This window comes from Oreochromis niloticus, linkage group LG17 (genome assembly GCF_001858045.2).
Source record: "Oreochromis niloticus isolate F11D_XX linkage group LG17, O_niloticus_UMD_NMBU, whole genome shotgun sequence".
Classification (NCBI taxonomy): Eukaryota; Metazoa; Chordata; class Actinopteri; order Cichliformes; family Cichlidae; genus Oreochromis; species Oreochromis niloticus.
The window spans coordinates 32572595-32633775 of NC_031981.2; the positions used below are offsets into that span (position 1 = coordinate 32572595).

At 41.8% G+C, this 61181-nt stretch overlaps 1 protein-coding gene across 2 annotated transcripts; it reads right to left on the reverse strand.

Annotated features, from left to right (window-relative positions):
• Window positions 1-7512: 7512 nt before the first annotated feature.
• Window positions 7513-56126, reverse strand: syde2 (synapse defective 1, Rho GTPase, homolog 2 (C. elegans)). 2 transcript variants are annotated; one of them, XM_025899546.1, is made up of 9 exons: window positions 54074-56126; window positions 44680-44981; window positions 43956-44352; window positions 32474-33609; window positions 26366-26492; window positions 16184-16365; window positions 15305-15536; window positions 12535-12607; window positions 11008-11134 (listed from the first exon to the last, which is right to left on the reverse strand). In XM_025899546.1, the coding sequence occupies exons 1-8, from the start codon at window positions 55455-55457 to the stop codon at window positions 12576-12578; spliced, it is 3792 nt and encodes a 1263-aa protein (XP_025755331.1). In that variant the 5' UTR covers window positions 55458-56126; the 3' UTR covers window positions 11008-11134; window positions 12535-12575. The 2 variants fall into 2 exon arrangements, with proteins under 2 accessions (XP_003452401.2, XP_025755331.1); XM_003452353.5 differs by lacking the exon at window positions 12535-12607 and having other exon boundaries at window positions 7513-11134.
• Window positions 56127-61181: the final 5055 nt, after the last annotated feature.

Below are 61181 nucleotides of genomic sequence, written 5' to 3' on the forward strand. Positions count from 1 at the left end.
CTAGTCATTTTACCAGCGCCTTCTGTTGTCTACAGCAACATGTAGTGTGTGTGTGTGTGTGTGTGTGTGTGTGTGTGTGGTTTTTTAATGTCCTGTCGAGAAAAAGGAATGTAGGGGAGAGCAGGGATAGTTGTAACGTGGGTCAGTTGTAACACTTCCAATTTCTCCAATCAGGGCTAAGTTTCAAATGATGTGATTCATCCTGTGCATGCCCAATTCAGTTCTGCTATCACATGTGAAAAATCAGCACATTTAGTCAAACACAGACAATTTAACACGAAAAAAAGGAATTTGTATGCCAAAAAGTAAGTATATCTACTTTATTTCAATTTCTAATAGCATTATCTGCTTTGCAGTTAAACTCATCAAACTTAAATTATGTTATTTGTATGTCTATGGGGATATATTCTGTGTAGGTCTTTAGTGCTAATGTTTTAGCCATTGGCTGTAATGTTAGCTAGTTCATGGCTACAGGAGTCTGGGTTGTAACAGCAACAGTCTGGGTTAGTTGTAACAATAATGCAGATGTTACAACTTACCACACTATTACTTTAACTTACATTAAACAAGTTGGGGCAACGACATCAGCAGAGAGAGGTTCACTGGTCACCTTTGTATATGCAGTTAATGCCATTGGCAACACAATTCCTCCACTGTTTGTGTTCCCACACATACATTATGCAGACCACTGTGTCAGAGATGGACCAGTAGGAAGTATTGGTAGTGGAAATAAATCAGGATGGGTGCAAGAAACAGATTTCCTCATCTTTCTGAAGCACTTTGCAAACCACACTAAGGTAAACCATGATAACAAGTAATGGAATTGCGATGCTGGTGCACAACTACATTTTTTCAGCTTCATTGTTATGTTCAAAAGTTGGTGCAAGACTTGTAGGTTATAATGCCCACTGAGCCAATGAGGCCAAACTCAAGGAAGACCAACCAAAATTAATGAAATATTCAGTTGCAGAAAATTCCATCATTTGTCTTTTTTGGGGGGTTGGAATATGTTCAAAAGCTAGATTTCTGCATTCTGTCACACACACAGCTACATAAATGGCTCTAAGTGCATTCATGTGTTGAATACAAAAGATTACATGTTAATGTTTTGTCAGTGCCCTTATTTCACTGTGTTACATTTCACCCCAGGATATGTTACAACTAACCCAGACTATGGGGTTAATTGTAACATTTCACTCTTTGTGTTTGAGACCATACCATGCAATGGGCAATTGTGCTGCAGAGAAAATAGCTGCGCACTATTTAATAGCAGAGACATGTAAATACTTTGCATTAAATTTTGAATCCACTACCTTAAAAGAGCTCCAATTTACAGACAGAAATGTCAAAAATGTTACAACTATCCCCGGTCTCCCATATTTATTCAATCCAGTTTTCGAATGCAGCTGTTTAAAGGATTGTTGTTCGCAGCTTTGTCTAATTAGAGAAATGTCTTTGGCCTCAATTTTAGCATCCGGGACACCAGTGTGAGCTATATTTTAAATACAATTTCATCAATGGGATCATTAGATGGTAGGTCATCCAATAAACTTTTCAGTAAACTTATAAGTCTTAAGTTCTGTTTCTGCTTGAGCTAAACAGAGAAGCTAGTGGCAGAAGATTCACAAGGACAATGTTAACCGGCTAATGTTCAGCCGGTGAAGGTGCAGTGCATTCAAGTCCACCACTCTAGAGGGGAAAATAAGCATGTCTGTCCATTGAAACTATATTTTGTGAAGATATCCCTTTTTTGTCTGCTACTAAAATACTGAGAAATAACCAAAATCTGCACCGTGTTGGGATTGGCTAATCTTAGCAGGTTAAATAAGCCAGAACCTCTTTTTTTTATAAGCTACAAAACTTGAGCATTTAATTCAAAGGTCACATTAACCCAATATAGCAGTGGATGTACTATTTTAGCATGGTAACATGAAACATTACCATTGCAGAAAGTTTTGCAGTGTATCTGACAGTTGCAGCTGTATTTCTATAAATCAAGCTCTAAAGCCTTTTCACTGTCTGTAGTATTACGGTGGAATCTGGATAATTCAGAAAGCACCAAGTAAGGTGTTTTAGCTAACTAGCTGATATGCATGACTATGGCTACTAATACAGCTAACATTAGCTTTCTGACAGTGCTACAAAAGATCCACTGACATACCAGAGCCTACGCAAAAATAATTACATACTATCAGAGTTTCAGCCATGGGTTGTATATAAGTAGAGTTTATACATATAGTGCTTAAAATAGTAAAAATTGATTAAAAAAATTAAATAAAAAGCACTCCTTTTGTCCAAAACCATGTCCTAGGTATTACAAACAATCATTGATTGGCTGACTTCATTACTGTGGCTACTTGGATGTAGGGAGGCATTTGATCGTCAAGAGGTCTGAAAATGATCGTCAGTATTGAACTGAACCCAGAGTAAACGGGACATAATCTGTGTCACATAGAACCTTTTACAGGACCTGACGAGGAGCCTTGCAGCGCCATCTGGGCCATTTGTAAGTGATCAGGGACGATTACTGGATCACTTACAAATGCTTTAAAATTAGTCACTGAGTTATCCACTCCTCACTGTTCTGCAATAGATTAGTGCTCTCTTCAGCACTTAAAATGCCTCTCCTCCTTTAACAGCTACTTTCTCATTCCTTCATTTTTTAAATATATTTTGTTAAATGCAGTTTCTTTTTGGTTTGTATTTTGTCGTTGTGAATGTTTCTACCTTTAAATGTGTCCTTACTTGTGTCCTCTTGTGAAGAACTCCTTATGCTCTGTCGTGGAAGGCTCTGAAAGCGTATTCTGACTCTTTTCTTGAATCTGCTGTGTCTGCCAGCAAAAACATTCATCTCAACCACTTCAAAGAAAGCCACTTTAGTTAGGCAATATTCATAATATTTCTATTCATGCTGAAATGTCATTTCAGACCATCATTTAAGATTGTCTTGGCAATAATCCTGCCTAAGATGAAATTCCACGAGCCCCATCGTCTGAACTGTCAGTCTGTCAATGTATAATAAACACCCTGAAGGCCTGAAAACTTTGAGTCTTCTTCTTTTGACATGTTGTCATTACCAATGACCTCAAAGCAAACCAAACATGCACTTAGCCTAGCAGAAACTTTGCTATCATGAGCTAAAGCTAACATGTTTAGGGGAGATTTTTAGCTAAGCTATTTGCAAAATAATGTGAATGCTGTTGATGCCAAGTGTGAGATGAGAAATTAATTGAACTTGTATTTGTACATTGACCTAGACTGTTGCCATGATTGTCTCACGTCCAAAATGGTGGACACGTTAATGTCACATGATTTGAGGTCACGTGTCTGCAAAACCTCAACATGCAACTAGTTAGCTTAGCTTAGGACAAAATAATAAACAGGGTAGCCAAGCTCTGAGTTAGCCCCTTATAGCTGAACTACAGATTTTTTTTAACCCATGCCATAAATATATAATGATTACTTTTCTTATAGATGATGGATTCACATTTATTATCTTTGGACCAAACCAGGTTAGACATTTGTAGGGACTTCTGACTGTAGCTTCTTATTTGAAAATGTCTGTGGCAAAAAAAAAGTGCATTTTCCCAAAATGCCTAACTATTTCAACAACAAGGGGCCATAGTGGCAGGTGGTCAGCATTAAGGAGACATCAAAGACCTTATAACCTCCCTACAGACATCACCTCAAGCAGCAGGGGAACTAAGTTTTACTGCTGACAGCTGGAGAGTGCTCTGCTGACAGGAGGAAGGTGATAGCATACACTAAAATACCAACTGTATCACTCCACTTCCTCTGCATGGATCAAAGTTATCGCCGTGCTTCATATCAGAGTGATGTTAAAGGCTGCACGGAGCATGCACCACTATTAAAGGTGTGCCACCTGCAAGTTTATCAAACCAGTGAGGCCCAAATCTTCTTACTGAGTCCGAGCACAGCTGCTGTCAGGGCCTCTTTTCAGTCTCACCTTTCACATTTTTTTCTCTCTATCTGTCAAGCAGAGCAAACTCTCATCCTGTCCTCGCTCTGAAAGGAGACCACTCTCTCCTGGAGGAGCGGGGAGGGAGAGAGGTGATGAGCAGCTTACCTCTAGGAGGGATTAGCCTTATTAAAATGAAATCGTCTAGTCCTGAGTGACAGAGCTATGGAGGTGCAGGAGGCAAAGAGGCAAGGAGGAGAGCGCAGAGGGTCTGCGTTGTGTGAGGCCCAGCCCCCGGAGGATCTGAAGCACCGCTTTCTCTGTGTTCTTCTTCCCTCCATTCTTCACTTTCACCTCTCGCTTTCTCTCTTCATCTTCTCTCTCCTTTCCTCTGGTCTTCTCTCTCATCGTCAACCGCGGTCCAGAACAGGCGGATCTGTCAGCACTGCGTCAAGAGATCTGCCCTCAGTCTCTCAGATGAACTGCCAAGTACAGGGGCTGGACTGTAGGAGAACAAAAGACCTCCAAAAACACACACACACGCACACACACACACGCACACTCACACACACACACACAGTAAAATGTGTTTAATAGCCCTCCTATTGAAGGGCACCATGTATGGAATGTGTGCCCAGGGTCACTGCATAGAGGTTCCCAGCAATTACCCAAGCTTTAGCTCACTCATGTTTATAAGGAGTCAGATGTAAAAGGCATGGTCATACTGGATATGACTTTGTAAAGGGTGCCTAATGACATGTACACAGTGGTAATCCTTGTGTGGAGAGCAGCTCAGTGGTTGAATCAGAAGACCAGGCCATACACCATATTTGTGTTCATTTATAGCGCTTTAACAGGTTTAGAGGAGAGAAACAAATATAATCCTAAAGTGACAAAAAACAGAGGAACCAAACTCATACAACAGGCCATATGTTTTCAGCTAAAAGGGTGAAAATGTGGCCAGGGCACTTTTTTAATGACAGGAAACCAAAATAATAGCTTAATTGATATTTAAAGCAGACCTATTATGCTTTCCATTATTTTAAATTTTAAACATAAAGTACAAGGATGCTTATTAGCCATGACCAGCATTTCAAATAATGAGCATTCGTAAATCTGCAAGGCGATGTGCTTAATATGGTCATCTCAGGCACAGCACGCTCACCAACCTGCTGTTGAACCCTTCTGTTTGCAAGTGGCAGCCAATCAGAAGAAAGCTGACTTCAATGGAGGTGGTCTTAAAGAGAGGGGAGCTAAAACAGCTTTTTTCAGATGGTGGATGACCAAACTAGTAGGAAATTCATAATCACTCAATAATTTTAGTTGTCTAAAAGTTGCACAAAGTCTAACTAAAAATTCTAACTAAGACAGAAGTATCTTTGATGGAACCAGCCAGTCTGTACTTTAGTAGATATTAATACAATTATTTTCCTTACAAATTGCTAGAAATGGTGCAGCAAATGATCTGGTGGTTTCAAATGTGATTTACAAATGTACTTTGGGAAAGAAATATCCAAAGGCAGGAGTTGTTTTGCAGACCAAAAGGGCCCTAAATCCACTGCCTTTAAAGACTTAAACAATCCACAAAGGTAGAAGAAGGTTAGACGCAGAAGTTTTTATTGGTTTGCTTTTTAAAGAACTCATCAACAAATTAGATCTGATCAAAGTGTCTTCAAGGTTATCTGAATGATTATTCAGACAATGCACTTATAAGTTTCCACACAAGTGCATGAAAAGAAAACCTGGTTAAACTTGAGCATGCTTTGAATATAAAAATGGTGTTATGAATGTCTTTTTATATATTGTATGTAAATAAGAACCCCCCTTGAGACAGGCCTGATGTTAGTTTATTGCTGGAGCGGCCTGGGAGTTATTTTTTTTTCCATTAAGGGTCACTGTCCACCCCCCCGCCCCCACAGCTGATCACAAACAACTTTAAAAGGTTGCGTGAATGATTTCAAAGGTCTAATCTTGCCAAGAACCACAGCTAATGCTGAAAAAAGTCTAATTTGAAACAAAGACTGTGTGTTATGTGGTCAGCTAGTTGACTTGCGGCCACGATGCTGACTCAAAGGTCAGCAGAGATTAAGGGAGCAGATGAGGAGGAGAGGAGAAAAGGTCTGGTTTCACATGCAGGTGGCTGTCAAGGATGTTTACCTAGCAAGACTCGTATCTCTTCTCTCCAGAATTAGAAATGAACAAAAGTTCAGTTCAGTTCACTCCGACAGACTCCCTGATATCAAGTGGCGACCCTGCCTATCCAAACAGGCTCGCTGTTATTATGTCTACCTCTGACTTCATATGGGATTTCACTCCTGCTTTTATTGGGACTGAGGCAACAGCTTAGCAAGTCGAACGTGGACAAAGTACTTTTACAACAGGCGCTTGTGGCATTATAGCCAAGCACCTGAATCTAAAAATAAAACCTTTTTTCCAGATGTGTAAAGTAAAAATGTGGAATTCAACAAAAGCAGATCCTTTCCCATTTACGCTTTGTGAGGTCAACTAAACAACACCCCCACCCAAAAAAACCTTGAAGCTGATGGGATTGTTATTCACAGTGTGTAAAAAAGTATTTGCATTTTCAGACTGTCAGTGAAATATTTGGCTCCATCTGCACAAAAACTCCCAGTGAGAACAGACACTGAAGAAGATGTGGGTGTGCAAACAGGTATGTGTACATTCTGTACCCTAAAGCTTTCTCATACCTGTTCAGTGCAGCCATAAAAAACCCACCATATTTACAGTGGTGACATCAAAGAAGGCTGAAAAACCATTTGATGCTAAAAGGCCTCCGGCTGCTGAGACTTCTCACGCTGGAGCCGCCCGTCAGCGACGTTCCGCCTTTCTGTTTGAATTTATAGCTGCTTTGGAAAAATATTTCAAAATAAAATGACATTTAACTATTTCAGTAAACTGCTCGCTCTAACTTGAGGCTATTTGTAGGCGTCTCGTGAATGTCACTGGAAGTGCCGGGTGTTGGAGCCGCAGTAAAAGTGCAGTCTACTAGCAGTGAATATTACTGGACGGCTAAATGCAGCTGCATCCTGGGAATGTCCCTGTAGCTCAGAGTATTTCTGGGAGATTCCCACAAGCCAACAAGGGCAATTCCCCGGCTTATTTATCCATATTCTACTGAAGCTGGGTTACCCTGCTCCCACAGCAAAGAGGTGAATCTGCAAAACATAAAAATGTCTCCTAAAGTTTAAGTAAGCTTTTCCTGTTGGGTTTCTATAAAACAATAGCAGTGTTTAAAACAGTTTGGGAATTATGGCCACAGTGTCAAGTTATTTCAACAACTGTGATGTGATTGCTAGGCCACATGCTCGACTACCAGATGTATTTACACTAAAAAGCAAAAAAAAGGTTTTGTGAGGTTTTTATGAATGAATTCCACGTTTGTGTGTGAGAAAGGCAAGATGCTCACTGTGCCACTGATGATGCCAACACCAAGTAATTGTTTATTTTTGTGATGGTATTTGTTTCTGTTTTTTAAATTCTTTTTATTCTGAAAAAACTAAAAACTACAGTACTGTGCAAAAGTCTTGAGCCACCAAGAAGAAAGGGAGGGAAAAGACAACAGCAGCCACATGTGAACGCAAAATAACATACTTTATTATGACCATACATTTCTCAGGATCAATACAAAGCACTTCTCTGTTTTTGTTTAGCGATGCTTTGAATGTGGCACTTTTTCCTCCAAAGGACAAAGAGGATCAGACAGAAATGATTTTTGTTTGTTTGTTGTGTGGAAGGAGAAGGAGGTGGGAAATGAGAAGATCAGATAATGACTCAGTCGCTGCACTTGCATCTCCATGTTAGCTCTGAAACAGACTTGAGTTCTGCCATTTGCGTCCCAGTTTAATTTCATTCTATTTGATTGTTGAGTTGAAACCATAAAAGCATGTGTGCTCTCTGTGTACTCTTTGAGTAATAATTTGAGATCCTATTAGGGAAACTGGGTCATTGTAAGCAAGAATGCACGTCAGATTTAAAGGACAATCTTTACATTAAAAAAAAAATTCCTTCGCTGATTCTTCACAATGGCTTCTATAAATGAGGCCCTGGTTCTTTGTGTGTTGCCTGCACAGACAGATGGTTTGAAAGGAACCCTGCTGAAACCCAGTTTCAACAGATCCGCTCAGCAGCAGCCCAGCTTCACCATGAAGCAGCAGGACTGTGCAAAAACGCCATGCAGGAGGGCAAACAACAAACTCAATGTATAAGTGAAACCATTTTGAAGACCATTTTACTTATTCTGTATATTTTAGGCTAGAAATCCTCCTAAAATAAAATTTAACCAAACATTATTTAGCAAATATACTAATAACAATAACAGTGCAATTAAACCTTTGACTTTCAATCAGTAAAAGCATTTTACAGTTGTTGCTGGAGTTTAAAAGAAAAAAAAATCGTTACCAGTTTCTGCGTTTCATAAACCGCCTGCCTCTAAGTCCTTTGGAAAAAAGCTTGGACAATGCTGTCATGTGTCTTACAAAGGAACGGGGGGTCAAACAAATGCGCATACGTTACAAAATAATCTTATTTTACACATAAATATGATATACAAAGGCAGATGAGACAGAGCCTTGCTTATGTCAGTAAAGCTTTTGACCATGCAACGTTCAGTACCTTAAAAAAAAAAAAAAACAAACGCCAAAAAATCATTAGCACGCCTTAGTCCACCAGAGACGTAAAACAATGTCAAATATATACACAATATCACAAAAATAACAATATCACTTTTTTCTGCAAGAGCACAATTGTACCATATATTTTACAGCTAAAGTTGTACCATTAGTCCAGCACATTAAGATGTGTACAGGTAGCTTTAAGGGAAAGAAGCAACTATTGCTACACGCCAACACTAGGAGGTCATAAGAAGTATTTAAATACACCATTGAAATATAAGCTGTAAAAATAATATATTCCGAATACATTTATATAATTATGTACATATACATATAGGTTAAATACTGATCATTCTGAATCCCTGGATTGCTGAAAACGTCCTTTGTCTTTTTAAGCAGCTAGCTATTTTGAACTAACTGGATGAGCCCGCCATTTTTATTTCCGCTGCTGATCTACATGATGTGCTTCACATTGTTTATTTCACTGTTTTTGACCATGTGTTTTTTTTTTAAAATTAACTGCTTTATTTCATTTTTTTCTTTAACAAAAAACTCAACAACTTAGAAATAACCAGCTTAGAAATAACAAGCTTCTTTGTGTTCTTGCATCAAGGTAGATGAGAAGGTTGATACCACGTTCGCGTCTTTGCTAATCTATATTTTTGTAAATTATGACCTTTATGGTTCCATGTAACATTTTAGGATGTTTCTTTTTAATTTATTCATTTTTTTTTCAACCAAGCAACTTTATTTTTGCAAGAACATTGCTATCTTTGCTATGCTAACCTTAGCTGCAATAAGCTAGCAAAGCTAACCGCTTTCTGACTCTAGCTTATATTCATTTACAGCCATGAGGGTTGTATCAATCTTTTCATCTAATCCTGGGCAAGAAGGTGAATTTACCAACCCTGCAACACTACATGAAACACCAATTCTGCTTAAAATCAAAATCTGTTCAAAATGTATGTTTAGCCGTAAGCATAGGTGTGACTTTGAACATAGAGGAGGTTTACGTGGCGGCAGTTTCTCCCCTTAGTTCAGAACAGCCTTTTTACTGCATGATGATAATCTACACTACTGCCTGCCTATTAAGTGCATTGTTGTTGTATAACATTTAGTGTTTTATACCTCAATAGAAAAAGCTCTTTACTGCCTTAAAAAGGAAATCCACCCTAAGACAAAGTGTACACGTTCCTCCAATGATCTTGGTTCGTTTTACTAAATTAACCGCCATACAAGGTTTAAAGTAGGTCTGAAAGTGACTAAATTTGCCAGTTCTCTATTCAGACTGGGCCAAATTTTGCTAGAGAGCCCCAGAGTTCAGAAAATGGATTTGTACCTGCTGAATTTAAAATGCACAATAGCTTTTTTTTTTGGTAAGAAAGGCTCTTGAAAACCCCTTCTCAAGCGTTATCTACACGGGCCCAGATCCTCGGAGGTGATGTGTTATATTTCAGGGTAGACTTTCCTCTTGACGTACCACCTTCACACAATTAAGGCACCTTTTAAACCCCTGAGGGGTAATTGGGTTCTTCTAATAAGAAGAGAAGCAACAATAACAACATGGAACACAGAACTGGACTAAAACAAAACCACACAACATAAAGTTTAATCAGCCAACAAAAAAAAAGGAGAATATTGCGGAATGTTTGTGGATATGGTACAAACGCCACAAGTGCCCTGTTACATTTCTTATCTCATCTTCTAGGATTTTGCAGCAGCAGTACCGTGCACCATGCTGCCATGGTGACATCACAAGACCTCCATGGCTGTATCCCAAAGCACCTTCAGAGATAAAGAGATTCTGTCCCAAACCTTATCGAGCTTCATGGGGGTGCGGGTGGATATGTCTGCGTATCTGTGTCTAGGAGTTAGTATCCCACGTTGAGCTTGTTTTTGTTGAGCTCTCTCTCCAGGTTTCCTATCAGTGTGTCAATGCTCTCTTGCAGGTCCCTCAGGTTCACCCTGTTGCTCAATACAGGACTGATATCCTGGATCTTCATGTAGGCCTGGTAAGTGTGCTCTTTAGGTAGCCGAGGTGGCAGGATGTGGTTACACACCTTGTGTTCTTGCTCCTCCTCCTCTAATGGGTGTCCACTGTTTGAGCTGTCACTTTCTATTAGCTTCTCCTGCTCCTCCACCGCCTCCTGTGTTTCCTCCTCCTTTCCCACCTCCCTTCTCTGAGGTTGCTCTTCATCTGCGGTATCAGACACAGGACAATCAACCTTGAGCTGTATGCCGTCTCTTGCTTCCTCTCGCTTCTCCTGGACCTCCTCAGTTGCCTCGATGTCTTCTGAGGGAACGTCGTCATAGTCTGCCTCTTCTTTGCTGGAAGGTAACAGCATTTCAGAAGGGAAGTACGTCTCACCACAGCCACTCCAGTCACCAGCATAGCGGTTGCTGGGGCTGTCCAGACGCCCTGGTTTGGGTCGCAGAACGCCCGCCATCTCTGCTCCAGTGAGGTTCAGCACCTGGGGGCGCTCTTTTCTCCGTCGCAGAGGCAGGGCTGACAGCAGGTCAGAAGAAGTTGGAACCAGAGAGGGTGCTGGGGGCTGAGAAGAGGACTGGCCATGTGGGTCCACAACTAGAGGAGGAAAGAAAAAAAAAAGAAAAAGTTAAATATAAGCCAGCTGGTTATTAAACAATCATGAAAATTACAAAAACACAAAAATAAGAAAAAGTCATATTTTCTCATTCTTTTGCTTTCCTCAGAGGGAAAAGTGGTTGTTGTTCTTCTTTAATAATTAGGTTATTTAGACCAGCGGTCCCCAACCCCCGGGCCACGGACTGGTACCAGTCCGTGATTCGTTTGGTACGGGGCCACGAGAGTTGAGGCTCGGGTGTGCAACTTATGGTTTTCAGGGTTTTTATCGTTAACTCGGTTTCCCTGGGTCTTTTCCTGTGTTGTAGTTGTGTGTCTTATTTTGAAAGAAATATTTACACGTTACCATAGCGACCAGAGAGCATTAAGGGGCAGCGAGGAGGATGTTACTCTCAATGTTATTGGCACATTTCAGGAGGACGCTGCTAACAAAGTTGAATGAATTCAACGTTGAGTGTTTATTGTTATATTTACAATATATTTTTGTCTTGGTTGTATCATTTTATTTTGTTGTATTTATCCACGACACCTTAAAGGCCAATAAAAGGTCGGTCCGTGAAAACATTGTCTGACATTAAACCGGTCCGTGGTGCAAAAAAGGTTGGGGAGCGCTGATTTAGACTATATACTTCTAGTGGTATATTAGCTTTATAAGAGCTGCAAAGCACACCTGATGGCTCACGTATTATCCACTTATATACTGTAGAATGCAGTTGACTGAATCACCCCCAAAAAAGCAGTAAACCTCAGAGCGAGGTAGCACAGGTCAGCTGATGACTGCCTGGAAACAAATGTACTGCAGCTTACAGTACAAATGATTTCCCCACTGCACTGCTACACCTACCCACCTACCAATTCCTACTTCAGCTCCTGAAAATGTCTCTACTTTTCATTTTATTTCTCCATATAAATAAATGCATTTTTTTACAATGACTATGATCTCTTTGCTTATTTCAAGTCTTCAGTTCAGCATGATGGTGACATTCAGGGGAGCACTGATCATAAAGGGCGTGCTTCAGGGTACAGCCAACTTGTTAGTGACAAAGTGCTACCATAACAGTCTGAACTTCTCAATCAGATTAACTTTGCTGGCTTAAAAAAAACAACAACAACACCCCCACGCCAAAAATCACACCAAGATGCACAAGTTGATCTTTTATGTACAGTCTGTATATACAGCATTTTTTTTAAAAAGTATCAGCATATTGTTTATGGAAAAATACAATGGTGCGCATTTCATAAGCTAAAATCCATCTGACAGATTTTAAGGCCGATTTCGCAGTAAGGGAATGTGATGCTATCAGCGTGGCTAGACAGGGCTGGATGAGAAAATATGATTTTCTGTGATTAAAATAAACTAAAAAACAACAACACACACATACATAAAAACCACAAGCCTTGTTTTGGTGCAGCTGATTTCTGTTTAAAAGACTCTTGCTTTAGCGGAATGACCCTCTGTGAGGACAACATAGAGAACAATAGGTTCATCATTAGGTGAGCGAACATGCCAAGTTACACATGCTGAAGTCACACCACTGCACACAGTGTTTTGTTGCTTCCTGTGCTGTTATCGAGTAACCAAACTTAAAAATTAACTAAAGTTTGGACCTTAAGAAAGACTCCTCCAAGTGGACTACGTGAAGGAAAAGTGAGCAGCCAAACACAGTCCGGTTACCTGTCTGCATTTATCTCAGTACCTACATTTTCTGGCTCCGCTAGCTTACTATATTGGAAAAGAACAAAAACACAGTTAGGGCTGTAGGTCCATGTTCAATAGATACATTATATATTTAAAAAGAAATGCTAGATTTTATTTTGAGACATGACCTTGAAATGACTTGTTTTCCTTTGTGCGCGTTCGAGTACTTCAACGAGCTGACGATAAACAGAATTTTTTTGCACTGTCTTATCTAAGTTCACTGCAGTTCATTCATCAGAGTGGCTGTTGCTGCTATAGTGTTTACATGAAGTAGCTGCACACTTCGCAGCTCCCCCGAGGCTAAAGACTTGAGCAATTATCACCTTAAAACAAACAGAAATTATCTTCCTTTCAGAGGCGCTGTGTTATTTAATTCCAGACATGATTCACTGATGACATGATTAAAGCTATTAGCTGTCAGCAGAGAAAATGAAGACGGAAAGCAGGCAAGAATACTATCATATTTTTTTTACCTTTCTTGGACAGCTTCACAATGTTTACTTGTTGTAATATGTTAAGATTTGACTTAGTTGTGCTAGGATGAGTGTGTTTTTACATCTAAACACAATAAAAAACCAAAATGGACAAAATAAAACAATAAACTCACAGCTGATTTTAATGATAAATTAAAAAAAGAAGCGGGGCAAATTAACAGAAAATGAACGTGCAGCTAATTCTGGATTTTAAAGATAACACTAAAAGAATCGTCTTGCCGTCACTTTGTCTGTCTAACCATCTGCTCACATCTTCTCACACATACAGTTGGAAAACTTCTTTATGCACACTCATCACCTCCTCAGCCTCTTCAATACACACACACACAGACACACACACACACACACTCACATCCTGTAAGTAGTGTCAGTCAGGCTGTGGAGGCCTGAGCGACAATGCCTTGGAAGGTTTGGTATGTGTGTATGAAAGGCGTGAAGAGGCGGCTCAAAATATCCCACAATGATTGCGAAATGTACGGGTGAAGCTTCAGGGGCTGAGGGGTAAGGTTAAGCCAGGAATGTCTTTAATTATACAGTCCAGGCGCCCTGTACTCTGTACTGGGGAAGCGGATGGAATGGAAACACTGCTGAGGGTGTAAATGAAGGCTTGAACCTGGACTAAAATGCTTGGTCAGTGTCTTTATAAGTCATTAAAGGCAACTGCGGGGAAACAAAAAAAACAACAAAAACCGCAGTTTTTATGCTTTAATTTTTGAAATTCCAAATGTAATCCCCTCTGCTACCTGCAATCATAGGATTCACAGATGCTGACTAATTAAGCCGCTGCAGCCGCTGGCTTACATTTCTTTCTCTGTGCTCCTTCTCTGGGTGATGTAAAGCAGGGTGCTAAGCTTCAGTGGTTTACACAGAATGGGTTCGACGTGGGAGTTGGAGGATGCAGTTAAAGTTAAGAGGCTCAACCAGACGCAGAGTCACTTCGTCTTCAGACGCACATCAGCAGATCTGGTTAAAGCTGCAGGCTGCTTGGGAGGAGCTCCGAGGATTGTAATCATTCGGGAGGTAAAGTCTGTCTCACAGGATGTCGGAGCCATTGGGAAAAAGGTTTTTAAAGACGGTGAACATGTGCTTTTTCAAAACTGTATCAACGGAAATCCACAGAATAACACTGCACTCAGAAAAAAGTTAAAATACAGTAAGTTGGATTAGTTTTGGATTGGTGGCCATGCATATGTAAAACCCACAAAACAAAACAACTAAGCTGTCCGCCCAGCCCAGGGGCCCATTTTTCGATTTCTTTTGGAGTCTTCGAGAATGTAAATGCATCAGCAGCCACTGCATGGCTCACTTGATTATTAGAAATGTGGTGAACTCATAAAATCAAGCCCGCGAGCTAAAAACATCAGATTAGTTGCCGTAACCAAGGCAAATGTCACGCCACACACACTTCTCTCATCATTCTCCATCCTCTCCTGGATCATCTATGGGCTTCGCCGTATCTCACCGCGAGCAGACAGCTGCAGCTGGCACAGAGCAGCTGTGCAGGCAGACAGATGACCTGTGCTGAGAGAAGCTGCTGCTGACTGTCCTTGATTGGTGATTTATCTAAAAACGGAGGGGGGGACCACGCCCCAAATGTTTGGTTTACACTGAGGCTTTACTGGCTTGGCTACGATTGGCTCAACCCATCACGATGAAGCACTTGTGGAGGGTTTCATCTCTGAGGAGCCGACAGATGGTGGCCTGTGGCTATCAGCTGCACTTGTGCCAGTGATGGAAAAACCTCAAGGATCAAAGCAGCCTAGAACCCTTTAACAGCCCTTTGTAGAGCTGAACCGCAGGGCTGGCACTGATTTGTACAAGACCCTCAGGCGAGAGAGACCAGTGTGCACATGACCTGACTGCAAATGTGCTGCTTTCTCAAATCACGCCATGTGCTCAAAACGTCTTTACAGAAAGCGGGACGGAAAAGAACAACAAACAAACAAAGGTCATAATCACCTGGCCAGAGCTGGAGCAGGTAGTGCAGCACTTCGATGTGCTTTTTGAAGTGCAGCGCACTGGCCAGCTCCTCAGAGTCGATGAAGACTCGGTTGGTGTGGCAGGACGCCTCCTGACGCTGGCTCAGCAGCACCGGGCCGAAACACACCGCTAGGTTCTGGCACGTCATCTTATTCATCTCTTGGTAGGATGCCACCAGCTTCAGGTGGTCAAGAAGCTTCCGCAGCATCATCTGATCCAGACACACACACACACACACACACACACACACACACACACACACACACACACACACACACACAGATACACAAAAGCCAGACAAATAAAACATGTTATTATTATGATTAGTAGTTGCAGTTGTACCACTAGCAGCAGCAGTAAAGATGCAAAGCCAAAAACTGCTTTAAGACACATCTGCAGCAGTAAGTTTATCTTAAAAAAAACTGAAGGTTTTATAAAAAAAGAAGGAATATTATTATCAGTAATATAGGGCGTGTTGGCATAGGAGCCCACTGTACAATACTGCAAATGCTACACTTAAAATTAAGAGAGTGGCTGTATTCTCACAAAGCACTGACATGCTTCTTTCAATGAAACTGGTGACTCTGTTCACTTAGACCAAACCGAGTGACTATAGCGCGCGGATACAGAGTTTCAGCAACTATTCGTTTTCACTTTTATGTCATTCTACTGTGGATACGATGACAGTGCTTGAGGTGCGAGCCTGCACGACATCACAATTATCAGCCGAACAGTGGTAATCTGTAGCATTATGATTATTACCATTATCTCCCCACAATATGCCCTTTCAAAGCCACCTCTGTGACAGTCCTCTAACTCCTGTGCAGAAGAATGTGCACTTTTTTAAACTGTCCTTACCCTCTCCACCTCTGGTAGGTTTTCCAGCAGGCTGACGGTGTGTTCAGAGTCGGTCTGGTCATTCTCACACCCCGACGCTCCCATCCGCAGAGGCCTCGCAGCCATAGACTCCAACACTGCCTCGTATAGCTGCTTGTTGATCAGAGGGTAGGGCAGCTCACGTAGATAGTCCTTCAGCACTCCTGACGAGAGAGCGAAAGCAGAGCATGAGAAACTCAACTGCATAAGGATAGTGAGTTTAACATCCACGCAAAGAAGGCTGTTTCATTTTCTCACACTAGCCGATAAATACGCAGGCGACTTTTAATACCTGACAAATTGCTAATGATATCTCTTAATGAGGCGCTGTCACCGAGATTTAAAAAGCTTTTCTTCTCCTCCTCGTTTAAAAGCACTCAACCTGCCACATTCTCTTGGCTGCAGATTCAGGTCCCATTGTTTTCCAGGGCGATCCCGTGTTTTCCGGGGCGATCCCGTGTTTTCCGGGTGTGATCCCGTGGCGTCTGCCGAGAGGCCCGATGGAGTCGGGTGTGGCTCGGCAGCCCCGAAGCGTCGGGGGGTTGTGGGGTTTGCTCTGGCATCTGTGACGGCGCATTCGCACCTGTGACTTCAGCCTCTCAAAGTTCAGACAAAAGCTGGGGGAAAACATGAAACCCACGCTGTCTGTCTCCACTAAGCCCCTGAAATATCACTGGTATGTCTTTTCATCAAAAGCAGAAATAAAGAGAATGGAGGAGGGGCAAAGATGGGAATTAAAACAACAAAAAAAAGGGATCCTGGCAGTGTGACAGATCTTTGTGGTGAGTGTCTGCTCTCTTGTGTGCATGAAGCTGGATCAGCTTTCAGGAAAGACTGGGGTGGGGGGTGGGGGGTATTGTGCAATTAGCAATATTTGTTAGCTTCCCAAATAGTGCAAACGGAATGAAGGATGAAGGATAACCAGATAAATACAGGTGAGCTATATTGGCGCCCAAGACAAATACTTTTATTTTCTTAAAGACCTTTGCTGCTAATAATAATAATTTAGCCTGATAAATTCCTGATCCTTTATTTTAATGTAACAAAAGCATTCATTTGTCTATAAACCAGGATTAAATGTCTGCAAAAGAGGCTACAAATACAATGACTCTGATGTGCAACACACTAAAGTCTACACTGCTCATTGACAAACCGCTGCAAATGTTTCCTGCTGCTCCCGTCACACTGTGCACCCTTATATCCGTACAGCTACATCTGCTGGTGCTCTGCGACCTTGTTTTTCAGTGACTTATCAGCTGTTGGGTTCCAACATGTTTTTGAAGCCAGAGTAAGAGATCTCATGCCCCATGTTGTTGGCAACTTTGCCAGTGATCCCTGCTCTTCTTGTGCTAACATGCTTATCGGGAAACGTCTTCGCTCTGTTCGGGTTTATCAGAAATCTAAGATGCAGCCGAGGCCAAAAACCTATCAGCTTGTGGGCTGTGTCAGTGTCTGCTCATATGCTGCTGTCTTCTGTTCACTGTATGAGGTGCATTTGCATTGATATCACGGGCGTATCTCTTGTAGTGTCTGAGAGTTACTGTTTTGTTCTTTGGTTGTTGTTTGGGACAAACTCAGAAAGGGTTTTGTGCTGCGTGTTTTCTTTATTTTATGTTGGCTCACTACAATCAGCATCAGCATAAGCAGTTGAAACATGTCTGTTTCGCGTGGTCATGTTTTCCTTATATACAACCGATTTTCTTCACGTACCTCATATTCAGCTGAGCACCACAGAATCGAGTTCAAAGAAATCAGTTTGACCTCACTTTCCATCACTGCAGTTACTTCTAAGCAGCTGTGCTACTCCATCCACAATGATGATCTCCTGCCTGTCAGCACGATATGATATTTGATAAGACACCAAAGATCACAGGGTGGCTACAGACTTTTAATGTGGGTAGTCTGTTTTGGCCCACCTTAAGCATATTGCTGAACCCTTACTGGACTCTTTTTAACTCGCCAAGCAGCAAACATGTAAGTGAGAAATACAGTCAAGATGGAAGTGTGTGCAGACTGAAACACCTCAACCAATTTATTCCTGTGTTAAGCTCCTGTTGTTTGTGGATGACACTGCTGGGCTCAGCCGTATCCAAGATTGAAGCAAGCTGCATAAAGACAGGAGGTTGTGCAAGCTTCCATTTGATGTATCAGAAATGTAAGTCAAACTTCAAACTTCAGACAAATACCACGGTTAAGTTCTTCAGGTTCCACAGGCGTATGACATGAAGCACAGTAGTTAAAGTCCTAAGGAAGTTCAACCTGTCAACGGAGCTGTTGTCCCAGTTCTGCTGAGCTGTATTTGGGTCTGCTTTGTATCTTTCAGTTAACTGTATTATTTGGCTTAGCCACTTAACCAGAGATGAGACGACTACAAAGAAGACTCCGGGCTGCTGAGAGGATTACTGGTGCTCCCTGACCGACCCTCGAGGACCTGTACTCTTCCAGAGCAGGAAAAAAGGGCTGGAAAAGCTGGAAAAATCATTTCAGACCTTTCACACCTCGGCCTCTTTGATCTGCTGCCCTCTGGTCAGCACTTCAGAACACTGAGCACCAGAACATCCAGTCACAGGAGTGGCTTTTTTCCCCTAGAGATCCTCTCCCTCAAGAGCAACTAAACTACCTCACAAGACCTCTCCAAGTTTTGGTAGTCTCAGTGTATAACAATGTGGAAGTCTGTCTTTTAACATTTAGTGTTACCCAGTGGTATTTGTGGAACATTTAAATTCTGAAGTAACTTTAATAATTGTGATTTTTTCTGTTGCATTCATGTTTTGGAAGTTTTATCCATAAGGAACATTTCCCTGTGGCAACAGTTCAGTTTGACTGCTTGGGGTTGTTGTTTGAATTATTGAACATGTGGCTGTATGTGCGTGATTATAGGACAATAAATCTAGGAAAACTCATGAGTGACACAATTCTTGAACACGCCGTGACTCTAAAGCGTGCAAGAGGAGCAGCTCTTGGTAGAACAACAGATAAGACGACACTGTATCTATGTCAACCATTATCCTGTTTCCAAAGCAGTGACACAACTGATTAAAGTGCTATAAAAAGGAACACGTACTTCACTGCTTTTCTTGTCCACCTTGTTTTTTTTTTGCCTCTTCTCTTCTATTTACAGCATACTACAGTACGATTCACAGTAAATCCAATGAGCTTCCTTAGGGCCAGTAAGAAGAACAGAGGGCCTAACTTAACGTGCTCACTTTATAATCCCACTAAGTCCTAAATCTGCTCTTTAAGGGAGCATTAGGATTACCACTTTTCAGTCTATTTCTAAATAGCATCGTCAGAACATCATCCGCTCATATCTGCAGAATAATGTGGACAAACTAATGTTTCAGTGTTAGCTAACAGCACCAGAGTTTCAGGTGGTGTCACACGTGCATTTTCTATTTTCCTTTGCTGCAGTTATATAGAAATAAATTGGATTACAGAGTGGAGGAAGGATCTAAACTCAGTTTAGTGTGTTACAGTACAAAGTCTATGATTAGCATTGTGATTAGTATCTGCACAGTGGCACTCAACACCAACATAAACACAACACTGATCTATTTTAAATCGTCTGTTTTACATCACAAATAAAAACAATCAGTGATCAAAAAGCGCCCCCCCCCAAAAATCAGTCGAACAGCTGACAATAACTGCTTCCTTTTATCTCTGTATGTTACCACAGAAATTAAAAAACTGACTGACTGAGCTACCATAATGAAACTTGTGACTGTTTTACAGGAATAATCCAGAACACTTCTTAAAAATTTCAGAAGACTCTCTGGATTTTGGTGTGGTGGTTAGCAGTGGTGCCTTACAGCAAGAAGGTCCAGAGTTTGATTCCAGTCTGTGGCCTTTCTGTGTTTACATGTTTTCTGTGTCTGTGTGGGTTTTCTCCAGATGCTATGGCTTCCTCCCATAGTCCAAAAACATACATAGGGTTGTGAATGTGAGACAGAATGGTTGCCTGTCTGTCTCCATTACTGGAGACCTGTGCAGGGTGTACCCTGTCTCTTGTCCTATAACAGCTCTGATAGGCTCCAGACGCCACAACTGAACAAAACTTTGATAAAGACATTAATGGTCACTGTTGACTTTAGGGACTTCCTGATTTTTTTTTATCCACATGTCACCATGCAATGTATTTAAAAGATGAAGAAGACTGGAAAATGTATTAATAAACTTGCTTTCTTTTTAATGGCCACCAGGGGGCTACTCCTCTGGCTGAAACAAGTAAGTCAGAACTTATAAAGGTCTATGAGAAAATTATTTCTAACTTGATTTCTAACTCAAGTATTTTCACAATGAAGGTTTTTAATATTAAATAAAGCCTGAGTATATTTAAAGTAAAACAAATCCTGTCTTCAGCTTCTTAATCAGGTCCATCCCTGACTTAGCCGAATGCTAAACTCCAATGTTCAAGCTGGGAAAACAAACCAAAGTGGGCTTATTTCGGTTATGACCTCAGTAAACACTTTCCTGATGAGGTTGTGGCCTCAGCCCAATAGTTTTAAGTCTTATTAGAGTAAAATTGCTGATAACACAGAGTATTTTTCAGTGTGCAGTTACTTTGTAAGAGCCGAGTTGCTACTATGTTGGTGTCCAGTGTCCTTGGTTCTTCAAAAGTTTCAGATGAGGGATAAAAAAACCTACCACGACAACAGGTGATAGCATTGTAGCTATGTCTATCTTTTATATACAGTGTAGTGTAATGTTTAGCATGTTAGCATTATACATAACTGCATAGGAAGTATGTTTTAGCGTGTTAGAAATTATTTGTGGCAAACATGCCCCATAGAGCCAAGTCTAGAAGCAACTTAGCTTTGACTGAAAATACTGAATATGATACATTAAGGAATTATTATTACTTAATTATGACACTGTAAAATGTGTCTCTTCATAGAAAAATAATGAATATAGAATATAAAAATATAACAGTAAATATGATTCTGACAACTTAACATGTTAACTGAGACATTTTTTAAGTTTGTTTCTTGCCATAACTATTTTCTCTGAACATGTAAGGTTCAACACTTCCTGGCACTAGAAATACAGAAATACTCTGTATTCCTGAGACACCCAGCAGATGCTTAGTAGGCAAACAGCTCATACCCAAACAAGGATAATAGCTTACTATCTCAGCCCTCCGATCTCAGGTAGATCAAAACATTGACAGATACTACTCAGCAGGGTTAGACTTTAACAGCGCTCGGGGGAAGCATGCTCTTAAACCCTCATAAAACTGCCCTGCAATTAAACGCCCTCCCTGTGCCCGTGAGCTAGCATAGGTTCAATATAAAATCTGGTATGAGCTGAATTTGATCAGGGTATATAAACAAAAGACACATTCACTCTCTTTAACACTTCCCTAGCCATGCCGATTTCAGCAGCAGATTAACCAGAAATGCTGTGTGAAGATTCCACCCCCCTTCGTCAATCTTTACGGAAAATTTTACAAAGATAACCACAATCAGCTTGTTTGATCACACGAAAACAGACCGTCTGGAAGCAAAAATGAGCAATATATTTTTATCCCTATCTCACTAAAATAAAGCTTTTATTTCTTTGTTTGTTTTGTGATGTTCTGCATCTGCAAACAATACGTGATGGGAGGTGCCACCTGGCTTGCTTTTTGCTGCCATTATTACAGAAAATCACGCAGAGCCCTCTGACCTTCCCTGCACTGCAAGGAAGACCCGACAACAGCGGGACTGTTACACGTTAGCGCTGCCCGATGAAGTGAAACAACTCATGTTTTTCCTGACATGCAACACATGAAAGCAGCACACACATTTAGGCTCTTTCCAGTTCAAAAGCCAAGTGGTCAAAACTGTGTACGTGCATGTGCACATGTGCTTGTCTGACGTGAGGAGAATGGGGCCATTCAAGTAAATCATTAGCCTGCTTTGACTCGGTGCTTTGTTTACTTCGGTGTGTTAGCCCCTGTTGATGCTCTTTTTCACGCAAACAGACACACACGGCTCTCATATATGCACATATGCACGTATGCATGAGAACTGTGGTCGCAAGCAAGCAGACAACAAGCAAGCTGACAACAGGCGTACGCTGCGTGTCTTTTTCACTCAGATTTAAACTGTCAGGTGGGGGGGGGGACTGGTATGGCTCTGCACCAGCACTATCTGCACTGCACTGCATATACTTTCCCATCTCCACCTACATGTTTGGCTGATAAAGACTGCAGAAACAAACACTTGCCTTAAAAAAAAACATTAACAAAAACTTAAAGCACCTCAAAGTAATCTGATGAAGTTTTTTTTTCCTTGCTCACTTCAGACTATTTCAGTGTCCCAAATATGCCACCAAACACTACAAGGGACACAATGCACTGGGGCATGGCTCTACCTTTGACCTCTTGTTCAAACAAAGCGGAAGGTCGCTCCTCTTGTCAGTGCTGCAGTCAGTGCCTCGCCTGGAGAACAAACAGGGGGTTTGTTCTCCGTCCTGCCCCCTTCTCTGCTGTCCCGCACGCCCCCACGCCACTAGGGGGGCCAGAGGAGATTTGTGTTTGTGTACTGCCTTGTGCAGTAACACAAAATGTACAGTTGTTGCTTCAACTTTTTCACTTTTCCAAAAATGAGCAGACTCCAGCTCTAACTCTAGAACCACACGTTCACACGGTACACGTGGATTCATCACAGATGCGCCTGCTTCCAGTTTTCAATCCTACCCTGCAGTTTAAGAAATATTCTGACAGCCACACCGTTCTAAAACTCTTCACCAAGTGGTTGCCTGCCTCCCCGGCCGACCCAGGGTTCAGCTAATCCCCCGTGCGTGAGCCAAATACCATCTGTGTTTGTTCGGCAACAAAGGGGGCACTTGTTAATGACTTTCCATGTCTTCACCGGAGTACTGGCAAGGGTTGGGGGTGCTGGGGGGGTTGGGGGCAATTTAGAGCAGCAGGCTATGGAAAAGTCGAGTCAGGCAAGGGAAATTGAAGACCACAGACTAAAATCCAATGCCAGTGCTCCGAACGAAAAAGGGCAGAGGACACATCAGGTCCGTTAGTGGAGGAGAAAATGACTTTCAAGACTTTGTTTCCACACTGAGACCAAAATCTTCTATTATATGGATTTAATCATAATTTAGCACGTGTGCGGCAAAAAATGTTCAGGTGCTCACACAGCGGCTTCAAGCAAAGCTACCATATGGGCCTACCATAGAGCGCACCGATCCCCCCCATTATCATGTCAAACCACTGACTGAAGCCTTCATTGTTTAACAAAAGGGATACCAAGAAGAAAGAAGAAGAACGTCATCAGGATGTGCTCAGAGGCCTTTTTAGAGTTTAAAGAGAACGGTCCAGAAAATATCCAGTGAGGAGCAATTCTGAAAATAGATGCTGATGTCAGAGGCCAGAGGATGATAGCCAGACTGCTTCCAGACTGATAGGGAGGCAGGAGTAACTTAAATAACCACTAGTTACAACCAAGGTCACCTCTGAACGCACGGCACGTTGAACCTTGAAGCAGATGGGCTACAGCAGCAGAGGACCACACAGGATGCGACCCATGTCAGCTAAGAACAGGACACTTTAGATGGACTCAGTAAAAGTAGATATCAGAACAGTGGAAAATGTTGCCTGCTCCAATGAATCTCAATTTCTGCCACAACATTTGCTTCATAGGGCCACGATTTGGCATAAACAACACGAAAGCATGGACCAGTCTGTCAGTCCTGCATCGTATCAGTGGTTCAGGCTGGTGGTGGTGGTGTGATGGGTTAGGGGATATTTTCCTTCCCTCACTTTGGGCACCTTTGGGATGTGGTGGAATGAGAACACAGATGTGCAGCAACTGTGTGACTCTATCATGTCAATATGGATCAGGAATGTTTTCAGCACCTTGTTGAATCTATGACTGCAATTACTAGCAGTAGCAGCTAGGTGTATCTCATAAAGTGTACACTGTTTTTAAATGAAATGAAATGTGAGCATTTTGTGAAACATACTGTGAAGCAAAGAACTGTGATTTGAAACAATGGAGCGCCATGCACGGAGCATGTTTTGCAAGCTTAGGATTGAACTCTGACCCCTGCATAATCCTTTTCACTACCTCCATTTTTAAATTAGCTGTGCGACGCGCCAGCCCGCTTAGCTCCATTAGCTGTTCGCTTATTAGCCTCTTGTCTGACTCCAAGCTTAATTTAAGGCTTCCACTATGAATTAAAATTATGTTTTTATTCCGTGTATGTTGGCTATTGAAAACAGGGTGTGTAATATAACAATGCTACAATCAGCTTTTTAAAATTCCTGTTATTGTGTGTTTTCTATTCTGCTGTGCTTTTTATCCTTTCTTTTATTGTTTCTTACCTTATGATCACTATATCCCAGAAATCCCTGTTTTTTTTAAAGCATACACCATAAACTCCTTCATCTTCAGCTCTTTTTCTGTCTACGTCCTCTTCCACTCACTCAGACCCATCTGCAATGGCAACTCGCTTGGCAGAGCAAATTTAGGCAGCGAGCAAAAACCAACAATCCTTTTTTTCTAACCCACTCAACTGTTAACTGTGTGCTTTGCCCTGCCATGCAAATGCATGTGGATCAAAGCAGGCATGATAGGACGACGCCTATACAGGGCCTCTCCCCAAAACTAACAGCAGCCCCTAAAATGCCCAGGGGTTTCCATGGTCCTTTCCTCCTTTTGTGGAAGAAAAAAAAAATCATGACCATGTCATTTTCTACAACTTGCCGCCCCCTCCCCGTCTCCCCAAATCTGCTACACTTTTAGAAGTAATACTCAATTCAATGCCACAGCTGATTTTTGGGGTTTCTTTTTGTGAGATGTGCTCACTGTTTCCATTTGTCATTTCAAGGGAGCAACGGAGCAGAAAAGAAATTCAGCTGACAGGAATCTGAATGGCGTTTAAATTTGAAATGTAAGGTTTGCAGTTCTGCTTGTTGGACAATCAAACAACTTAAAAAAACAAGATAAAAATCCCCACGTTTGACGTGATCTACAAGGTCCAAAGCACAAAAACAAACTGAGAAAGAACAGTCTGAACGCGTGCAATGATCTGATTTGTTTGACTTTGTGTGTGTGTGTGTGTGTGGCCCTTTCCTCTCACACTCAGGGATTTGACACACACACACATAGATTCTTATAAGATATACACATGTGCTGACCTATTCGCCATGGCTACATTCAGGTAAATTTATTGCAGTGGATCAATACTGAAGCTGGACTCCATTACATTAACACACTATTTGTTTTTGTTAGTTTTGTTCCATAAGTAAAAACTCTCATAAATTGTATTTTTCATGTTTTACTGGGAGTCGTGTACAAGTCAAATGATTAAATGAAATGCCTATTATAGATGCCAGTTTTAGGTTTGTGGTTAGTATTTATTTACTTAATGACAGCTACAGAAGCAGTTAACAGTTAACAGTCTGTTAACTTCATTGTTAGTTTTTCCCAGTCCTTAGTCATTTCTCCACCCTTATTTTACTCAATATTAACTGCAACTTGTCATAGAAAAGTGAGCATTTTATTTAGTTATTAAGTTTCAACCCAAGGGACTGAAAAATGAAGCTGTTGTGGTAGTGCCAAAACTGACATTCCTTTATTGGCCACTTGAGGCAGACAGAAAATTATTAAATGTTAAATTGCCCAACTTTACAGCAGAAATAAACAGTTTCATCGTCCCGTTAAAAAAAAATGTTTTGGTCTCTATCGTGAATTTTTGGCTTTGTCATAAATATGCAGGGTTGTGAATTTGTCTATAATTTGCCTGTTTAAATTGTATTAAGACTTTCTTTGTCATTGTTAGGCAGCACTGTCTTTGTAATGTACATATTCACGCTACAAATTCTTGCTAACTATTTAAGCGAGCATTAGCTCATAGCTTAGCATTTGAAATTCCTGTCCAAATATGGTCACTTGTTGATTTTTACTTGTCTTTTGTGCGTGAATATTGAAGAACTGGTTTTCAAAGAAAATCCTTTTCAGTCTCTTTTTAATTAGAAACTGCATACATTGTAACTATCCTGCTAAGTACAAGTAAGAAGGTAATTTACAGATAAACAGACCAAAACACACCAGTGCTCTCTGGAAAATTTGTCAGGTTTGAATAACACCCTTGTAATTAAACTAAGTGTGTTTTGTAATCTTATGCCTTGTTGGCATCTTCTCTGTTTCCTGGTGATCACTTTACCTGTAATGACGTTTATGTCTGGATACGTGTTTTCGCACAGCTCCACAGCGTGGCTGTCTCTCTCAAACGCCTCACGCAGCTCCTTCTTTACTGCTGCCGAACCACACAGACGGTAGAGACCCACCACCTGGTAACATAAACACACACACACACAAGTAGGTCAAATAAACATGCATTGCTCGAGAGTCAAACAGTGGACAGCGACGTAGACATTTTTACAGCCTCATCGATCAAGTTCTGCGTCTGCACTCAGATAACGTCCTGGAAGGCAGCCATAAGTACTTTCTCAGAAAACTCACACGTCACAAACACCAGTCTGTTTTATCTCCAGCAAAGGACGCCTCAATTTAACAACTGACCAAAAACCAAAAATGTATATGTTTCTAATAACACTATAAGCACTCACTTTTTTAAAGACACAAGAAGATGACTTGATGTAACAAAGAAATGCTGGACTAACTTAAACTTAACACGTTCCCTATATTATCTTTTCCCCTTTACTTTCAGTTACTTTACACTAGCATCTTTATGCACTTTTTATTATATTGTGATTTTGGATCCACTGTATCCATAGTTTAATTCTTTCACTCCTTTTCCAGTTATTCTGAGCATACACTGCAAGTTTGTGTGTAGAGGCTGCTATCCAGTAAAGCCATGAGAGAAATGTAGGCGAGACAAATAAATCTGAAATGAATGACTACTAAAGTACTGGCACTCTCTGAAACATGGTTGGAGACAGCACCTTAAAAGTCAGCCAACTGTCTCTGTGTCTATCTTTATCAATCTAGAATTTGATAACAAAAGCCAACATGAGCTAATAAGGTCCAGTCGTCAAATGCTTGAGTTTACAGAACACCGCAAAAGCACATTTATTGCTTGTAGTTCCAGCTTTTATAGTCAGACGACGGAGTCTCTGTTGTCAACAGCAGTATCTATTTAAAGTTTGCTATGGTTAGCCACGATACCACAAATGGGTAAAATACAGCCCCAGGGCTCAATCCAGCTTGCAGCATCCTAAAAGGAAAACACGACAACCCCTAAATTTCAATGAAAGAAAGCATTATGCTAATGAATCTTTAGCAGTGGGTCTTTACCGTCTAACTTTAATAGAGAGAGTATGCAAACAAACTTTCAGAAACTACAAGATGTTTCAGATCACTCTAAAATATCAATTTAGAGGTGGCCATCTCAATTGTTCCCACTGGTAACAAGTAGTAGTAGTAAAACATATTAGAACACAAACTAATGTATTCATGTATAAGACAATGCATTTGTTAATAAATAGGTAGTATGTCAAGTAAAAAGAGAGTGGAGCTAATTCTAGACCAGTTCATCATCAGGACGACATCACTGACAGATAATAACTATTTGCAGAACTATCAGCAAATGAGAATTTAAAAAGCAAAGAAGAGAAACACCCTTCAACAATTTTATGCGTGTTAATGTTGCATAATTTGTTCATGAGAGAGAGCTCTGAGCACCTTCATTTTTGGCAACACACAGGAAGCTGATCTGAGTAAATAAATGAATAAGTAAATATATAAATGAATAAATAACTACACATTTCAAAAGTTAGGCATCTGGTTTGATTCTGATTTATTTCGTTTTTAAATCACCAAATATTTGTATCGCTGTTAGAAATCCTTCCATTCAGCCCATTCATTGATGTTTTTGGTTCTTTTTGTTTTAAATGAAGACTTAGGCCAATATCCTATTTTACCACATTTAGCCTACCAAATTTAAAGGATTCAATATAAGTTACTATTATGTCTCATGCTTCAATTTAACTGTCCAGTGTGTGGCCCTCTGCTTAGTTAGCATAGCCCTGCTCATTCCAGCACTATGCATTGACAGTCAAACCAGAGGAAGAAGGCTGTCATTGCAAAACCCCCGAGTGGAATAAAGGGACTAAATGTGCATTTCCTCCCTTATTAACTTTTCATCTGTAGTAAGACAACTGCATCTTTTATAGACTGCAATGAAAAAGGAGAGAAGCGTGTTCAGGCAGTCTGCCTGAGCTGGACTGTGTCATAAACACTTTAAGATGCAAGTCTCACCTCTCTGGAGCCATTTTTGCAACACCTCCAGGCAGTTACTTCTAAAACCCTATCTGAATTAATGGTTATTACTACACAAAGCTATTCATAAACTTTTACTCTAGTGGTCACCAGGACGTAAACACTGCATGTATAGAATCATAGTTATCAGTCAAACCTGATAAAAGTCACTTCAAAGGTTTAGTGAGTTTGTACCAAAATAAGATTTAAAAAGGTTTTATTCCACCACAAGTTACACTTCTACTATATATGTGCACCTGTGGACCCCAGAGCTATGCATACTCATCACTCCACATAACATTATCCTAACATATTTGCAACAGTCATGAGTCTGATGAGTCTCTCATGATATTCTGCTGCTGTAATAAATCATTTCCACAAAACTGACAATTGCAAAAGCATGTTAAGACTTAAACACAGTATCGTAAAAGCAAAATTAACCTCCCACTCTGGAGACAACATGGACCATTTTCCTGCCCATGGACCTCTCTTTATGAAAGCTAACAGTAATACATAACACATAAATTAGCTGGCAAAGTGAAATGATCTTAGAGTTGACATCCTCATGAATGAATGGATAAACACCGAGATCTTCTAAAACCCACGTGACAGCTCAGCATTAAAAATGAAAGGACTAAGCTATAAAGCATTTATGTTTCTTTACCTAAGGCTCCAGACTGTGACCTAAAGGAACTTGAGACATCTGATGTTTGTAACTCGGCACCAGCGCTCTCCTTGTTATGCTGGGATTAGGCCCAGCTACAGACATACCATAATTTCTCCTACATGTGTCTGTCTGGTATGTGGCATAGCAGACCAACTGGTGTGGTTGCCCTGGAAACGTGTTAAATCAGTGGGCTGTGAATGGCGGGTTGGGTCCGGTTCCTCACAAAACACACTGGCGCACACACCGCCGGCCTTTCCGGGCTCCAGCGTAGGAGCGCTATAATGTCTCCCCCATCCCACCAGAGCAGCTATTTGTGAACTCTCCTCGTCGAGTCCAGTAGCGTTTTTCTAAACCTCACACGAGAGGGAGCGAGGAGGACAGATTAGGCAGGGATTTGGCTTTGTACGCGAGTAAACAGAAGTCACTGGGCACAATGAACAACAAGTCCATTCAGAAAAAACCCCCAAAAAAACAAAAAAGCAAAGCCTCTCTCTTTGAGGCAGAGCTGAGTGCAGGCGGGGAACAGCTGTTAGCAAAAAGAGGACTTGCACTTAAGAACTGTGGCCTCTGGGCAGCACAACAGGCACCACTAGCCAACCCTATATGTAGAAATAAAGCACAGCAATCTCCCAGCAAAATGAGATCCAGAGGAAAGAGGATGTCCAGGTGATGTAGGGGGGGGTCTTGGTTTAGGAATATCTTTAATATTTTAAACAACAAAGAAGAAAAGGACAGAAAGAAAAGTGCATTTAACTGACTTTAGGGTATTTATGTAGGCGTATTCTCTACATACAAAGATACACACATGATGGGAGATGACATGGACAAAACTTAATATGCTTATTATTTTATCAGGCAGTCAGCAATCGGTAATATTTTTTAGTTTATAAAATATATAAAGTAATTGTGAAAAACACCCACTGACATTTCATGTGGGTGACAAAGTATTAATCAATACTAACTAATACTAATTATTAAAGCACAAAAAGACAGAAACTTTCACAACAGCTTGTCAAATTTGGGGTCATGGTAAGGACAGAGCCTGTCTCACCTATCACAGATTGTGCTGTACATACTAGACAGATTACGAGTCTGTTACATGGCTAACACAGAGAGACACACAACCACCACTCGCCCACATTTACACCTAAATCCAATTTAGAAACATTCATTTTCCAAACATGCATGTCTTTGAGCTGTGGGAGGAAGCCGGCGTGCCCGTAGAAAAAATATCCATGCATAGAGAGAACATGAAGTTGTAAACTTTATGCTGCTCTCATAATTAAGTCTCTTAGCCACAACAATTACAACACTACTCTCAAAATGAAGTGTCTTAATATTTCCAGCTTCTGGGCCTCGAGTGTGGATTGAAGGAAGTATTAAGGAAGTACACAGTTAAAGACTGTTGTGTAAATTTACCATCATCCACTGAGAAAATAAAATCACTTAAAGCAAAAAAATACTTTTACAATTTCAAGTTGTAGAAGGGTTTTTCTTGTCATGTCAAGTATAAAAAAGAGCTTGTTGATTCATTCATTCATTGAGAATGGAAGTCAGAAAACAGCATCAGAAAATCTGTCTCACCCTGCCTCTCACTCATGGGATTGGCCTCCACAACCCTGAATCAATAAGCAGTTAAGAACTGAATAACCAGTTAAGATAGCATGAGTAAGATTGTTGCTTATATCATGACTGCTAGATGACATAAACTGTAATTTTTGAAAAGAATCTTCATGGAACAATTACGTAATCAAGATCTATGTATGAAAGCTCCAAGGCACTGCCTTTAAAGGACAGATGAAGTCACAGTGATTAAATGAAAAGTCTGTTTAAAAAAACCCTTCTGTTCTGTATAAAGGCGTGCATCTGAATAGCTGCTCCTATCTGTGTGCCTCTTTTACAGTCATGTATGGCATGTATAAAAGCTCTTTTTAAAAACACATCCCTGTCTTAAAAGCACTCTGAGTGCTCCCATACATAGCATGAGTTGCAGTCTTTTCAAAACACTCACAAACAACCAGCATCTCGCAGAAGCCCAGAGGACACACAATTCTAAGAGACTTTGAGAGAAAGTCTCCATAAAGCCATTTGAAAAGGCGCAATGCTACACGTCTAGCCATACGTGCTTTGGTGACACAACCTGCAAATTCCTCTGGGATCTGGTGTCATCCTCATCCTGAACTCTATCTGCCTGCAGCCTGCAGGAGCCCTTACACTTGATCTCAGACTGATAGCATGTACAAAGGCTGCTCTGCATCTTTGTAAAGAAACAAAGGCAGCAAAACAGCTGCGAGGGACAGACGACAAACACTGTCAGACTGAGTGAAGGAGAAGCAGAGACAGATATCACAGAGTGAAGAAGGCAGCAGTTACCATCAGACTAACATCTTATATTTGTGTATACTGCACTATAACACTGTCTGACTCACAGAAAGTGAAAAGTAAAAAAAAAAAAGACCAAAGCGAAGCTGTAGGTGATTGAGAACTGTATTTCTCTTCCTGTTTAAATATCAGTGCAATTCAACCACCAGTCAGACTGTCAGACGTGTTGCTAATATGCAACCTTAAGTTTCAAGCCACAGGCTTACTGGAGTTGGAGAGTAAAAAACAGTTTACTGGAGCTCAAATGAATGAATTTCTCCAATTTATTATAAATTGGTAGGTTTGCTGCTACTACTACTACTGCTGTACTACTGCAGGTGGTAGAGGACAGAGCCTAATATAATGCACAGGCACCAAAAGTTTGCCTATTGAACCTTGCATGCCCCTCTAGAGTGATCAGTCAAGAACACTCTAGAGGGGCATGCAAGGCACTGCCATTGGCCCTTGCATGCCCATCTTGAGTGATCAGTCAAAAACAGTGGTCAGACGTTATTATTGCTGCTGTCTCAGTTCTAATTAGGAGAAACGCTTCTTCCTCTCGGTGCTCTCTCTATGCTGGGTGTCAAAGACCTCATGAACTCTCATTTCCTCTGTCACTCCTGCTACGACTACAGCAACCTCTTAACTCTGAGCCTCTCTCCCTGAATAAAAGAGCCAGTTGCCTCAGGAAGCCAGAAACTCAGTGACATCATTAAGTGTGCTACATCTCCTCTGTCCATTCAGTTCATGCGGGTTATTGAGCCTTCCTGATGGCTGCAGGGTGTGCGCTCATTTCATGGAGATGCTGTGGATGTGGAATTATTCCTCCAGCCATTCTTTCCCTCCTATTATAAAGATTATTCTGAAATTGGACATTACCAGCCTTATTTAAAAATGAATCTGACTCATTAGAGAAGAGGATTAGACTATATATAAGCATGTTTCAAAACAGAGATATTGTACTTTTATTCTCATTTTTTGACAAAAATTCTTTGGGGAAAGCGAGAACAGAATTACACTCACCTGACAGCCTCTCTTCTCGATTTCATTGATGCATTTGCTTATAAGAAGTGGTACCATCAGCCCTGTATTTTCCCTCTCCACCACTCGCCACACCTCCACACCAAACACCTGTGGCTCCCTGTCTCCATCTGGACCACCGTTCAATGAGTTCTGCCACTGCTCCATCAGACTCAGCTTGACATAGATAACCCCACGTGGCTCCAGCTTTACCGCCAGCTGGTGGGAACGTGTCACTCTGAAGAGAGCAGGCAGTACTACTGTGCCATGGCAGCAAACGCGGTGGCGTCTGGGTGTGGGCTCCCAGCTGAACACTACCAGCTTCAGATGTTGGGCATTCTCCAGCTCAATGTTGAAGGTGTGGTCCATATCTAAAAAGGTCGTTCGACAGGTGAGGAGAGCGGTTCGTGCTTTGTTAACTGAGTCCACCTGGATAGCACAGTAGACATCTCTAGAGTCAATACGTGGGGGTTTGAGGTCCTCTGCACCATAAAAATGCAGACTCATCAGCCCTGAGATGTACTGGCTGCACTTGGGCTGCTCTGAGAAGCTGTAATGACGGAAAGCATCAATGTCCAGCTCTGTACCGTTGATTCTGGAGTTTCCACCTCCTCCTTCTGTATCCTTGCCTTTTCCTCCCTTCCCCTCTCCAGACCCATGTTTGCCAGATTTGGCTACCAGCTCTGGTGAGTCACCATCGCTGAGGTAGCCACCTTTGCTGGCAGACTTTGAGCTACCACTGCTTTTCTTCTTATAAAAGCTGTGCTGTGTGGACACACTGCTATCAAGGTGGTAGCGTGAGATCACATTACGGCTAGCCTGCCCACCCCCAGATGAAGCTAACCGAGGAGGCCCTGAAGTCTGCAAGACAACCTCTGACCCACTGCCATTTGCTTTTGGAGAATGGGCCCTCGGTTCTAGCTGACTGCTTCCATTGCTGCTGCTGTTGTTTTGGGTCCCCTTGACGCTGAGCTTACGGCTTAGCTCTGGGAGTTTCTTCATCTTCATGGAGATCTTCCTGACGGTACGTGGGGACTTGATCTTGTCTGGGAAGGACCAGTTGATTGAGCTGCTCTTCTTGGCCGGGTTTGGGCTGGAGGGAGGTGAAAAGCTGGTGGCGTTGGGCAGGTCAAGACAATCTACAAAGGAAATGACAGGACAAGAGAAAATGTGATTATTCTTTGTTTGTATTTTCATGTTTATTTAGTCATTAAGGTTGTATTGGTACCATACAGGTGCAGGAATAGAGAGTGCAGAGTTTGCGTAGTACTGAAAGAAATAGACAGGTAACCATCAGTCACAAATTCTTTAGGTCACTGGTTCCCCAGGATAATTTTACTTAAATATAGACAGGAAAAAAATATTTAAAATCAAAGGCGTGAGCCATAATTTACAGGAAAGTGCTACACCCCCACAGCACATCATCAAGTGATTAGGTTTACATGAAACCCAGTAATCCAGTGACAGACACATTTGGGAGGCAACGCTTCATATAAACACTTCAGCACTTTATAATACAGCTACAGTCTATATATGTAGACCCAAGCTATGTTCAAGATAATTAACGGTTATGATGAAAAGGGTTGCTGAAACGGATGTAATATGAAAAATTTTAATATCTTTCTGAGGCCTCTTTGCAATATATTGTATTAATTCAACTAAGCACGATGGAAATTTTTGTGGAATCTCATTACTCTCCCCCCCCCCAAAAAAAAAGCAGGGAAATGTCCTTCCGGAGACAGCAGCTGCTTCATGGCTGAGGTAGAATTACTCAGTCATTATTCAAGCTGGAAGATATCCATTTGGGGTTGACCTTGTAGGCAGCTCTCGCCTACCTTGATGTCTAAATGAACATGAAAATTTCTGTGTCTATAGAGTGTCTGACAACCACTGTTTAGTCTACAGAACTTAAGCTTTCATCATAATTTTAGTGTATGGTAAATAATTCAAATACTTTGGTCTTTTTTGGAGAATATGCAGTAGAATTTAAGTTCAATACGGACACAGCTTTTAAGACTAATGTGTTACCAGTTGCCAGTAACCAGTTTTGGTCTCTTGCTATGAACTTAAACAGTTATTCCCTACCAGTACTAATATTAGTCACTGTCTCCTCTCTATCCTCTGGGTCTGTCTAAGCTTTCTTGGTTAAAATAGCTGACTGTATCTGAAAGCGATGCCAATGACTGACAAAAAAATCAAAAGAATTAGCTGAAGGCTCTGCTATCAGGAACTGACAACACAAGCCACTCATTTCAGATCCAGGAATCTGATTCATAGTTCATTTGAATTTTGAACACTTGTACTGACAACTGCACATTTGCATATTCTTTCTATTGGTATCTACACCTTTGGTCTGAATTCAGGTCCACACAGCCAAACACACTGTCATCTTCCAAGCCCCAAAAATCTACCTGGCATAAAAACGGAAAGAGCTGACACAGAGTCAGCTACGATTTGAGTGATTAAAGTGGAATATGTCAAATTATGAGCATCCTTCCTAGTCTGCCCTACAGGAAGCTTGAACCTGACTTAAATAACTATTTTCTGCTTTCAGCACTCCTTTAACAAGGCTTACCTCCTTTTTTTAACTAAAGAGGTGATAACTCACTGCATGGGTCAAGGAAGATTAAAGCTGAAACACATGATTCAGAGAAGGAATTTACTTTTTGAAGGTCTTTTGATGAGTGTTTTTAGATCTGGCCTAGATATTAAGCAATACGAGTGAATAGCTCCTCAGTGTTGGCAGTGAGAAGCTATTCAACCCATTCACACTATGAATTGTATTGAGTTGAGATTCCTTGTTTAAGCCACTAATGTATTTTTTGTTTTGAATGGCTAATTACTTTCTCTGAATAAATTCTGGAAACAAATAGTGATGTAAGAGACAAATATGGAGAGAGCGACAAAGTGAACAGAGGAAGAAGCAGAGAGCGCCTGATCCTGCCAACATCACCAGTTCTATTTTTCTGAGGGAACCCGCTGTGCTATTCTGGGGTGAGGGCCCACGGGTGAAAAGAGGGAGGCAGAGGAGGTGCAACAGGATGGAGAGAAGGGTAAGATGGGGGGCAGGAGCAGGGCAGGGTGTAGCCGACAGATGAGGGACAAAGGCGCCCCTTGTCCAGGCACTCCGAGGTCTAGATGGTCGACTGGAAGGCTGGCAAGCCCACTGGTGAATGTACAAAATGAACACGGCTGTTCTCTCACATTCCTCATCAAACCATGTTTACACTCCTTTTAGCCCAGCTGAGTAGCCTTCCTTGTCACAGCTTCCTGCCTATAATAGACACAGAGGTGCTCTAAGATGGGAAAAAACGGGTGGAGACCACTGGTAGTGCAAATACACCAAACATCAGGGGTCGTATACAGAGAGCGTTTGGGAGGATTTTACAAGTGAAATTCCTCATACATGTAAAAACAGATCACTCATTTTGTTCTCTTATAATCTGATTTACAGTACGGATCAGATAGAGTACAACTAGAACCCGTATTGGATTGAACCCACGGGTTTTTGTGCGCAATAGTGTATTTGGTAAACATGCATTTAATACAGGCTGTACATAAACAGTGAGAATTGTCAGTTAATTTACAGTAAAAACAATCCTGTCTCTTGTTTAAAGTGGTAACAATACATCCACAGGAAAACAACACATGTCAGACAATATCCTCGCTAAAATAGGCCTATGGCTATTTGTTTTACAACACTTTATATAAGACTGAGCATATATCTGATTAAGGAAAGTAACTGTGCCGTTGCTGTCCAGACAATGCTTGTACTACCAGAACCAAACATGGTATTACATTAATTATAATATTGTAGATTCTGCTAATCTCTTAGTTTGGGCAGCCTCAACATGTTCAAGTTAAGCTTGAAGGCAAAATGCACCAGCGTCAAAAGATTTATATGAGAAATATCTGAGCAAGATTATATAAACAAGGATATTTTTAATAGTTGTGTAGGAGCATCATGATTAGTGTTTATAATATCAGTGATATTTAAAACCGAAATATTGACATTGTGTTATTAACACAGATAGATGATATTAGTTACAGACCTTTACGCGGCACCCGCGCACACGTCTTGAGTTTTGAATTTGAATGAAAAAGTTTGTTTCCAATCAAACTGTCATCCCAGTAATTATTGAACTTGTGCCAGTGCAGTAAGGACAGCTGTTGCATCACTGCTGAATTAAAACACAGGACAGTAGAAACACACCAGCCACGTTTTATGACCTACATTAGCTCATTTACCTGACTAACAAATGCATTCAGTAACAGCCTTCTAGAGCGAGAATCATCAGCTCTCTGCTGCTGTCACATTCTTCGGATAACCAACATGGACCGAGGCAACACACACTAATCCTAAAGGTAATAACACTTGCACTGTATGACTGTGGCACATACACACACATGAAAGCAGTGCCCTCTGTAGCCTCTGGCCTTGTGGCAGCAGCCAGCGGGGTAACGTGACACCTCACAAGCTTAGGTTCAGGGGCGATGACTTGACACCCAGCCCTCCAGGGCCATGTTCTTAGGTCAAAGGGCAAAAGGTCTGCATTCCTCTGGAGGACACCTGAGCTGGCTAACTGTGTCAACCGCCAACATTTTATCATGCACATGCACGCAGTGTATTACTGTAACACAAAGCAAGAGTGCTTTCATAAAAACACACATAAGCACATGCCCTTCCTGATCCTGCTGCCCTCAGCCACTGACACCTCTTAACAAAGCTCAGGAATTTATGACAATGCTTTATCACAGTACTGGCACCAGACAGGTGTAAGAATAGGGAGTGTAGGGTGTGTGTACAGGCGAGGGAAAAACAGTTCATTGCCAAATACAACTGACAGCAGACACAAGATTACCAAGATGGAAATAATAGCGAGATAATATGAAGTGTATTGCAATTAAACAATTATCAGGCACCTGGTCAGCAAGAATGTGAGACAGTGTGTATTAGCGGTGTGTGTCTGACAGTGAACATGAGAAAAACTATTTGCTCTGCATACACTCTGATAAGCCTCGGAGGGAGACAATAATCTGGAGTTCAAGATTGTAAAATTGCTGGTATTCACTTGAGTGCATGTGCCAAATGTGCGTGTGTTAAATGTTGAAACAAAAAGAACCAGGGTGTGCTGACAAACAAGGGGAGTGTAAATAAACTGGTGAATGGCATACTTGTCCTGTAGTTTCTTTACTCGGTGACCGAAGCTCAGCTTTAAGCCGCTTCCTCTCCCCCTTGGCTCCAAATCATTCGGTGTTGGAAGGCCTTTCAGCGGCTGCAGGAGCAGGGCCGTTTCATTACAATGGTTACAAAACCTCTGCTAATATATCCAAGCATGCAGTCCTCCTCGCTAGCACAACATGGCCCCCTGCCAAAGCACTCCTCATGTAGCCTCACTCGCCTACCGCTGCCGGCCTTTTCTTCCTCAGCTGTAACTCAAATGACAGAGAGGCTGCTAATTCTAGTCAGCCTGCAGCCACATCGGTCTCACTACACTGCCTCGAGTGAAAAACATACTAGAAGATATGTGGTAACTGTTGACATGCAACTCCTTTTTATCTAAAAAAACGACTGCACAGATATAGTAAATGCAGTAAATAAATATCAGAATATAAATAGAGATGAATTGCTAAGTTCATCACACAGGGTAAGTGAAGAACGTTACTCAGAGACTAAGTGACTTGATAGCAAAGAATAACACAGCTAAAGCAAGAATGAGAGAGAGTGCCGCTACTAGCATCAGAATTAAATTTCATTCATGGACGTAACCACCGTGAAATCACCATTTCACTTGTGGGAGGTTCTTTTTGAAAGTTCAATGTTAGCATTTTGGCAGCCGCCATATTTTGGGGGGCTAGAAATGACCATTATTGGAAAAGAGGGCAGAATGCTAAGTTATCAACTAAAGCTAGCAACTACAGCTGTACCATACTGTCCACAATAATGCCGTGGTTATCAATGATATGGCAACACCATGAGTTTACGCTGACTGGAAGCAGCCTGCCAGCATACAATGATGATTTAGTACCTAAGAAGGAAGCCACCACGATAACCCCCAACAAAGCGTGAGAGAACAAATTATTACCATTTGGGACAGAAGCAGAAGAACACAGAGTCATCACTGATAGTAGCTCATTGGATAAAAAAGAATAGAAAACTGCTCTCACTTTGTTTGCTCTAATGCTGCTGCTGCTTTATGATAGCTCCGGTAAGTGATAAAACATTGTTCAGTGTTTTTTTTCTTCAGGACATTTGTCATAAATATAATTATCACAAATGTCCTTGAAATATTACGATATGCTATATCGCCCACATCTTCTAGCAAGCTTGGTTAGCATAGCCTGTATAGTTGATTCATATACTGTGCATCCCGATTCAGGTGCTACATCCTTCACATCTGGAAGCTGCTTACAGCATAGCAAGGCAATGAAGCCTGTCCAAATTTAAAGGTTTCTCCGAATGTGGCCCACAAATAGGCCCTTATTTTCCCAGGTGGATGCACTGGGTGGATCCTTCATGGTCCACTTGATCCCAAGATTGGTAACTGTTGGGTTTTTTTAATGTTTTGAAAAAATAGCAATGGATAGCAAAGAATTCTCTTTTAAAAAGTATTTCATATCACTCAAATATCCACCAGTACAAATGTTGAAATAACAAAGAAGTGTAAATTTTGCTAAAGGTATTGGTTATGCGAGTTGCTACTTGATGCAGTTCAAGTCCTACATGCTTTAAAAGAATTTACTTTATAATGTAAGTGGTTCAAAAGCTGACTTTAATCGTACCTAGATTTAATCCTAATTTATACCAACAATACATCCTGGTTTTAACTCAGCTGAATATCACACACACATAACTGCTAATTAAGAAACTAACAGAGGAAACTTAGCTAAGCTATGTAAGAAACTAATAAAATATTAGAAATTTATTGCCAAAACATACAAACTTCACTGCAGAACACATTATTTTTCTGATAATTCTAGTTTTTAAAAGTTAAAATGATGGTCAAGAGGTATAGCACAGTGACTCAAATTTACATAGGTGAAGCCTAAGACAGCTACCAGCCACCGTCCACCGTCTGCTGACACAAACAACCCATTCGGTCACAAACAGGAGCTGAAGTGTGAGAGAAGGTCAAACGCTACACTCAAATTAGCTATCCTGTTTAAGGAGCCGAATTATTTTATTGGACAGCACTGTGTTCATAGAGTCAGATAATTAATTATGAAGCAATACAATTAATTATTCCTCGTGAGGATTTTTTACTTTTAATATAATATATGAGCTTTGTTTAGACTTCTGCTTGGGAAAAAACTATCAAGATTAAGACATTAGATAGCTATGCTCTGGAAAAAGTTTTGAATTTTTGTAGTTGGAAGAAAACTACTTAAAGAAAGCTTTACGACTCTTAGAAAAGAGTCGTAAAGCTCTATGAACTACCTTTGTGTGACTTATGACCTCCAATTTATGTATATTTAGTTCCAGTATATAAAAATTGTCCTTTCACTAATGTTTTCTCCCCTAAAAGCAGAGACCAGAAAAGTTTTCCACAGCTGCTCTGGTGCTGAAATGAAGAACAGAGCAGAAAGAGAGAGCTATGAGAAAACTATGTGACCTTAACTTCACATCTAACATCCGGTAAGGAATCTGTTCTGGTTTTGAAGTGCGGCCCTCACAAAGTTGTTGACTTCCTCCAGACCCAACCATGCAATCGTCAGCATAGATTAGGTTCCCAGTTTCAGCTCAGAGGCGTGAGCTCTTTGTAACTTGCAACCAGGGCCAACTTTCAAACTCAACTGCCAGTGTGACCAAAACATCCCCCAGAAATAGCTCTGATCCCATTCTGAGTGCTGGCCAAGTCAGATTCCCCAAACAGGCGCTAAAGGGAACAGCAGATTGGGAACACAGCAAGCTCACCACCCCCAAAGTCCATCAATCATTATTCTCCATACAAATAGAGCATTGAAATGGACAAAAAGTCACTCAATAGGCAGCACACGAGGAGTCTGGAGTGTATCCGGTGAGGGGAAAAAGAACCAGCCAGCCGAACAGAAGAAAACCATGGTCGCAAAGAGTCATCTACATCTGCACAGCTTCATTAATTCAACAGATGCCCCTATTCACACTCAATCAATGAAGGGACTGTCAAATTTCTAACCCGGCAGATAAAGTGGTGTCTGTACGGTCTCATTTTCACAATGAATTGGAAACAGAAAACAGAAAAGATGAAAATAGTTGAGAGTGACAGAGAGGCTGGACTGAAGAAGTCTGCGGCAGCACTCTTTTATATTTGTTGTTGTAGTTAAAACCTTTATAAATCTGAGATCAAAGACAAATATATCGTAAGTGGCATGGGCACATTTAGAAAATGTGGCCACCCAACCCATTATGTGGTAACTTAAACACAAATACAGTAGCTGTGATAAAAGATATGGCACATGGTGGCGGTTATAGTGATGTTACTACCAACAAACACGTGTCTTTGCTGAGGTTTAGTTAAACATATTATTACCTATGAAGAGCCACAGTAACATACAAATTGCTATAACTATGTTGGAGGAGGTTTAAGCCCATTAAGTTTAAACCCTTTAAAATGTGGAGTCCAAGACCACATTTTTAATAACGCTGGGGGAGGGAGAGATGGGAATGGTCACAACGGTAAAGCTGAGGCTTCGAAACCGCTCTTCAAAAACCAACAGCTGATGCTACAGTAAACCCTCTTATCCAAATATAGTCTCTGTAAACTCCAAAAATAAGCAAGACAAAATGGTCAGTATTGGGATTCAGAATTCTGGACCACAAACCAATAGGCAACATGATGGTGGTGATGCCAAACCTTTACACACAATCTATAATAAACACTGAAAACAGGCAAAAAAAGCAACTTCAACCGGCTCCGTTCAACAGAAAAGAAATCTGCTTACCAACACTTCTGAAGCTAGACATTTCTGCCTGTTCACAATCTTCCAGCTAAGTTGACCTGAAGAGTTGGAGAGTAATCAATCAATCTTCCCACTCTGCAAAATTGTGGAACGACTGCAAGCAATCGACGGCAACCACATGAAAAAAGTGCCGATGCGTTTCCCTCAAAGCTATAAAATGCCAAAGTAAGTAATATGTTGATCAATAATCTTCCAGATTCAGCAGATACTCACTGATAATTGTGTGCTATAACACAGACTAATGCACTTAGCGCTTTGAGGTCAGTGATGAAGCAGGTCACTCACCCAGGAAACAATGTTAGTCAATATGAGCTGGAAAGAAAATCTGACATAATTTAAAGAACACCAAAAAACTGTTTTGGTCATTATCTGGGTCCCTTACAGGCTTAGGTGAATTGAAGGCGGCTGTTGTCCTTTTTGCTGCCCACCATCCCCCAGCACTGCCTACCAGTTTAAAGGAGGAGTGCTGTGTCATTCTGCAGCCCTAATGCACATAGCAATTTCTGAAGGGAGAGGAGGTTTCTAACTAAAGATGAAGAAAGACAGCGAAGGAAAGAAAGCTAAACTAAAGGTCCCACTGCATCCACAATGAATAATCAACCAGTAGCCAGTGAGTGTTTCCTCTCTGATGACACGTACTCGAGCATGTTGCTCTTTTTTTTTGCGGCGGAGTGTGGGATGGCGTCGACAAACCCACAGGAATCAATTGCAAAGTCAACAGGCAGCAGAGAGGGAGGCAGTTCCGGAGCGGGAGGGGGGGAAAAACAACACTGCTGTTCCCTTGTCTCGTTTTCAGGCAACAAGTAAACCAACAGTATCGCACACCTTCTACTGACTGCTCCAAAACTGCATTACGGGATGTAAATGAGGAACAGGTCTTTGAATAGTAGCATGTTGCTGAACATTGGAAAAAAATTTACTGAACAAAGGAGTCTGGCCTCCACTTATGTCTACTCATCTGCTTAACCAGTTTCCTCTGCGCTGCAAAATGGCAAAATCGGTCTGACAATGAAAGGTGCACCAAAAAAAGAAGCTTAAATTTAATTAGTGCAGCATGATTAGTGCTTTTCCTGGGCTGGTACACTGAGCCTCATTCTGATTTAATCCTAATCCTACAAGGAAAGTCTCTCAGGGCAGAGAGTTTTGCTGAGCCACATGTGATGTCAGCAAGAGCCAGGATGAAGGAGTTTATCATACGCCAATCAAAACCTGTGTCCTTGTCAAGAGCACATTTGTTAGCCCTCACCAAGAGCTCAACGTCTCAGTGATCATGGTTTTAACTCTTAAAAAGCTGGTGTAGCCGTGGAGGGAAAGGTTTCTACTGGGTTTGTTAAGATTTCTTCGTCCCTGCTGTGGAACTCTTGCTGAGAACGCTAAAGCTGAAGCATTAGATTTCCAAACCCAAAGCATTTAGCCTGTTTTTGTGCTCACACAGCTAGAAAAAAATGGCTGTTGCGTGCCACAGAAAAGCGTTGTCAAAAGTTGTAATTATAGGCTCAGCTCAAGATGTGCCAATTGGTTCAAACTACCATGTTGCCACATCACAGAGAACAAAAAGTCGGAAGTTAGAAAAAACAGACCGGGGCTTATTAAGAGACAGGGAGCCGTGTGCTGGCTGTCATCATCATCTCGTCGCTGTAGAGCAGAGTTGTCAACGACTTTCAAGCACACGAGTAAATAAAAAGCGCAGCAAGTGAAAAAGGCAGAAGGCTACGATTCATTTATTTCTGCAAATAAATCTTTAGGTCTTGAATTTGTTTTCTTGAGGAGAGGTGTTTCAATGAGCCATAATATACAAAGTTCACAGCCCTCTGTGTGTGTGTGAGTGTATTAGCTGGAATAACAAGTAAATTGATATTCTTTCCTCTCAGGAATGAATTAGCCAGGAGGAATGAATTCCTCTGTCTGTCTAAGTTTAACTTATGAGGGACACTGATATGCAGCGATGAGACTTGACAGCCGTGGCTCCTGTCTGTGCCGATCGAAAGAGAAAGAAGAAGAAACTCTCCTTGTCTGGCTGTTTATTACAAACTTTTGATATATGTTAATTGAAATTTTGAGAGTTTAAAACTTTGAGTTGCCAATTTGGATGAAAGGTTGTAGCGCTAAGTTTAATTTAATCACTTTAAAATCAATTTGTGAGATTGACCAATTGGTATAAAATTAACTTTAACAAGATTTTGAGAGGAATTTCAGATTGCCTCTCTTAGTGCACTATTTTTTTTTATTACACACTCCAGCACTTATAGGTGATATACTAATTTCTATTTGTAAGAGCTTAGCAGAGCTGGTAGCTGTTGAGCTAAAAAAAGTCTGTTTATCTGTTGACTGGTAACATTGTCAACACTAACTTTGATTAGTGCTCAAGGTGTGCACAACCGCAAAAATCTGCCGAGAGAAACTGGCAAAGCGACAAAGAGTGTAATTGGCCTTCAAGCATCAACCAGAGAAAATTACTGGGAACAAGTGAGTAAAGAAGCTGATGAAAAGCAGGAAATGAAGTTAGAATGTGGGAAGGTGTGGGTGTCTTTTTTTTCTGCCTTACCTGTGGGTCTGCTGCTGGAAGGCCCCCCCTCCTCCTGAGGTTTGCACGCGAGCATCTGCCTGTTCGTATGTAGTACCTCTGTGGAATGCACAGCATTCCCCTGACTTGCATCTCCTGAACCGCCACCAAGGCTTTCCACAAGGGCCTCTGGCCCACCACAGCCGGATCCATCTAGGGTCTTTCCACCATGAACCAAATCAGTGCCTTTGCTGGACCTCCTCTGGGGTTCACCTCGAGGAGGGGCGGTCAGCCCTCGGGGGCGTTGGTCAGAATTGTTATGCTCATCTTCCTCAGGTATGGGATTGTACCAAATTTCCCCTTCATCATCAGCATCGTTTTCTTCAGCTGGGTCCATGCTATGAGGGTGATGAGACACTTTTGCCGGACTAACGCTGACCTAAAACGACACATTTTCTTGTTAAACTTTGCCAGAAAACTGCTGGTTGCATTTCTGCATTAGTATAAGACTTAATGGGAAATTAGGCTTATTTAACTAGTTAGCTCAACTTAGAATAAACTTTGGAAGCATCTAGCTACACAGTTTCAGATTCTCAGGTTACCTCATTATATCATTTGGGGGTTTATTATCTTTTATCTTTGGGACTATTTCTTTGTTTGTAGCCTTAAATGAATTCGGATAGAGCCAGGCTAGCTGTAAGCTAACTGGCCAACTCTTGCTTGATCTGTAGCTCATCCTTTTAAAAAGAGAGACCTCGAGGCTAACCTGAGGCAGCTGCAGGCGAACCGGCCGAGGGGGTGTTCCCCTTGAGGGCCTCAGGTGGTCTGGGGAGGGACAAGGAGAAGGAAGTGGCTGATGGAAACCCTGGCTGCCCTCCTCGTCAGCTCCCAGCATTCCCTGAAGCTCATCCTTAGTGCACTGATTCTTCCCAAGGGAGCTCTGCTGCAACCAGTTGCGCTTCTTGGAGACAGTGATGGTGGTGAGCTGTGGCCTCCATGATGAACTCTCATTGGTCCTGCCCGCCTCTCGGCTATTAGCACAGGAGGTCTGGACATTCTCAATGAAAGCTGAGGGAAGCAAGAGTGAAGAGAGTTACAGCCTCATGCCAGGAGACAACTAATTTTCATCCTGATCACTATCATTTAAGTAATTTCTAAACTGCATTGAATTACAGGAACTGATCTCAGGCTATTCATGTCATGACAAGATGAAGAAAACATCTGTATCAAAAAACCACAGGTGAGGAAATGTGATATTTTACTATAAGCTTTTAGATTTCATCTCGTCTCTCTCTCGTCTGTGTTTTGGAGCCACATCTTTGATTTGTCTCGTTTGATTTCTCTGCTTTATGACTTTTGGATGGACCATCGTTAAATAGCTTTTATACCCAAAGTCAAACTTTCAATCACACCACCACAATCCCCTGCAGCACCTCAGCTTTTTTTTAACCTCATCTTTAGCATCCTATTTCATGTGAGCTTCAAGAACATGTGGGTTCTGAATTCAAAAAGGAGATGGAAGGATGTGAGAAATTGCTGGTGTTACAGCTGTGAAAATAAAGCCGAGAGGGTAGGGCGTGTGGAGAGGCTGATGGTGATATGTGCACAGTGTAAAAAGGCCAAATAATAGAGAGAGATGACGCAGTGCCTCGATGGCCCAAAGAAAGGAACAAAGGAGCTCCTGCAAGAAAGTCTCCTCCAAGCAATCAAAAAACACCTTGGCCTGTAAATCAAATGCCATGCTTTTATTTTTACAGAGGTTGCTAGCAGATGCAGCCGGAGAAAAACAACTCGTGTGCATGTGTGTGTGTGTGTGCATGTGTGTGTGTGACAGGGAGAGCGAGGTGCTGAGGGCAGGGTCTTGCTTGAACTTGTACAGCAGACTCGTGTAAAAGACTGTTTTGATCCTCAGCAGCTACCAGACGAGCCCCTCCGCATGCTATAATGACAACATCTCTTTTCCTCAAGGAAATACATTTCCATGCATGTCAGGCTATCCAGCAAATTATAGACTTGAGAACATTTTCACTTTACAAAATCGACTTTTAACACAGGGTTTTCAGTACATACACACTTGACTGTACTATAAATATCATGCAAGAGAGGACGTTAAAATCACATGGTTTTACATTCCATAACTTCTACTTAGCAAACAAAGTTTTCCATGCTCATCATTATTATTATTATCATTGTTAACAAAAGCTTGACGGTGGGACAAAGACACAGCATTTGCTTTTCCCTGGAAGTCAACCAGGATCTCTGAACAGTGTCTCCCGTCTTTCCAGTGATCTACGGCATTATAAAGCAATTGTTGTCCCATAAACATCAATTATGTAGTTCCTCTCACCACAAAAAAAAAAAAAAAAGACGAATGTTTTTTATGCTGCAACCGTGACACAAAGATGAATGAAATTTGGGTTTCAGATGATTTTATAAGACATTTGTGAATGCGCGCGTGCGGGGGGGGGGGTCTTCAGTGTCCTGGTGGCAAGAAAAAAGTGGGAGAAATAACAACTTGGAAAAAACAACCAATCACATCACTCTGTCTTCTCTTTCATTTCAATTAAAAGGGAACTGCAGTGGGATAGGACAGCGGTCCCCAACCCCCAACGACTCACAGACGTTACCAGTCTCTGAGTCGTTTGGTACCGGGCCGTGACAGTTGAGGCTCAAGTGTGAAATTTATGGTTTTATCGTTTTTATCATTAACTCGGTTTCCCTGGGTTTTTTCCCATGTTATGTATAAATCAATAAACCCTCTTTGTTTTGGGTTGGTTGGTTTTATTTTGTTGTATTTATCTGCGACACCTTAAAGGCCGGTCCGTGAAAATATTGTCAGACATAAACCGGCCCGTAGTGCAAAAAAGGTTGGGGACCGCTGGTATAGGATGTAAAGCACATTTTAAGTTTTTGTTGTTTTCTTATTACTGTGTCTGGAACAGCAACATGTTTGCGTTAGCCTGGTTTGGGCTCTTTAAGAGCCTGAGGTTTAGTAGTTTTAGCCCGTGCTGACTGCCAGGAGAAAGGCAAAAGTGTACTAAGCTAGTGGTGATGCACTGAGCCCCACGAGTTAATGTGTAGACCTAAGCAGCCAGCCTCTACTAATCTGCTATGGTTTATATTCAGATGTTCTGGCAGTTACTTATTGCCCTTTCAACTGAGCCTGCAAAAAATCTTTTTACTTATATTTGGAAACTTATGAGGGGAAACCTTTTAGAAAGTGCAGTACAATGAAGGCGGTGACTGTAAGCTATAGATTACAAAGGCGTGGACTTCAAAAAGGATTTTTTTAGCACCACGAGATGTTCAAAACTTCAGCCTCTTAAGGCTACAATTGATAGTTTGCATGAAAAACTCTAAATTGACCAGATTAATTTTAAAAAAATGGGGGTACACACATAGATTGTAGGAAAAGCAAGCGAAGGATTACTAGTGTGGAAAAGACATGATAGGAGATGGAAGGAACATTTTGGCAGAATGGAGGAACGATTATAACGACCAATCCAAAGCACTGCGTGCTCAACCTGGTACCGTAAGACTACAGAGAGGTGAGACAGTTGTGCACAGAGATTTTGTCAGCATGCCATCTTCTTTAAGGGGTCTTTCATAACTGGAAGAGGAAGCGAGTTCTGACATGAACAGCATTCCAGACCACAGCTCCAGATTTACAGCCTGGCTGCTGTCTCCTCGCACTGTCACACTCCTTCACATGAGTAACACCTTGCCCTGGCAAACAGCAGCCTGCTGCGTTGACTTAATAAGTGAGACTTTAGCCATTTTCACTCTTGTCACATATCAAACTGCTTAAACGCCTGCCTTCTCCTCGCAACTTTTTTACACCAGCATTTCAGTGTTTGAACTGCAGAACATTCAGTCTTGATATTAAACACACAAAGGAATTTGTGGGTCTGCCTCCCTTTAACGACTATCTTCATACCACGATTACACTTAGGGTGCCAAAAGAGTCAAAAACATATCAAAATGAACAGAAAACGTTAGGCCTGTTGTTTTTCTGATGGAACAACAGATGCAAGGATGCATCTAATTTTAGGATTTAGCATTTCTACCACAATATCCTCAGATTTGTCTGCAGAATTTGCCTACAAAATAACAGAGAAGGTTAGCAGCATTAAGCTGTTTCTATACTTTGTACCTACTGCTATATAGAAAATGAGCTTTACTGTACCGTACTATATTTTTAGCTGTTTGTTTGCCATTACTGTTGTTTTAATGTTCCTGCTCGATAAATGAGCTATTACTGTTAACTGCATCCATAAATAAGCCATTCCCCATGATGACTGGGTCTTGAGCTTAATGTCCTTTATCTCTGTACTGAACTATGAAAAACACTATCATCGTTAGCTGTTATTCTCCTCCTGAAGCAAGAATGTTACCAAACCTTATGACAACCACCCTGAAGGTGAACACTGGCCGTGGGTTATTAATCGCTAGAGGAGTCTTGGCCAGGCTTACCAACTGGTCTTTGAGTCGTGCTAGAAGCAACTGAAATAACCATCATACTACTACATAACACATTATGAAACAACGAAACGAAGAAAACTGGACAGCAGCTTCATCTTTCACCAACATTTTACAGCCTTCTGTTATGGAGTACACATTAACAGACCTGGAAAATAATTGTTAGCTCAAGTCTGTTTATTCAAAGTAAGGTAGGGAAAGATTTTTTGTACGTCTTGTGAAAATTAGCATTAGTGAATAAGCCCCTTTCACTCATTCCCACTTACATTGCCACATAAAGCAAGACAGCCTTCCAGAAAAACAGCTCTTTTCCTCTAGTAGCACCCAGTTGCAAAATATTTCCATACCAGAGCTAACACAGCCTGTCTGCCTCTGCCATCATTGTGTGAAGATAATGCGTTCATTGTAAGGCAAAAAAATAAATAAATCACACCTCTGACCTGAAAGTGACAGATGGTACACGGGTGCATGTCTGTGGGTGGAAATGAAGAGAAAAGGAGAGGTGGTGCACGCACTGAAAGGAGTGTTGTGTTTGTCTGAGGTGCTACAAGGAATGCACCTTCCTAAGAAAAAAAGAAAAATCTTATTTACTTGATGTGCTGCTGTGGACCTGTGCCATATGAGCCTGACAGTAGACCCAATTATATTCATGTCTAAATCTTCTGAGTGGCTGAATCTTTTCCTCTAAGACAAAGCGCTTGATCCACTTTCCCATAGGCGGTTCTTTTATTCCCTAAATTCCTTCTTTATAGAGGCTCCTCTTTTGATATGTGCAAAACACACCAGCTAGTTCTCGCCTCCGTACAGACAAAACTTTGTTGTGAATACAGAGTTTCGGAGCCTCCTTCAGAGGGAATCTTTTGCGGTGTGCCATAGATTACTGCTGACCTTCATTCGTATGCTAATGATGATTCTTGGTGTAGATTTTTCTTTTTACAGGCGGGCAGAGCTGAGATCATCCAGGGTTGCATCACATGTCAACACTTGTATCCTGCTGAGGCGTCCTGGCATCGTAGCCTATTCCTAATGGCACTTCCTCTTCGGTATGTTGGCTTGAAACCCAAAATCTTTTCTATGTAGGGCTTGTTTTCCTGTCTTATTGCTTCTGTTTAAAAGAAAAACTGATCAAATGCCCCCGAGGAAGGACGCTGTAAGATAATTACCCAATTAAGCTTGAAACACTTGCAATCCTAAGACAAGTCCCTAAAAGTAAGCGAAAGGCCTTTCAGGAAAGCTCTTCAGCTCTTAAAGCTGCCTCCTAATTATTACATTCTACACCAATCAGCCACAACATTAAAACCACCTGCCTCTTTGTGTAAGTCCCCCAATCTGTCACCTAAACCGGGGTTTCTCACACCTTTAGGAGCAGGAAGCCCTTGTAGAGAAGAACATTTTTAAATGCCTCTTCATAAATCCTTACATAAAAGTAGAGCCTGATTTATTAGCAAGCCGATATTATCTCTTGGTATTCCCATTTATAACAACCGATAAATGGAAATTTAAAAAGGAATGAAATGACACTAGAAACACCCTTCAACCATGTTATGACTGTTGAGGTTGCATAGTTTGTTCTCCGATATAAGCAGAGGCAGGCAGACTGTAAACCATTAAAAAACATAACAACACATGACAGATGTTAGGGAAATCTGTTAGTTGTTTGTGTGTCTAAAAAATATATACCAATATGTCAGCTGACATGGGTATATCCCACTTAATACCATGGAAAATATCATCAAATATCATGAATCATGTTAAAACTTCTATATCAGTTGGTGCTCTACATAAAAGCCTTTAACATTTTTCAACCTAAATACTTCAGACACATCATGTCTCCCCTTCTTTTGGCAAGTCTTAATTTCAGGTTTCTACTAGCCCAAAGAAAACCTGGGTAGAAGTTAACAACCCACAACATTTACCAGAGATCTGTAGTCATTCTCTGTCAATATTATGGTATCATCTGTTATCTGGCCTTGAATGAACCTCAGTTTGATTGCTGTTGTGCTTCACAGGCAATCAACAGATTGTTATGTCGCTGATAACCTGCAGTCGGACTGACCGTGCCAGGTAGAAAGACTTTCATTGCCCAACAATGTACAGGTTAACATTACATTTCAAAGTCATCCCCATGAATGCCAGGGCCCGAGGATTTCCATTGCATTGAAACAGTATGATCATTGGCATTTATTTCACCTGTCATTAGTTTTAATTTTCACTGTAGGTAGTATTGTTTAGCAGTGATCATCCCCATCTTAATGTTTGCCCCACCTCTGCAGCAGATACCGTCATCTGACTCAGACAACTCCAGGTATGAACCCAGATGCCTCAAGTTTCTCCTTCATCACCTGATCTGTCTTTAGAGCTACCATCTTCCATAAATCTGTCCACGTACAGACACCAGACAAGACAAATCACTGTGAAAAACCAAAAAACCCAGCAGCTCTGTAACAAGGTTTCTGGCATAATGCAGAAACCAAACGCCACATCGTTCTGACATGACTTGACAGCAGTCGAGTAGTATTATATTACACCTGCACTCCCATCTAAGCTTTGGAGTTAGGAATTCGGGTTAAGCAATGCTAAACAGTATACCTAATTCACAGCATATTAAATGTGATGCTTGACATGTTATTCTTTTAAACAACAGTTTTGGAGTTAAGGAAATCTTGGTCTCAAATGTTATTGTGAACAGTCTCATGTTAATGCTAAAGGTAATGACATTGCAGTTAGCATAGCTTAGGACAGGAACATAGGGAAAACAGCTAGCATGACTCTGCCCATCCACAGTTCACTTACCAGCATCACTTAAGCTCACTGATTAAAACATTACATCTGTTCATTTGTTTACTCTGTACACTGTGCATTTATTAAATTATCACTTTTATATTTAAAAACTGCAGAAAAACTGCAGAAAAACAAGATATCGCTTAGCATATCTCATAGCCTACTCTTATAGACCTTACATAACACTGATTGTAATTACTGGGATTTACAGGTGCTTGTAGGCAGATTTTGTACATGAGAGTCAGACTAGCTGTTTTCACTAAATGCATTAACCTAAGCTAAGCAAACTCCCTGTTGATTGCGGCTTCATATTTGCAGCAAAGCTTTGGAGAGAGCCAGACAAAAGCTATTTTTCACTATTTAGTCTTTCGTCAATGAGCTAAACTACTTAGCTGGTAACTGTGGTTTCATATTTAAAAGCCTGATGGTACAGTCGTAAGGCCCTTCTCACCTAACTCTACCAAAATGTCCATCTATAAGCTGGCTTACAGGCTTAGCGGCCCTCATGGGACTCAGTCACACCGGCCTAGAGACTGCTTGGTGACATCTTGGCATCCGCCGGACGCTTGGGAAAAATATGACAAGTTGGTGAGTGTTGGATGTTACTGGCTGCATCCGGGTGAAATTGGTGGATAAGAGGCTGCTGCACCATGATTGCTTTGGTCGCTAGCATATTGGTCACCCATCGTTTGTGTGGGAGACAACACTTGCAGTTTACTTTCTGTGCTATAGTAAAATTTGAAAAAATACAACACAAACTGGAAACAGAACAGTCCCCTTCAAAGTAAACTGCCATCAACCTTCACAACCAGTCAGGAAATTCACATTTTTCCCTTGCAACAACTGGTTGCCAGATGGTTGGGGACTGGTTTCCACACATGTGTGACCGGAGACTTAGTTAGAAACATTTGACTCAAATGAACAGAGTACTAGAAAAGAAGTTAAAAAAAATAAACAGTCTGCCTCCCAGGAGTGAATCTTCTGTATTTGTGTTATCTATGGCTCAGTCTCAATATCAGCTTTGACTGACACACCACTCCTGAGCTCAGTTCTGGCCAAAACATGACACCTGGATACTGAATGCCTGCCGGCACACCTGCTGCTCCACTGCAACTAAACACAACAAAACTATAAATCCTCACACTGCAAATACAAACATGCACACTCACAGCATAGATGTGCAAATGAATGCTCGTGTGCACAATTTCGCACACCCACACATAAGGAGTGACACACAATAATGGACACTTTTTTTTTACAACAGTAATTAAAGGACAAGTCAGGACAAAAATAAATTAGCTATAGTGTAATTCAGACAGTATTTTTGTGCTACGATTTTAGGCTGAGGTTTTAATTTCCAAATAATACTCACAGGGGAGGAACTGGTCTATTTTTAGAAAGTCAGAAATACATAAATAATTCCATGAACCAAGGGTTACCAATGAATTCAATTAAGAGCTTTAGGCCAAGAAAAGCATTTAACAGGAACTTTGCGGCTTTGGCATCTCTTTCTTTCTTTCTTTTGTTTTTTTAAATGGGTCTTTGTATGGTGTGGAGGCCCGCAAGGGCAAGATAAGCTCATGGCTGACCTTAATAAATACTTAATCACCCTTCATTTTGTTCATTCATGGTGGCGAATTAAGTGACACAACGCAAACATGTTAAACAACAGGAATGGCATTCTAAATATTCAATCCAAGGTCTCTTTAAAATGCAAGTTACCATGGAGCTGTCCAAAGCAAATGACTGGGGAGGAAGGCAAGATGACAGCCCAGCCCCCCTTACTCTAAAACAAACACACACACACACACACACACACACACACCACTACCACTACCACAGAAAATAACTGCAGTGGCTTCTCTCCTGCTTTTGGATTCCTCTGGCCACAGCTGTGGAAAAGTTCAGTTGGGGAAGCTGAACAAAATGGGGAAAATATGAGATTTGGGTGAACGGGTGCATGGAAACTAATATCTACAAGAGCCCTGACTTTATTTTTTAACTAAAAGGCTGGAGAGGAAAGAGCTGTAAAGTTGGAGCTATGCTAAGCCAACAGAGGAGCGGCCTCACGGATCACACACTATTTCTAGCAGTCCGGCACACTGACAGTCAACACCACCCTGCACACATGGCACATCATCGTCTTACTATGGTAAACACTGTCAGAGACACACACACACATTTCACAGGCAGGCATGCTGGAACACATGCGCCGCAACATAGGAAACTACCACAGGAGGAAAAAAATAGAGGAGAAATTAAAAGGCATGGGCATGTTTTTGATCCATAGAGCACATCCTGTGCTGCTAAATGCCAATAAAAGCTTACCACACAGACACTTTCTGAATCCCGTGATTAATCTGGCATTTGGTTGCATGACGGGTGATGACAACATGTGTCACCTGGTAACAGCCGTTTTATGATACAGATGTTTTCTCTGTCATCTAAGCACAATCAGAAAGTCATTTGATATGTTCATAATCAGATAGTCAAATGTCAATCCAGTCAATAGACACACACACACATACAAATCCCACCACCAACACCACTAACAATGCTCTACCAGGAGTGAGTTAGTTGTTACTGAACTACGCTGTGAGTAATCCGACCTACGGCCTGATGTGCTATTAATCTGGTGTTAAAATGCACCTAAATTAGTGTGAAGGATAGAAACCCGCCACCGATTAGAGTCTTAAAATAAAAAGGAAAGCAAGAGGTCTGAGGTGTCTCGTCCCTTTGCTTTGCATCCAGAAGAGGAGGAGTGCGGGGTGGACCGCCACCAGAAGGAGTGTACTATGAGTGGAGGAGGATGATAATTATCAGAAGGGAGGAAGGAAGGTGAGAGTTCTCTGTTTTAGAGGATCCACGGGAGTTGAGGCCATGCCGTGTAGCCGTCCTACCTGGCTGCTGCTGCTGGTGCTGTTGTGACTTGGCCTTGACAGATTTACCCGCTCGGCTGGATGTCTGGGCCCCCGGTTTACAGCCTCCTGGGTTCACCTGAGGACAGGACCGGTCCTGGCTCTGGCCGCCACCACGGGGCAAAGATGAGCCTTCAATGCGCTGCTTCATTTCAGAAGACAGCATGCGCCCTTTGTGCATCCACTCTTGCATCTTGTTGACAGTGACACCGTGACCTTTGTTGACCGTGTTGGCCACCTGTGTCTGGAGTTCAGTCAGCTCCTGCTTGTTGTTGTGACCCTGATGTGTTGCCGTCTCGGTGTTGCTGTCTGAGGAACTTGTGATGCTGTTGATGGAGCCACTGCTCTCATTCAGCTGCCCGCCCCGTTCTTCTTCAACGCCATCATCTTGCAGCAGCTCCTCGTTGCTGACGGCACTGCAGAACACCCGAGGCTCAGACAGCTCACCCGCTTCTGTGCCTCCTTCACCTCGTTCAGCTTCTTGATCATCACAGATTTCAGCACTTTGTGTTTCACAAGCCTGAACACTCTCTGAGAAGGCGTCCTGGTACCTAATCTCTCCATCGCTTGTAGAGCGTGACAAAGTAGGTTTTTTGGTGAAAGACAAGTTCGCCATGCTCTTACTCTTCAGCCTGCCTTTGACTCCTACCTCTACAATCCCAGTGAGACAGAGCAGCAGTGAGTCGGTGTCTGACACCTGCTGAGGGCTTTGGTCCTCTCCTGACGACCAGGAGTCGCTGTCCCTGTTTTTCAAAGACAACCTGGAGCACAGGCTGTCCCTGGAGTGGCTACTACACGATGAGGTGGCCTGCTGCTCAGTTAAACCACCACCGATCTGCTGGACATCCATGTTGATATCATTCATAGCATTGATAAGAAGGTAATAAGCCTCTTTCAGCTGGTTCCTAAGCCTGTCTGTTTCCTGGGCACTGTTACTATCACCAGCCTGTCCTTTATCCTGACCAGGCTGGGTGAGCTCTACAGTCTCTGCTCTCTCACTGTCAGTCATTGGTCTGATTGTTTCATAGAAGGGCAGAATTTCATTATCGTAGTAATCGTCATCTTCGCTGTCTAAAGGGTATGTGAGTGAGGGCTCTGTGGCGCACAGGGATGCCATGTTCACGTCGCATATTTCTAACTCAGTGGGGAAAAAAGTGGGACTCAGCAGACCACCTCTAACGTCCCCGGCATAGTCAGGATCATAGCTCTCAATATTTCTGATTACAGCATTCTCTTCGGTGTTCTTTAACATGCGGTTTGGACACACGCGTGCCGCGTAATTTCGTGCGTTTGTCTCCAAAGTCGGTCTGCTGTCAAAATTCCAGTTGGCATTGCTTTCATGCACGGCCACAACAGTCCCTACCATGTGCCGGGAGCACCCTCTGTCTTTGGGCTCTCTAACCTCGCCATCAGCTCCTTTAAACCGGCTCTCTGATGGTCTCCCATCCCCTACATGCGCCTGTACCTGCGTTCTGCTTAAAACTGGATTTGAACTGTCCCCAAACCCGATTGAATCGCCGACCGAAACGCAGTGTTTTCTCTGCACCTGCGGTCCAGAGAGTGGAACACCCGCGGTGACTCTGTCAGCGGACCTGTGCCCCTGTTTGCTCCTATCACCCTCCCAAAAAGCATCCCCCCCAAACGCCAAGTCTCTTTGAAGTGGGATCCCCAGGAGCTCCTCATTAACCCGAACCCTGCCCCCGCGACTTCGCTCTCGGGACGTGAGCCGGCCAACTGCGTTGCGCGACTCTCCGCTACTGCTATAACTCCCTCTGTCTGCACCACAGCGGCGTCAATATAATTCTCGTACGTACTCATTCTCTCTGGCATGCAATCCAGGTCTGCGAACAAGACTATGGAGCGAGCCTCATCGGAGTCTCGCTGCGTTTGCAAAACTTTTTCTTTACCTTCTCGGCCCCATTCACCGCAGCGGCAGCAGCAGGAGAGCCGTATCCACCGCCGACCGTCGCTCCTTTCCTGGATTTCTTCCCCCGGAGTTTCGCTAGTAAAGTCCTCCGCAGAGGATCAGCCATTCCTTTCCTTTGCCCCCCCACCCCTCCCCCGTCCCGCTCTAGTTAATTCCTCCCGGTTTCTTTTTGCGCACTTGCTCCAGAAGGAAAGGATCGAGTGGGTTCTCCTTTGCTCGCCGCGGTCAAAGCTCGCCGGGCGGACGGGCTCCTCTCCATTCTCCACTGTCACCTCGGCTCTGTCGACCCACTCACTCCAGGCTCACTTCGCTCAACTGCACCACCTCTCTCTCTCTCCCTCCCTCGCTCGCTGCTACACGCACACACGCACGCACGCACACGCTTTGGCTCTTCCTTTCTCTCTAGCGCCTCACCTCACCCTTTCCTCATGTTTGCATCTCAAGTATTTGAAGCATTTTTCTTAGCTTATAGTTCAAGTAGACGAGGCTTACCTTGAACGTGATTTATCCGAAGAATTATATGGATGCTTTTTTGTGGGGGGGGTTTTTGTGTGCGTGTTTATTTTTGTTTTTGTTTTATCCAGATGGAGGATCCAGTATTCACTGGGTTCCTCCCACACTCCAAAGACACACTAGAGGGGTTAACTGGTGAGTCTAAATTGCCCAGAGGTGTGAAGTTATCTATCTGTCTGTGTTATCTCTGAAACACACTCGCAGCCTGGCTCGCTTTGGATAATGTGAAGCAGGGCATACATTTTGGACTTTTAACTATACTTTCTTAAGTTTTAGAGCTTACATTCAAACTCAGAGTTTATGTAAGTAATAGAAAAAAAGAAAAAATCCTGTCTTTTCAACATCTACCTTAGAAAACTGGGGGAAGGGATTTAGTAAGAAAGGAAAATTGTTGTGGATTAACAAAAGATTTATGTTTTCAAATTACAAGACAGTCTGGGCAAAATCGCAGAACATAGTAGTAGAACATAGAAAACACATTGGATATTTACACTGAGGCTACTTTAAGAAAAAACTGTGTAATTTTGAAGTTTATGGCAGCAACGAACGGGGAAGTTGGGACGGGGCAGCAAAAGGCTGGAGAGTAAGAGGTGTTAAAAAGAAACAAATGGAGGAACATTTTGCAGCTATTTAGATTAACTGTTGACAGTTGAGTAACATGACTGGGTATAACAAGAGCATCTCATAGAGTCAGTTTCTCACAAGTAAAGATGGGTGGAGGCTCACCAATCTGCAAAAATCTGTTTCTACAAAGAATAATGTTCTTCAGATTATAATTGCTTGTATCCTGTGTGAAAGAGACAAGGCCAGAAAATCATTACTGGACTCTGGTGATCTTTGGGCCCTTTAGGCTGCACTGCATTCTTGTTGTTCACCTTTATTATTACCGAATGAGCAAATTTATCTACATTTGATATGGCACCTTTGCAATTTTCAGACAAATATACGGGTTTAAATGACATATAAATGATTTTACAGTGTTTCAGTTACAGGTTTTCTTGTGAGGAAATGCATTTATGTGAAAACAATGGTTTTATACAAATGTATAGCACTGACATATTACTGATGCAGTCCTGTATGTTCATTGATAAAAATGCAGTACAATAATAAAAAAAACCCCAGACAAACTGTAAATCTATGTAAGAGTTGCCATAAACTAAATGTAGTGAAACAAAAAAACTCCTTGAAATGAAGCTGCAAATGTGCTTTGCATCTTAAACACGAGTATGGCTCCACACATCACAGAACTCCTCCGTTTTGGTAATACATGCGTATAATTGTAACGTTTTAAGCTTTACGTGCAGAGCCACGGCGTGGGTGATGGGGTGTGAAGCTCCTGCCTCTCTGCTAAAATTCAACACATATTTGTCCCCAAAATGTGAATTAAATTCAGTTGGAGAGCAGTGAGCCAGGACTTCAAATTACCGCCTTCACTGGTAGCTGTGAAGGCATTTCAGCAAACAGCAGGGAAAACAACAACTTTCATCTCATGGGAAAAAATGCGCTTGACACTCTGCGAAGAGAGAGGGAAAAGGGAAAAACACTAAGCTTAAGAAGATGGCGATGAGGTGGCCACACAGCGTTACTCTTTAAAAATGAGCAGGATCACGTGTGTCATGAGGAATTTGTCGTTTCATTGCTTTATCTTTACTTTTACACACAAAACCTTTTTTTTTTATCCCCAAAATGATACCAACTTAAATAGCCTGGCCTGCCTGATGATGGATCACTGCCGATTACTGGACTGACACTTTTATCTGAAGTGTATCTTCTGTAATCCTCTCCTCTTTGACCTTGCATCTAACCCCTGTCCTTGCTTGTGGGACAACCCGTGTCTTAAAAGCGCCCGAGACAGCAGTGAAAGGAATGAAACATACTTGACTTGAACCTTAAGCCGTTTGTTTGCTGTTGCCTCTGCTTGGAATGTGCAAGAGGATGAGCTGCTGAAAAGCTGCAGTGGGTGTATAAGTGCACATGCGCTCTGTATATACCCCTCCCTTTAAGACATGCACATACCCCCTCCTGCACACACACACACACTGACTGGATCTGAATCCATTATAAGCCTCTTGGCATCACTGCACCTCTGTTTTCTAAAGTCTACCCATGATTGAGGGCATTTATTGTCAGAGCCATTCATCAGCAGGGCCCCAGCGTCCACACTTTCACGCACCCCTCCACCCACCCACCTCCACTACCCTCACTAAAACATGATAAGCATCTGTTATGGCCCTGCAGGAGCCGCGTAGGCCCTGACGCCTCGGCCTGCCTCCCCGACTGACTGACTAGACCCTGTCTGGGCAGTTATTTACAGGTCAAAACCTGCAGGCTGCATACTGTGTGTTTGTGTGTGAAAGAGAGCAAAAGAGAAAGCAGGAGACAGATGAGGGGGTGTTAGGGATAAGAAGCTAGAAGCACAGCGAAGGATGCAGACCTCTGAACTTTAAAGAAGGGCAGCAGTTATTCAGTGGGCTCACTTCAGGGCATGAGCTATCTCTTCTTTGTGACAAATTAGTGCAATTTTCATATTTAAAATGTCTCGCATTCTTCGAAATGTGCTTTTGATTCCTTTGTACCAGCGGCAGTGGCTCCCTGTAGGCACAGCAGTGTGAGACTGGAATGCAGAAGATGGTTATCTGTTACTTAGTAACTTAATTAATGATTATTTGGGTCATCATTTGATCTATACTGTGTCAGAAAATAGTGAAAAGTAGCCACCATTATTTGGCAGGAGCTAATGTTAAAAAGTTAATTTTACTGAGAAGAAAAAGGGATGGAAATATCAAAGTTTTAGCAGTATTTTTAAATATTTGTTTCAATTTAGTAATGAATTACTATAATATTGGTTACTGTTTCACCTCTAGTTACCCGTGCATTGCATATAAAACTTATTAACACACAAATTAGACTAAGAAGATATAGCCTTTAAAAAATTTAACTAGAAAACATTATATAAATAGATCATACTGGATCTTAATGGTCTGCTTACTGGTCTGGATGTCACACTGCCCACCCTTATGCATTCCCACTAATAATATGAGCATATAATAATACGTGATGCCTGTTATGATACGTCTCTTCTTGTCTCTCTCCTCTTGTGTTTATACACCACTCTCCACTTAATCATTAGTTATTATTAAGCTCTGGCTCTCCTCCACAGTGTGTTGTTCTGCCTGAGGTGTCTTCCTGTTTAAAGGGAGTTCTTCCTTACCACTGTTGCCAAGTGCTTGCTCATAGGGGACCGTCTGGAATGAACAATGCTATAGAGCTCTGCTGGTGTTCACAAGCAATGAAAAAACATACACTGTGTTACATTTTCTGACATAATCAGAAACATAGGCACTGCCATTTAATTAAGGCCATTTCCACCGTATACTTATAAATACTTACTCTAGCACCAAATCTGTCTTAAATATGCACAGCACCTGCTGTTTCCGTAGCATTTTCTAAATCTACAGCATCCAACTGGTTACGGAAATTACAGCATCTAGTCTTCCCAGAAAGTAGGGCAGAAAAAAGACAAGCACACTATTGTTTTTTTTTCTTCACTCAATTTGATGACACTGCAGATATGTAGAGCCTTATCCCACCACACTGCTTCACACAATGAATTAAAGCAGATTCAAAGGAACCCAAAATAAAGCACGTGTTATGGGTTGCTCAGCGCGCTGACTCGACAGTGCAGGAGGAATGGAGAACGTTTGTTGACCTTTTTCTGTTGTGCCTCCACCAGTTACTTGTGCCTATTGTGAAGGCAGTAGCAGAACATCTGCTTAGCTGGCCTCTTTTCAGAAGGCCTGGCCAGAGAGCGTACCAGGAAGAAAAGTGAATGTGTAAGTGTGTGTGTGTGTGTGTGACAGAGTGAGGAAAATAAAAGGATTGAATGAGTATATATGTGTGTATGTGCACGCACATTTGCTCGTGCATGTGAGCGTGTGTTGGGATTCAGAGCTTTGCAGCTGTTGGGGCTCTCCTCCTGATGGCTGCCCATTGTTTCCTCTCTCCGTGTCTCTGGCTCTCTCTCACTCTCTCTGTCCCAGCCTGTTTATGGGCCTTCCCCTCTTTTTTTTTTTCAGTGCACACCGCAGCTAAATTTATGCCCTTGGACAGAAGCCTTTCTCAGGGTATAAATTAGGCTGGATGCTCCCTGTCAGAGTTGCAGTGCCAAGAGGCTGCAGCTTTACGTTTCAGAGAATCACAATATTGTCACAAGCATTCCTTTACAGTTTATTTTACTGCTGAGGAGGACCTCTTATGGTGCTTCATTATATCCGCAGCACAGTTGTGGGCATATTGCAGCTTTAATCATGTTTGATAAGCAAAACCTTGTGTTCCATAAAACGCGAGTTAATTGTTGTCAGGGTGGAAAATCCATTTATACACTAATTAGATGCTCTTTTATGAGATAATCAAGAGTAAATTAAAAGGGTCATTTTACAGTGGAAACAAATAAATAATTCAACTTCTTTGGCTGGGAAAAAGCCCACTTGGGAAATGCTAAACTGCTTGGTATATACTTTAGTTTATAGAAAGATCAAACAGAAGACCCTTTAATCTTTGGACTGGGCCAGGTTGACTGTCCCCTAAGCTAAGCTAAGAGCTTCATTGTTACCAGACAGTCATGAAGCTGGTTTTAAGCTTGAAATGATG

Excerpts from the sequence above, each read along its gene's own strand:
- syde2 (XM_003452353.5), bottom strand. The coding sequence starts at position 55,457 with ATGGTAGGGACTGTTGTGGCCGTGCATGAAAGCAATGCCAACTGGAAT. Across the intron at positions 26,493-32,473 it reads TCGAGAAGAGAGGCTGTCAG|GTGGTGGGTCTCTACCGTCT; the intron begins GTGAGTGTAATT and ends TTATGTTACCAG. Across the intron at positions 16,366-26,365 it reads AGACATAAACGTCATTACAG|GAGTGCTGAAGGACTATCTA; the intron begins GTAAAGTGATCA and ends CTCTCTCGTCAG.